The sequence below is a fragment of the Thunnus maccoyii genome, chromosome 23, assembly GCF_910596095.1.
Source record: "Thunnus maccoyii chromosome 23, fThuMac1.1, whole genome shotgun sequence".
Classification (NCBI taxonomy): Eukaryota; Metazoa; Chordata; class Actinopteri; order Scombriformes; family Scombridae; genus Thunnus; species Thunnus maccoyii.
This window is the reverse complement of record NC_056555.1, coordinates 22,811,337-22,883,425: the sequence shown is the minus strand read 5'-3', so window position 1 is coordinate 22,883,425 and position 72,089 is coordinate 22,811,337. Positions and strand designations below refer to the sequence as shown.

Sequence of the window (72,089 nt, the reverse complement as noted above, 5' to 3'; positions counted from 1 at the left end):
AATAATAATAATATAATAAACCTTTATTTAAATATAGCAACAACTACAACAACAATTTTAATAATTGATTCATCATTTTTTACAGCAAAAATGCTAAAAAATTTGCTCAAATGTGACGATTTAAAGCTTTTCTGTGTCATACGTGAGAGTAAACTGAATATCTTTGGAGTTTTTACTGTTGATCAGACAAAACAAGACATTGGAAGACGTCACCATGAGCTCTAAGATATCATAACGGGTATTTTTCACTATTTAGTGACATTTTATAGACAAAACGATCAATTGAGAAAATAACCTGCAGATTAATCAATAATGAAAATAATCGTTAGCTGCAGCCCTACATGCAAGACATGATAATGATAAAAATAATAATTACAATAATAATGCAGCTTTAAGTGCATGGTGTCAAATTTCAAAAATATAAATAAAAAAACTAAAACAATTCAAAAAACATTGAAACAAATAAATGAAATGAATCTCTGCTTAATTTAATATATTCTATGTTTATTTTGGGAGAGCTGCAGTACAAATACTACATATATAAAAACTGTTCACACCCTCAGTTTTTGTTATATAACAAAAAAACCATTGAAACGAATAAATTAAATGGTGGCGTATAAAGGTTGTTATTAATAATAATAATAATCTATATTTGTATCGCATGTTTTATAACAATTACTTTACAGAAAAACAAGAAGTTAACAGACTAGAAATAGAAATTTATTGCTATTTTTAATAATAAGTGGATATGAAATTAAAAAGCAGAAGCGCAAAACAAAAACAAACCCAAATTATCTGGTTTATAAACCTCTGAGGTCACAGTTCATCACCAGCTCTCTGTGTTCACTGTACTGCCGTCCTAACTGGACAGAAACTGGGGATTGTGGGTAAAATAACAGAGAAAGATGGCGGTTAGAGGGTGATGTTAATGTTCGGTCCACACACCACCTACTTAACCACCACACACACACACACACACACACACACACACACACACACTTACATTTATCTCATCACCACGGAAACCTTGGCAGACCCTTAGTAACAGAGATGAGAAGCTATAAGTGTGTGTGTGTGTGTGTGTGTGTGTGTGTGTGTTGTCTCTGTCATGTTGCTTCTTGTCGCTGCATCCACACCAGCGGCTGTAAACACGCAGCAAAGCATGATTGGTATGCACACACACACACACACACACACACACACACGTTTTTCTATACTTGTGAGGACATAACGCATTCCCTTAGAGCTGCAACCATTAGTTGATCAATTGATCAGTCGATCTACAGAGGACATCTCCAAATTCTCTGGTTCCAGCTTCTCAAATGTGAATATTTTCTGGTTTCTTTAGTCCTCTATGACAGCAAACTGAACATTTTTGGATTGTGGACAGAACGAGACATTTGAGGACGTCATCTCAGGCTTTGTGAAACAGTGATCGACATTTTATGGACCAAAGAACTAACTGATTGATCGAGAAAATGTGTTAGTTGCAGCCCTACATTCCCTTGCCCCTAACCCGAACCTTAACCACTGGAATTGAAATTAATTTTAGTCTGCAATCAATAACAGAGACAGTTAGTATATACAGCAAACACGATACTAGGAACCAAACTCATGTTTGTTAATGTGGTGGACAAAATATTAGGAACACTTTTCAATATAATATTGAAGTAGCCAGTACACCACCACCACCCCCCCACTACAACCTCAATAATAAACATAAAGCAGAATTATCACCTTTCAGACAACAAAACCTGAAAATGTATAAACTTCATAAAAGTAGAGTTTATGGCAGAGCTGTTGTATTGGATTGCACAGATGTTCCTAATAAAGTGCTCGCTGAGTGTGTATATATACAGGATATATTGTAACAATGACTTCCTATGCTGTACACAGACACACTTGCAGGGAAATCACAGCTATTCTTTTAAACTTACAACTAAGCCAAAGTAAACTACCAGACGTGTGGATACACATTTTGATGCAACGCCAACGATCTGATGCATTAAAGACACGTATGAAGCAACTACTGATGCGAATCGACACGATTTGATTCAACGCAATGCAAAAGAATGATGCTATGCAATTTAATAAGGTGCAGAGAGTTTGAGTTTATCTCTTCAGCACACAGCAAATCATAAATTAACTAAAAAAAAGCCATTTTTACTTTACATATTTGTTTCTAGAGTACTGCATCTCATTTCTGCTGTTTCTGTTTGACGTCTAAAAAAAACCCACTCAGACCTTTCACAAACAGGCCTTCTCACAAGTCCTTTGTAGTGTAATGTCCTCTGTCTCCAGTTTACATGCATACGTTTTGTGACTCAAACAGTCACTGTCAAAATAGTTTAATAATCCACATGATCCGACATTTGGAACAATAATTCTAGAGAGCGACTTCCACCTGGAATGTTTTGGCAGCGCACCACTTAGCTGTAGCATGCTAGCGCGCTTGAGAAACAGTTTAGAGAGGAGGAATCAATCTAAATATCCAATTATTGGTCACATTTCTAAATAATACAGGCATAGGGACTCTAACAATAATTATATATGAATAAATCAGATTTTACAGATGCAAAGATCTTATAGGCTAAACGATGCATCGCAAGTTCATCTCAAATTGTATGTAAAAAGGCAATTACTCAAATACCACAGTTACAAGACAGGAATATTTCTGCATTGTGAGAAAGGTGAAGGCTGAAGCTACAGCTGATTGTGCCGACATTTTTTACATACGTCATATTGACTTCAAGACATAACAACAAACAAATAAAACAAACAAACAAAAGACCAGTCCAACCCAAAACAAAACAAAAAAAACGTACATATCCTGCTATGTGTGGTCCTTCCTGATCAATTAAAATAAATCAAAATCATTTTTTTTTAAACCTGCTAAGTGTGCTACATGTTTTCAGACCCTCACTGCAGCTGTCCCGTTAATTCACGTTTCATCATTTGTTTTTTAAACACAGAAATTCCTCTCAAATCATATCGACTTTCTCTCATTTTAAACCACTTTGGATACTTTCAGGTTACCGTCATAACTAAATCCCAACCCTAACATACAATAAATCTATTTTCCTTTATTTTTTTTGCACAATATTTTGATTTACCAAGCTTAAAGTTACACTGAGCACAGAGCGAGAGCATTAACATGTTTTTCTTTTAAACCCGTCAACATATAGGCCTCGCCCTCCTTCCCACCCCCCATGTACACTGCTGTCTGTTACTGTTGACACAATACAAACATAATAGCTGATGACCCTTTTCAAAATGTAACGATACAGTAACTGAGAGAAAATAAAGAAAAAAATAGATAGGGAAAAGAAAATAATAATTGTACATTGCAATAAATAGATACATGGATAGATAATTTCCTTCACCTACAGTTGGGAAAACTCTTAAAAATGCTGTAATTATGACGAATTCTTAAAACTAGGTCACCTATCTAGTGGAGATGTGCTATTATTTTTTTAAATTGGTGCCCTACAACTAGAGAAAACTGAGAAAAAGGCTGTAAATTCCCACTATCGAACCATAGGAATCAACCTGAAAAATCGGCGAAGTCGTCCTTTAATATTATGAAAGTGTTGGACCCTAAGTGGAATAACACTTTTGGACAGAGCCTTTATTTATAAGCCTTAGGCGGGGCTGCTAATTTCCAGTTTAATACAATTCTTCTTGCCAATAATGATGCAAATGCTCCTATGTTATTTAATTTAATGTTCATTATTGGTGATTGATCGTTTACCGGAACTACATAAATCTAATTCTAACCTTTAAACCGAGTCAACAGGCCTCTGCAGTAGTGAAGAGCGTCCGCAACGTCCTCACAAAGACAGAACGACAAACACAGATATGCACATACGCACACAAACGGGGATCATAGCAACAGTAACCGGGAAGGATTCCACAGTTGTGACATCACCACCAGCTGTGTGATCACGTGATCGCTCTGTTTTCATTAACTCAGCCTAGATGCATGCTGGGTAATTATTACCTCCCAGTGAGAGGGAGGAAATCTGCGTGTGTGTGTGTGTGTGTGTAATTGATAGTTTAACAGCACCAGGTGCGTTTTAGCAGCAGGCGGGGCTTACAGTGATACTGCTGTTTGATTGGCTGCTGGGAGATGATGTCCAGGGGTGAAGTGAGTAACCTGGTACCCTCTCTCTCTCTCTCTCTCTCTCTCTCTCTCTCTCTCTCTCTCTCTCTCTCTCTCTCTGTTTTTATGTCTCTCGCCCAGCAGACAGACAGTCAGGATGCGTGAATACAAACTGGTTGTTTTAGGATCAGGAGGAGTCGGAAAGTCAGCTCTGGTAAGTGACAGAAGCCACTTCCTGTCTCTACTGAGGTGTTTGTACATATCGATGTGTGATCACTTTTAACCAGACGTGTGTACAGTGTGATCTGTCTTTTTCCGCTTGTGTATTTGAATATTTGCATGTCGTTACTTAAACTGTTTTTGTTTTTGTTACCTGTCTAGGGACTACGGATGTAAATGAGCATTTTTTTTTCTAACTCCGGCATGTTTACATCTTGTATTTTATACTGATGTTCATGAATGTGCTCTGTTCCTATCAAATAAACAAATAAATCAATACATATCCTGTATTTTTCTTCTTGTCAACAAATCCCATAAAAAGACCAAAACCAACAATGAGGAAGGTTACAGTCTCCTCATCGCTCCACACAGATCTGATCTTCAGTGACGTTTAAGTCACATGCTTCGTGTACGTCATCATTTTTTTTCACAAAGTCTGTTTTAAATTTGCTTTTTATCCACACAACTACTTTTACACCTCAGACAAAATATTTTGCAATATTTAGTTATTTTCTGCATTTTTTTTATGCACAAATTAAAAATAAGGGTAAAAACAGTTGGATGTTTTTCGGTCTACGACACAGAGGAATAAGATACATCAGTCTTTGGATACACATAAGACTTGTTAGTAGAGCTGCAATGATTAGACAGAAAATGAATCGGCAACTATTTTGATAATTGATTAATCGTTTTGAGTCATTTTTGAAGAAGTCAAAATTCTCTGATTCCAGTAGACTAAATATCTTTGGGTTATGGACAAAAGAAGACGTTTGAGGACTGAAATGATCAAAGGAGTAATCGTTTAATCAGGAAAATAATTGACAGATTAATCGATAATGAAAACAATCGTTAGTTGCAGCCTCTCCTTGTTAGTAGATCAGTTCATTGTTGGTTTGGCTCTGCACGTGACGTTTGTTGACATTAATAAAAATACAGAAAATTTAACTCAACATATATGATGTTTACAGTAACTAATTGCTTACTTTTAACCTTAAGTGTGATAAAGAAACAAGTCTAGTGTCATTTGTGGTGTTCCTTCCACGTTTGGCCTTTTGCTTTGTAAAATATGAAGCTCTTTTATTAGACGTTGGGCCTCATGCAAGAACATTTTCATATTTTTATCCTAAAACTCTGACTTTTTGTCTGTCTTCCAAGTCGGATTCAACAGAGTCTTTTCACTGCCCGAACTTGTCGTAAATAGCTTGTTTCAGCCTGATGAATGCCACGTGTACATGAGGGTCATTAGCATAATCCACAACTCCTAAAATGTCCATTTAAGGCTCAATGTTCCACTCTTGTTTGTGGGCGAGTTTCATTCACAAAAAAACACTGCGCAGCTTCAAGTCCTGCTTTCAGACATCAGCAGATGAAAACATAACAGATTTAGGAGTGACAGCAGAAGATTCAAAACAATTATGAATAAATGATGAAATATGAATCCATCCGAGCAGCTCTGCACTGTGACAGAAGTAAAGACTTTGACATGAAGTTAAATGCTGAAAAACAAGGCGGTCATGTGACAGTCACGGAGATATTAGGCGAGAGAATAATATCGTCTACAGGTGATGTTACACTGCCAGCTGCAACGCAACATATGATACTAGACAGAGAGCTGCAGAGAGACGCAGGAAGTTTCCAACAACTACTGAAATGTAGAAGTTGCTGTGCCAAAATAAGCTCTCAGTAAATTGTCAGCCGTGTTAATTTTGGTACCATACATAAACTCCAAATTAATTCAGATTAGGGCATTATAACTTTAAGTCATAAGTGTTTCTCCGCTGTGAAGAAAGGCAGAGATGATCTATTCATGACTCGTACGACAGCTCTGGACCACTCGTAAATTTCGTTCGTACCTCAGAGAAAATTCTAAGTGCAAGAAAACTGATGAATGCCACAAACGTTAAATCACTCGTATGTGCATATTAGGAATGAAACTGCCTGTACGAGTGCTTCTTGCATGAGGCCCAATTTCACAGAAAATTCTGCCGGAAAAAATGGACGCAGACTGATGTCATCCTGTCTGTTTTCTATGAATCATCTTCTTCTTCAGGGCTTCTGTTTGACACTGACACACACACACACACACACACACACACACACACACACACACACACGCACACACACTGGTGCGAGTCTCACTACAATGAAGAGCTTTACTCCAGATGATATAATGGAGACGTGTCAGTGTGTCACATTAATTCCATTCTAATGACTTCCAATAGAGAACAGAACAGAGCTCCATTAACACTACTGGCCTACTTCTCTTTATCTGACTGCCTGTCTCACTTCCTGTCTATCTGTTTGTCTCACTGTCTGTCTGTCTGTCTGTCTCCAGACTGTCCAGTTTGTTCAGGGAATTTTTGTGGAGAAATATGACCCGACGATAGAGGATTCCTACAGGAAGGTGAGACAGTTTCAACCCATTTGTCTGTCCTCGTAATAACATGTTAGTCTATATGAACAGGGGAAGTGATGTGAGACAGTAGTCAGTAGTTCGTGGGGGGGGATGAGATGGAGATCAGACAGACTGAGGGTTGGCTAGTGGCTAATATTAGTTGCTAACAAGCAAACCACTTAAAGGAACAGTGTCTAAGATTTTAGGTTGCAGATTACAACCAACTGAATACCCCTCCCCTCAGCCCCGCACTTCGAAGCATGTAGGAGAACCTACTCGTGAAAAACGTGAAAGGCCGTCTCTAGAGCCAGTGTTTGGTTTGTCCGTTCTGGGCTACTGTAGAAATGTGGTGTAACATGGTGGGCTCCTTGGAAGAAGACCTGATTCCTAAGTAGATATAAAGGGCTCATTCTAAGATAATGAAAACACAACAATTCTTATTTTCAGGTGATTATGCGCTAATTAAAACATAATTATGAATATTATATTCCATTTCTGCCAATAGATCCCCCTAAATCTTACACACTGGTCCTTTTAATATGAAAGAAAAAAAAGTAAAACGCAATGAAAAAGGGGAAGAAGATCAATGAAAGGAGGAAGATTATAGAGAGATGGGAAATGAGGTGATGAAACAAGTAGAATTGAGTGAAGAAGGAGAATATGGAAGCCTATTTCTGCCAGGAAAATAAAAAATAGGTGAAAAGTTGACCACGATCAAAATAAAAATAAAAATATCAGTAAATCCAAATTGTGAGATAAAAATCCAAAATGTTAAGATAATAAATCAAAAAAATCAAACATATGTGATTAAAAGTCAGAATTATAAGATTATATGTGATAAAAAAGTCAAAAATATGAGATAATAAATATTATCCGATTATGAGAGAAAAATTCAATATTTTGAGATAAAAATCATAAGTACACAATAAAAACTCAAAATGATTAGATAAAAAGTCTAAGTGATCAGATAAACCAAAATTATAAGATAGTCAAATTTTTTTTTTTGAGATTTATAGTTTTATTTTCATTTTCGACAATACATCATAAAGACAAACAATACATGAACAGTGAGACAGCCGCGTATGAAATAATGCATCAAATTAATTCAGGCAGGATGAAAAGTAAACAGCGAGAAACATAAAATAAATAAAATAACACTATGATAAATAAGTGCTCTTACAATGGTACACAGTAAGATTGGGGATAAGAGTTATGCATGAGTTGAGCCTCCATCCGAGCCCTCAGTGTGGGTTATCCATTTATTCCATTTCAACATATAAAGGTCTACTTTATTCATAAGTCTGAACGTCAGTTTCTCCAAAGCTGCCAAGTGACCTATCTGACTAGACCAGCGGATGACAGAGGGTGCCTCCATTCACATACGATTAGTTTGCGGCCCATCATGAATACTGTCTGAATCCACTCTGCATCTGAGGGGCTGATATCCTGAAGAAGTGAAGGGTCTCCCAAGACAAATAGCTGTGGAGAAAAGGGAATTTTGTGTCTTTGGATACTTTCAATCTCAGTGCTAATTCCTGCCCAAAGTTCCTGTATGTTAGGGCAATCCCATAACATGTGCATCAGAGAGCCTTCTGCCCTCTGGCAAAATAATTTTGATGGTGTCCAGTAGACTGTTCAAAATCTTAAATTGAATGAGTCTGGTTTTGAGGTCTCTGGACATCTCTTTGAGATTTCTTAGCAGCAGATTCCACTCCTCCTCTGTAAATTTCGTGACCAGATCAGACTCCCGAACCAATTCAAGTGCGGAGGCCGAATTATCTGAGCAGCGCAGAGGCATTGAGTAATAATGAGATGCTTCATGCCCCGGCCCAAACACCTTACGAGTGAGGTCACCTGCAGTGGGAGGTGGTGTGGAGGCAGATCCGAATGTTTGAACAAGGGGATGTCTAATTTGTAGGTAACGGCAGAACTGGTGTTGAGGTAAGGCAAAGGACTCCTTTGACTGATTAAAAGACATAATGGTGCCATCCTCGTACAAGTCACCCAAGAAAGTCAAAATTATAAATTAAATTAATGAGTCAAATGTTTGAATCCCTATCTCATAATTTTGACTTTTATCTCATAATGTAGATTTTTTATTTTATTTCATAAATTTGACTCCATGAACATTTTTTTTCATCACGACAAACGTTGAATCTATATCTCGTCATGAATGGGCTTCTATACAAAAAGAGGAAGAGATGAAGACATAAATATTGAGGCAAAGGAAGGAAACAAGGTGCTTTTTTATCTTCTCGGTGCCCCTTTAGTGCCACTTGGCTCCACCCACATTTGTGCAAGTTGATCACAACATTGACATTAACACACACTACTTCCCTGCTTGGTTAGGACATAAAATATGGAGAAATGTGCACCTGATGGGTTGTTAAAGGCAACGGGAAACATAAACACGTGCAGAAAATGCAGCTGGTTATATTTTAACAGGCTTAAACAGACAAAAATTGCAACATATTTGTTTATATTTGTTTATATTTTTCAATGAGTCAGCCGTCATGGTAATCCCTCCAGTGGTTGTTGGGATATTTTAGGGATGGACCGACTGACCACAGTGCTCGAAGTGTTACACGGTTCATCATTTCTCTCTAATAGTCATCTTAGACAATGACTCAGAAGTTGAACATTCGCAGAAAGGTCATCGAGTTTGCAGCAACAGTTATTGTGAAATCTTGGAAGTTTTAGTGGTTTGTTGTTGTTAGTTTGTTTTGGTGAATGTTTTGTCTTGCAGCTCACTCTCTGTTTCTCTGTCTCTCTCTTTCCAGCAAGTCGAGGTCGATGGACAGCAGTGTATGTTGGAGATCTTGGACACAGCAGGAACAGTAAGATCTATTAACATGCAGTATCTACCTATCTGTTGACCTGATGACCTGTTTCTGTAACCTGGAACTGGAACCTGAGGTTTTCAGGGGAGAGAAGTGAGGAGTGACCTGCGATCTAAAAACTCCTTCTTTGAGTCATAACTCAGTCAAATCTGAACACACCAACACGATACACATTTTTTTTAGATTCAGTGTGAGTTGCACACATCATCTCCTATGTCTGCATTGAATAAACATCCATAACTCAACGTAGAAAAAAAACGTTTTTATGTACAGAATTGTGTTTTCTGAGTTTCAGTTGTTAAAAGCACAATAAAAACAGTGTTTACAAAAAGAGGAAACCATAGAAAAAGGACACTCCCTATAACTGCAGAACTTCCCTGAGACTTATATCGTTTTAAAATTTACTCCAGTGTCCAAGTAATACAGTGAGACTTGTCTGTAAATCCATGGCTACACTGCAAACAGGAGCTACTAAATGCTAATTCGTCGTATTTTAATGGAGACAGTTTGTCATAATGTAAACAAATATAGGTTTAAAAAAAATGAGGCTCAAGTTTTAGCCCACAGCTAAAATCCCCCAGAGCATTACTGAGAGCATCTCTCAAATTAAAGTAAGACCAGGAAGAGGAGCTGCAACTAGCAATCATTTTCATTATCAATTAATTGATTGATTTCATTATTTTCTCAATTAATCAATTCGTTGTTTGAACTATAAAATGGAAATGGTGAAACTGCTGTTTCCCAAAGCCCAGTCCTCAAATGTCTTGTTTTGTCCCGACCAACAGTTCACAACCCAAAGATATTTAGTTTACCGTCATTAAGGACTAAAGAAACCAGAAAATATTCACAGAAGCTGGAAGCAGAGAATTTATTGTATTTTTTCTTAAAAAATGACTTAAAATGATGAATCGATTTATCAAAATAGTTGGCATTTAGTTTTCTGTTGATCGACTAATTGATTAATCGACTAATTGTTGCAGTTCTAGAACAAAGAATAATAACAGGAATGAAAAAAATCCATGAATATGAACTTTTTTTAAGATTCTGACATAACTAACGTTCATAATCTTATATTCCTGGAACACCGACACTCTTCTCTGTCCATTCACATACACATATTTAGCCTGTGTTGCAAATGAGTGGACATACACACAAGAAACTTGAATTGGACCTGCCATAGGGGGGATGATGGTAGATTGGGTTGTCCACATACTTTTGGCCGTATAATGTAGCTGTGAATCCGCCTCACCGTCTCCCGGATTATCTCCTTGTGTGTCTGTAGGAGCAGTTCACGGCGATGAGAGACCTGTACATGAAGAACGGTCAGGGTTTCGCTCTGGTTTATTCCATCACGGCTCAGTCCACCTTCAACGACCTTCAGGACCTCCGCGAGCAAATCCTCAGAGTGAAGGACACTGAGGATGTACGACACACACACACACACACACACACACTGCAAGTTTGACTGCATGTTGTAGTTTCAGTTGTCTTCACCGGCGAGTAGAGTTTTCTCAGGTGTCATTGCGGTTGTAGTTGTAGTAAGTGGAGCTGGAAATTTAGATTATTTTGTCAAAGCACATTATTAGTCGGAGTGTAGTGATAAGTGCACCAGTCACAGATTTTATAGTTAAAGTGACCCTGTGTAAAAATGGCCACTGTGGCTGCAAGTGGCAATTACGGGAGGATAGTTAATTTTAAAATGTTTTATATCGCCAGCGCAAGTTTGAGAAAATAAATCACTCACACTCACTCACTACTACGCTCACTTACTAGCTTTCTCCTGAGCTTTCAACTGCAACTGACAACTGAAAAAGCCTGTAAGTGGACCTTGAGTGAAGATTATTTGGTGAAACTACCATTTCCAAGGTCAAGGTCACACCCAAGAGTCATGAAATTAGCAAAATTAATGTTAGCTATAGAGCAATATCAATCTTAAATTTGCTAACTGTAGCTAACATGAGCTACTTCTGAGTGCATTTAATTGACTGAAAATGAGTTTTATCATATATGAATTCAACTTTTCATCTGTAAAAGGAAGAAATTGTTATTTCTTCTTTCAAAAGTTAAAAGTCTCACTTTAAAGTGGCAATCTCAAAAATCTGTTTCATTCTCTTTGGCGCCACCATATGGTGATAAGCAAAGCGGTAATTGCAGGTGAGCTGTTCTTTTTGCATGGATACCATTAAAACATTACTCTTACTGGCTTTTTACTCGCAAAGGTTTTATTGCACTTACAGTAACGTAACGAGTGTAGTTGTCATCAACTCGAATACTTCACCTGTTTCATTGTGAGGATACAGCGCGACCATAAATGACAGCAAAACACAGCAGAGACTGTTTGTTTATGTTGTTTACCTAACTTATGTGCACTTGTTTCATTTCGGCTCAGTGTGAGAGACTCTACTGCAATTTGCTGTGATTTATGGCCGCGCTACTTTGTCTCCTCTGAGGAGCAGCGAGGGGTGGGGCTCAGCCCTCCGTGTGTGTGCTGCATACACAGAGCAGCGCAGGAGAGACACTTACTGTACATGCAGTAAAACCTTTGCAAGTAAAAAGCCAATAAGAGTAAGCTTTTAAAATAATAAACGTTGTGACAGACACCTGTTTTGTAACAATCATAATACTGCAAATGCAAGGGCTTTCATTAGTGGGCCATAGGCTCAGTCACCATTGTATTACCTCATTCGGTGATAGATAGTGACTCAACAGACATTTATTTAAATGAAAATCTTCAGAGATCTTCGAGATTGCTGCAAGAACATAGAAGAGTAGAAATTTAAGTAGTCTGGCTGAAGACTTTTAGATTTGTTGCCCCCTGCTGGGTGAAAGTTTGATTTTAAGAAGCTGGATTAGAGAGTTTCTAATGAGGAAGTTGAAGTTCACTTTAGTCTGTAAATAATTACAGAAACACAACATAACAAGAAAACAATACAACAATATGTCAAGTTTTTCTACTAACTGAAAAGGCTGAAATTGTAACTTATCTCACAACACACATCTACTTATTTTACATCACACGACAGATGTCAAAAAGTAACAACCAACAAAATGATCAAGTAAAATAACACTTTAAAATTTTCTAGACTAATTGATTTGTCTGTTTAATTACTTGTTTTATCAGACCAACATTCCAAAACATAAAAATATTAAATTTGTAATGTTATATCACATCAAAAAGAAAAGCAGCAAACTTTCACATTTGAAAAGCTGGAACCAGAGAATGTTTGGCATGTGTGCTTGATAAATTATTAATCAATTATTATCATAATTGTTCCTGTTTAATTTTCAGTTTATCAACTAATCAATTACTCAACTGATCATTTCTGCTATTTAACTTGTGAGGGGAACTCAACTACTTTGATTGTTCATTTATTTGAAGCATTTAAAACTGAAAACAGTGACACCTCCTGGCTGATCTTTGGTATTGCATTTGCATAGAAAGATTGAATGCAAGACCACATGCTGAAGCCTTGAATCAAAGTATATTACGTTCAATAATGGTTACACAGAATAGATGTCTCTGCTTTTAAATATTGTGGAAGTTTTCTGAAACTTAATTTAACTTAAATCTAACAGAGAAACTGAAATGTAGAACAAAACAGAAGGCTAGTGTAGAACAACAATTAACACAGATAGGTGCAGAGATAGTTTCAGTACACTGGCATTGGAGCGATTTTACAAAATATGAAGATACAAAAAGGAGTAACAAAAAAGAATGTTATTAGTGTCTGTTTCCTGTGAGTAAAAATCTTCTTTCATTTATTTGTCACACTTGTTTTTCTGTAGTCAGAGGGTGTCATAAGTCTTCTTTTCCATGTAGTGTAGATACTTGACAGTGTCTATAAAAAGATCCGCAGTAGGAGGGTTTCTCTGAAGCCAGCATTTGGGAACAGTGTTTTTTACTAATAAAAAAATACCATAAAAATCTTCAAAAGGCAGATATCACATTTACACAAACAGTCAGACATATCTCCAAGATACAGAGAAAGAAATTAAACATTAGATATTGTAGAAGATTGACCAACAAGTCTGTGGTTTGTGGTGTGTTGAGGTGAGCCATTAATTGCGTTTACATACACATTAGTATCCTGATTATACTCTGGGTATGGTGTTAACATTGATACAGGTGTGTGGAATTACTTCTTATTGGTTTGGGTTTATTGTGTGGTGCAGGTGTGTTGATATGTGTTGGGATATTTTTTTAATGTATTATTTTCCCCATAATTATTAGAGTTTTTTATTTTTAACCTTCCACTTGAGTGCCTTGAATTGGATTTTTTTATGCCATACTCCATCCATGGATGAGAGCATATTTTTCCTCTTTCAAATGAACCTGTATATGCACAACACATAACTGGGATCCCCCAAAATCCTGATCATATCCAGGATACTCATACACATGTAAACGCACGCAGTGAAACATTCTGTATCAGTATATCAAGTGCTGTGTTGAGTAGTTGGCTTTGTGCATAACATCATGAAGAATATTATATACTTGATACTAAAAAAAAATGCTAACTTAAGAGTTGCATGAATGTGAATATGAGTGTGAATACTCCTGCAGGTTCCCATGATCCTGGTTGGAAATAAATGCGACCTGGAGGTGGAGCGTGTGGTGGCCAAAGAGTCAGGCATCGGCCTTGCCCGCCAATGGAACTCCTGCGCCTTCCTGGAGACTTCGGCCAAGAGCAAGATCAACGTCAACGAGGTGACACACACACACAGACACACACTTAAAAGTTACATTAGAGGTCCTCACAGGTACTGTTAGTTTGTAGTAACGGCGATCTGATCCAGGACCCAAATTACATATCAATGTGACTAATTCTAATAATATTTTGGAATTGGTCTAAGTAGCCACCAGTCTATTTCCGACTGTTCTGTTCAGGTCTGACTGTTCTTGGATCTTTATTTGGATTTGGATTTCCAGATATCAGGTTTAGGAAGGTTTTCCATGGGTCTGTTTTGGATGGGTCCAACATTTTGGAACCATTCATCAATCAATTTTCAATAGAATTGTGAGGTGTGAGGAGCTGCTGGTTTCTGAGGTGTTTTTCTTCATTCTGTAGTCCCATTTCAAAATTGACTGATCTTGATGTTACTGAACATGGAAACTCAGGACTCTCCTGGATAATGTAACAATCCTACAGGTTTATATTCTGACCACCAATTTTTGTTTGTGATTTTGGCGGATGGCTAAGTATACTACAATACCCATGAGCCTGTCAGAGGTGTGAATCAGAGCATAATTAATTCAAAACGCTTTGTTGCTGAAGTTGTAAACAAAACGTGGTGCCATAGTTATTGATCTCACTCAGAAGTTACCCAGAAATTAAAAGCAAACTGATTCAATTAAGCTTTAGCCCACCGTTAGCGGCACACATGACCTAGTTTGAATCTCTATGATTGGCTGTTTCTTGCTGAAATGCACCTTGGGATTCATAGTTAACTTCTACCCCAAAATTTTTATATCCACAGTCTTGTACCTTCAACTTTTTACTAAAGAACCAGATATTTTTTAACACAGTTGTTCATCTCTTGTACTGATGATTTAACCGAGAGAGTTTCATGTTGATCCAAACTGTAGAAGAGAGAGAACTGTGAGTCACGTCACATTGTCTATGAGAAAAATAAATGTAATTTTTACTTCCAGAATCGGGGGTGCCCGAAATATCTCCTCCACTAGAGTTGACTATTTGAGTAATTCTAGAGTAGTACCATGTATAGTGGGGGTCAACAGGGGGTCAGCCTGGGGGCCCATAGTTTAACCTGGCCATGACTTTAGGGCAACATGAAAATATATATTCTGATATTAATTTTGATGTATGTGTGTTTGTGTGTGTAGATCTTCTATGACCTTGTGCGACAGATTAACAGGAAGAGTCCGGTTCCAGGGAAAACTCGCAAAAAGTCCACCTGTCAGCTTCTCTAATGACAGGTGAGTCTTTAGTTCATATACACACACACACACGGGGTGCTTTCCATTCTGCTAATTTCTGCTTCCTCCCGTCCTCGCTCCTCCGTCCTCTGGCTGTGACCTGGAAACTGATCTCCCTCCGCCATCATCGAGGATGTTCCAATCCCTTTAATGCACCTCAGAGGAGACGAGGAGCTTAGAGCGAGGAACCACAGGTGTATCCTCTGCGGAAGCTGTTTACCAGACAGCAACACCTCTTTGATCAAATGTCTTTATTGATTGGTCAGCTGATCTGACGGGACAGTAAACAGTTGGGCTGTTGGAAACAGCTTTACTGCAATATTAATATACATGATTACAATACAGTAGATCAGGAAAAAAACACCTGTGAAACAGGAATGACGGCACCAACGGCATCCATTCATATTTGTTCATAAAATAAAAATAACGTGTGTAGAATCTCTCACAAACTAAATAATCAGTAATTTATTTAAACATATTCTGTAGGCTGTAGCAGTTTTTTTTTGCTCTTTTACGTCTGTTCTGTTCCTTTATTAACTAAAGGATTTAAATTGTCTATTAGTGTCTTATTCTTATTCTGACCTATAATCAAATAAAAAATTGGAGCAGTTACCAGGTGTCAGCTGTTTTCCTTTTAAACCGTTAATTATTTCTACATATTGGTTGCTGACTTCTTCATATTTGACAGTGGAGGTGATGTGCGTCATAAGTAGTTGGTGTCTCCTGAAAATGGTGCTAGAGTGAGCGAGGACGTCCTGTTTGGTGAATTAAATTCCTTCATCCTCTCGTCTCTCGTTCGCATCCTCAATGGAAGAACCTAAGACTTGAGGAAGAGATGCGAGTGAGGAAAGTGGGGAGCCACGTTAGCCAAATGGGAAGCACCTCATATATTATTACACACTTAAATACCTCTTACACACTCAGTGTTTGTACACTTTTCTCCAGTTCTCTGCTCACCTGACCGACAACCAACCAACCAACCAATCACAGGACATCTTCCAACTTGCCACGCCCCTTTAACACGACCATGTCATCATCAACGTCAGCCACCTCTGACCTCTGTTCCCATGACGACTACATCTCCCATCCTTTCACCACCACCACTGTCTAATGGAGACTGTTGCCTTGGAAACATTAAAACCAAACATCAAAAGACTGCGGCGGCGATGATGATGATGAAGATGATGTTTCTGATGGGGCTTGCCCATCATGCTCTGTGCTAGGCCATTTTGTGCTGGGAAATGGCTTCTTGCTTTTTAATTTTAAATGTTCCTTTCCTTTTCCTTTCCTTTCACTTATTTTCTAGCAGTGCCGAGCCATTCACGCACAGTTTGACCACTTCACTGTCAGCCATAATGATGTCACAGCGAGCACGGCTGGCTTTGTGTGCGTGGCTCCGGTCAAACCTGTGGATCCATACAGTGATTATTATTACAGTGGTTATTATTATGATTCTGTGTGAAAAGATATAAAAGTCATTTAATGTTTTTGTTTCTGATTTTTGGGGTGGGTGGGGGGAGTGGGGGGTTAGGGGGTGGCAGCAGGTCATGGCGTCAGCTCACCATGTTTAGCTTTGAGCTAACAGAAATTAGCTGACAGCTATGAGACTGAATTGGTAATATTCTGAGAGAATGCTAACTATCCAGATGTGTTGGATGTTAGCTTTGTTAGCATTTTAGCATATTCAGAAATTAAAGTGTGTTTATAGCTTTGGGCTACTTGGTTAGCCTAGCAGCCAGTCAAATACGTTAAAAAGATTGTGAGATTTTATTCTATTTGTGGTGTGTTAGCATTATTGGTATAACCCCCCCAAAAAGCTAGCTCCCAATCCCAGTGTCTAATGAAATGCATTAGCATTGTTGGGAAGAAATGCTTACAATGCTAACACTCTGTTTGTGGAGTATTAGCTTTTTTAACATAATATTAATAGCTTGGGGCTACGTGGTTAGCCTAGTAGCCGGTAAAATACGTTAAGAACATTGTGAGCTTTTATTCTGTTTGTGGAGTTCTAGCTTTGTTAACATATTCTTAAAGAAGTTAATGTGTACTTGTAGCTTTGGGCCACCTGGTTAGCCCAGCAGCTAAAGTAGAAAACGTTAAAAACATTGTGAGGGAACACTAACAATTATATTATGTTGTGTGGCAGATGTTAGTTGAATAGATTTGTTAGCATTCGCTCACAATGTTAAAGATTATATTCTGATGTTTGTATAATGTTAGCATTATTAGTCCTAGAAGCTAATGGAACGTGAAGATGCTCACAATGCTAACACTTTGCTTGTTGAGTGGTAGCATTGTTGTACATTCACAAAGAAACAAATAGGTGACGGTTATTGTGAACTAGCTTCTTGGCTAGCAGTGGGCTTAGCTTCTAGTCCTAGTAGCTAATGAAATATATAAGCAGTGTTGAGAGGGAATGCTAATAATGCTAAGGAATTGTTTGTCAGGTGTTGTTAATATGTTCAAAAAGAAACAAATAGGTGACGGTTATTGTGAGTTAGCTTTTTGGATAGCTTTGGGCTTAGCTTCTAGCCAATGGAATGTATAAGATGTGTTGTGAGGGAATGCTAACAGTGCTACCACAATGTTTGCTATCACAGAGAAACAAATAAGTGCTGCTTGCTTCTAGATAGCTTGTCACGCATCAGTTAGAAGAACTTATTAGGAATATTCTTTAGGAAAAGTGTTGAGTTTCAAAATATCAACAATGAAACTTTAGTATTTAGGTAACAAAATTATAGTTTAGTTAGCTTGTTAGCCAACAGCCTATGGAATATTGGGTATATTGTAAGGGGATGCTAACAATGCCATAATCTCAAAGAAACAAATAAGTGAAATTAGCTGCAGGATAACTTATTAGCAGAGCAGTGTGGTGAGCTGACTCCAGATCTGCTGCTCAGGACGGACATGTTGCCTTTAGACAGCAGACTCACACTGGTCCAGTACCCTCCCTGTGTGTGTGTTTGTGTGTGTTTGTTTGTGAGTGTGTGTGTTTGTTTGTTTGTGTGTGTGAGCTGCAAAACAACAATGAACCAGGCCAGTTTCTGTGATGACCTTTTTGGCCCGGGCGACGGGGTGGGGAGGGGTTGTGTTATATTTACTGAGCAGGACAGCCAGCTGGCGTTGTTTCTGTATTATTAACCATATTATTACCTGATTATTAATATTATTAACACAATACATCTGAGAGGGAAACACTGAATTATTGTGGGTCGATCGTTCCTGTTGGTCAACGTCTTCTCTAACTGATGGGCAGATATTAAGCTATCCATGCATCAGTCCCTCCAGGATTTCCAGAGGTTTTTTGTGATTATTGCAACAAAAAATGCCTGATTTTGCATCAGCTTTTCTAAAAAATTTCGCCACAATTTGAAATGTTTTATGTGCTCTTATTGCTGTAAAATTACAGGAATTGGGAAAATTGCAAGCAAAGGAAAATGTGTTTTGTTTTTTTTTACTACCAATGAAGAGTTATATGTAATCATTCCCTTTGATAAAAGCATACTGCATATTACAGAAACAACTATATTTAAAGTTTCACCTCAACATTAGCACCAAATAAAATCAGTCAATAATGCCATTAAAATAAATCCATTAACATAAAGATTTATTGATTGCAGACAGTTTTGTATGCTTTACTGCAGAAAAGTGACAGTCCAATGAAGATTTTTATTTGTGGTCGACGACAATGTTATAAGGATTACAAAACAGTTTCCCTCCACTGTTATGCAAAACATTTGGGACTTGTTTTGCTCAGTTTATGGCACTTATTTTTGTTGGCAGGTGAGATTTGGCCATTTAATTTGGAAAAGTTGCAGTAATTTAGCAAAATCGCAAGCTCTCACAAATATTGCAGAGATTTCTTAAATTTGCGTTAATTATTGCGATTGCAATTTCCTGGAGGGACTGAAGTATGGAGGACCAAACCTGACCAAAAAAAGTTGGGTTGATCCTCCATATCCTTGTGAACACATGGATGGTTTTGGTGTCAGTGTTTTAATCAGTTTAAGAAGACAGTTGAACTAAAATCTCAGTGTTTATTTTTAACAGTAGCACGGCTGAAGTTGAGACCGACCCGGAGGAGGTTGGGCTTGAAGCTGAAGCCCCGCCCCATCATTTGTTGGGGCGTGGCCTGTGAAGCCACAAAAAAAAAAAGCCTTCAAACATCTGTCTTCAGTTTGAAATGTGAGAGTGTTCAGCTTACAGATACAGTATGTTGGACCAGTGACCTCTGTGAGTACTGCTGTGCACAGTGTTGTACTATTAGAAGTACTGCTGTCAGTATTCTGGTTCTCCTCCAGTACGTTCAGTCATGTAGCATGTTGATGTTTCTGTCAGTCTGACCTCCAGGAGGTGCTGCGACAGTTTGCATGCCGAGCAGAAGCTTTCAAGTGAACGGTCTGTTTGCAGCCAAGGTGGGGTGATTGCAAAAGAAAAAGTCAAAAGAAAAGCCGGTGTTGTGCTAGCCTCTGGTTGTTTCCCATTGAGGAGTTTATGGAAGCGGCTATGTGCTACTCTTTGAAAATACCTCCAATCAACCATTAATTTAATAATTTAATTTTTTGCAGCTTGTCCAAGTTAGTTTTCGAGTTTTTGCCTCATTCTGACGCTGTAATGGGAGCATTGTGTCTCGCATTCCACACTCGAAAACAAACTTGGACAAACGACACAAAGGTAGGATTTATGCTATATCAAAAGTGTTTCCAGACCATATTTTTCTGTTTTCATAGCGAAAATACTTCAATGATGATAATTAAATATTTTGTTTGATTAAATTCCCCAACTTTAGTAAAGAGCTACTCTCCTAACCCTCTCAATGGGAAGCATCCAGGACTGTCTCCCATGCAGTAGAGCTAGTTTTATAAGATGAGAATGCCCATTTTGCTCAATGGCTGATGGCAACATCGGGATGTCCCACCTGTGCTGGAGCACCTGGCCACGGCAGCAATCAGACCATTGTGGCTTCCAGAGTCACAGAGGCTGTGGTGGCATTCGTCATTTCAAGCAACTTCTGGAATTTGAACGTACAACAGCAGAGGCCAAATTTATACCCATGCTAAATTAGGATTGTTAAAATGCTTTTTTTTCACTTTTGACGGAGCTAGGTTAGCAGTTTCCCTCTTCTTCCTAGGCTAAACACATCCTGGACCTATCTCTGCACTGGATTCAGAGATTAAACCAATTATGATCCTTGAGGAGAAGTGGCATTGAAGTGATGAGTGCAACCGCATCCAAATGCAAACTGGAATGACTCATTCACAACGAGATTTTACATTACTGAAATAAATTGCTTCTATTTCTCTGTATGGCATGATGACCAGTGAAATGTAAAAGGAAGCAGTTCAGCCAATGAAGTATCAGGTTAAAATCCCAATTCCATTCTGCTGAGTCATTGCGGTTCAGCTGTTGGGGAGTTTGAAACTGGTATAAAATGGTCTGAACTGGTTTCTTCCACAATAGAAACCCACAGCAGCAGCGGGAGGTAGGGAGGGGGGGTGGGGGGTGGGGTGAAGCCAAATGTAAAGTAAAAACTAAAAAGCCTTAAATGAATAAAAGTGGTGCAATTTTGTAACAGCAACCTGTGTGTGGAGTCATTTTGGATTAGAGATATAGATAGATACGCCGGTTATAGATACATGTCACCCTCTGGTGACTGAGTTTTGTAAAGTCATGCTGTTTTAAAGACAGAAAACAAATATAAAAGTGAAGAGACTTTCATATAGAGAAACAACACCACAAACCACATAGAATTTATTTCATTTATTTTTAAATAGCACATTCTTACATATTTAAAATATAAAATACATAAAAACGTAATCAATCAATAACAAATGTTGCATAAATCCAGAAACATCACTGACAACGGATAAGATAAAACTTTACTGATCCACAGTTGGAACATTTAGCCTTGAAGCAGCACAAGAAACTGGTTAAGTATACATAAGAACAGCACACAGTAAAGTAAAAAGTATATATATATATATAGTACAAGTAACAAATGATTAAAAGCTAGAAAACTATATATAGTAAGATAAACAACATAAAAGTAAATCATTCAAATATAAGTGCAAAACCAATAGTGCAGTAGTTTCCTAATATTCTAGATCATTGTGACATGCTATACATAGTATTTTTAAAATACAATGAGATTGTTTTCAAAGTGCTTAACATTGTCTGCACATTGTGTTAAAACAAAACACAATGATGCTCACCAGAATAAGGTAAAGGAAAAGAAAAGGAATGATACTAAATGATAAAAGATGGTGAAAGACGACATCACATAAAAGCATGTTTTAACAGATTTCAGTGTGTACATATTTATATATAAATTTATTTATATATAAATGTATATGCATATATAGTATAATAAAGCATATGATAACAGTATGAATATAGTTTGACAAAACAGAAAAAGAAACTTAAGTAGGATGTTTCATGCAGGACTTATACTTGTAATGGAGTATTAAGTTTTAAAGACAGTTTATCTCAGACAGGATTAAAAAGAGGAGCTCAAAGTTGTCATTGTTGTCTTGCTGTGAACGCGCCTGCGCATGACGCTGAGCTGCTGCTATGGCAACGGCTGCGGCTTGTTCCCGTAACTAAAGTTGAGCAGCTGGTTAGCATGCTGGCCCAGCTGGTTAGCCGGTCGACGCTGTTAACCAGCTCATTAACTAACTAACTAACTCAACTGGTGTCATAATGGCACAGAAGTGACTTCCTGCGGCGTTTAATCGGCGGTGAGAGCGTCATGACTGTCCGCTTCAAGGTAAACAGCAAGTGTTAGCATCATTAGCGTTAGCAACAGGTGAGACGAATGAATGGATGCTAACGAGCGTAGCCACTTTAGCTCGCTAACTGCAGTATTTATAATGTGCTAGTGACTGAATTGCCGACAGCTTTAGTTACGGTGAGTCTGTCGTGTCTCTTTACCGGACATGAACGTGCACGATCCTGCAGAGTCAGGATGAATGTGATTTAATCTAATGTGATCAGAGCTAATCCGGTTCAGATTGTACTTGTATTGACCTGACTGTGCAACAACAACTACTGTTGCAGCTGTTAATAACATGATAACAACCTTAACGCCACCACAATGCACTTTAATATTAGTTAGTAATTCAAATAATAATTATTTTACAGTATTGTCCGTATTGATTAGTGTCTAACGTTAGCTGTGCTTGTTTTTGTCTGAACTGTCAAATCCTTGACTGCAGTATTAAACGATAGGTTCACAGTTTTTTTCCAGTCTACCTTGAAACAATAGTCAGGTGTCCAAATGACCATTGAAACATGTTTTTCTTGCTGTAATCATTCCTCCTGTTCATAGTGACCATTACAAGATCCCTTCATAATGTATTTACAATGTAGGTGATGAAGGATAAAATACATCAGTAAATGTCAGTAAAAAGTAACCAGACACAAATGACTAATCAGCCTGAGTCCTCTGCAGCATCAGACAGCAGCAGGCGGAGACAGCAGAGTCCAGCAGAACTATCTTGTGTATGTTTGTGTATTTGTTTCAGAGTCAGAGTGAATACCAGAAGAGCTACAAGGTTTCCCGGTCCAGAAGTGTGTCTCCTCAGCGCTGCGCCCCGTTGGCCGGCCTGCGCTCTGACCAGATGGGTACGTACCCTAACCTGATCAAAGTTTACTGTGAAAAAGCTCCACATACAGTCAGTTGTGAAGTTTGTAGCTGATTTGCACCAGTAAAGATGTTGTCTAAACAGAGAAAATAGCAGAACCTGAGAAGCTGCTGTTTGTTTTTGCAGTTGTATGAACACAGAGCAGGTTTTTCTCATCATGACATATTTAATCTATATTATATTAACATTTAATATTAAAAGTAAAAATCACATCTCATATGGTTGACCTGTCTGTGTCTCAGTTATCAGCAGAGAACCAGGTCTTCAGCGTCGGAAGAGGCTCGGTCCTGCTGGTCCTGCTCAGTCCGGCAACTTTCTGCTCCGTCCACCAGATCCGCAACTGTCCATCACTGAGCCAACTCTTCATGCACACAGAACAGCGCCCCCTGCTGGTAGAGACACATGTTGACGATATCCTACTCTTAAAGTATCTCATGAAGTCATCGGATCCCTGTAATAACAAACATTCCAACTGTGACATCAGAATACTCTAATATGTATATACTGTAGTAAAGACAATATGAGTGTTATAGTTCAGGGTTATGTTGTCAGACTTTGCTCAACATTGATCTCATATGTTTAAGACGTTCTTCATCAGACTCAGCTGTTCTTTTTCATCTTTAGCCGTACTTTGTCAGCCTCAGCTTTGCTTTTAGCTAAGAGAGTAGGTTCACAATCTTTCAAGTCTGCCTTAAAACAACAGTCACGATCCCAAATGAGCAGTGAAACATGTTTTTCTTGCTGTAATCATTCCTCCTGTTCATACTGACCATTAGAAGATCCCTTCATAATGCACTTACAATGGAAGTGATGGGAGACAAAATCCACAGTCCTCCTTCTGTGCAAAAATGAATAATATGAAGCTTCAGCGTCCAAATGAGTCAAATCAAGTAGATATCTTTCAACATTACAGTCTTTTTAGTGCTAAAGTTCCTCTTTTTGTTACTATACTTCCACCGAAGCTCAACAGGGAAACACTGTCCGAGGAAACACAAAGAGGGAATTTGATGCTAAAAAGACTGTAAATGTGTCAGATATCCACTTGATATGACTAACTCAGACTGCTTAAGACTCATATAAGCTTCACATCTACTTTTAAATGACTGTGTGGACACACTGTGGATTTTGGCCTTCATCACCTCCATTGAAAGCACATTTGAAGGATCTTTTAATATCCAGTATGAACAGGAGGAATGATTACAGCAAGGAAAACCTCTTTCACTGCTCATATGGACACCTGACTGTCCTGACTGCTGCTTAAGACACACTTGAAAAACTGTCAACTCGTCCTTCAACATGTGCACAGTCAGCGTGTCAGTATGCAAGCTTTTAATACAATATGTAATGTTAACATACTTGCGGTTGTAGCTACTAATATTTTATCAGTATGTTACAATAAATATAGCATGTCTAATGTTAGTATGTTAATGCATAACATTAATGATGTTAAAATTGCAAAAAAGTTATTTTAGCATGTTGATATGTTAATGCTTTAGATGTCTTCCTCCTTCTCCTCTTCATTACCAGCCTCTAGGAGCCGTTCAGCCCACAGGAAGGAGCCTTCCATGGACCCAAAACCTCCAACACCAACACCTGGATCACGGGTAGAACCTGCATCTTCTGCAGAGCCTGAACCTCCTGCAGGACCACGACCTGCTGCAGATTCTGAACGTGCTGCACAACCAAGAACAGCTGGAAAATCTAGTAAATATTCATTGCAAAACTTTGCTTTCATTATCTTCTCACACACACATATTAATTCTGTTTTCATCGTCTTAATTCTAATAAATATAATTTGAAACACTGAGACAATCAGTTTTGTTTAAATAGCTCAGTATCACAGATTTAAACATCACATTACATTACATCACGGTCTGTCCCGGTCGAGCCATATTGTTCTTGTTGGTGCTACAGCTGCTTTCTGTATTTTCAGCAAAGCCCCACCCCTCTAAACCTGACAGCCAACCACAGCTCAGCAGCCCTGTGACTGCAGCACCTGACGGACGGCAGCCCTCGGCCAATGAGGTCAGACGAAATATAGGCACGTCTGTCTTAAAACGACACCTTTACTGAGTTATAAATGAACAGGATTCCTCACCTGGTGTTGCAGGTTCAGCATGCTCTGCGGTTGAGAGCGGGGTTGAGGTCAGGAGGTCAAAGGTCAGGAAGTCAGAGGACAGAGTACAACAGACAGTTCAGCTGGAAGAAACCTCTGGCTGCTGCTTCACCTGTACTGACTGCAGAACAGGTACAGTACTAACTAATACTTCCAAATACTATCAAATACTACCACATGCTTCACTCATACTAACTGTAGAACAGGTAAAATACTAAAGATACCACTAAATGACACTGAAATACTACCAAATTTTACCAATATTAATCCCAAAACATCTGTCTGACAGTTTCACAGCTGGTGAAATACGACCATGCCCTACACAAAAATCTCAAATACCACATACATTTTAAAATGATACAAAAAGCAGAGACAATGAACATGTGCTGGCATTACCACTAATGCTGAAACAAACAATTAGCCAAGTAATTGATAAGTGGATAGCCAATGAATACTACCAAAAACTGTACTGTACACTGTATATGTTGTAGTAGTACTAGTTGCAGTGGTAGTTCTGACTTCCCAGGAGGTCTGAACACAATCAATAAAAAGTTAGTGTAGTTTAAAGATCTGCAGTTCAGCTGTGTGTCCACTAGGTGGAGATAGACAGTTAACTCCTGGCTCATCTGGAATGTGACCTTTCTGATCACTTCACTGGTTGTTTAACCATTAATTTGATGTAACTGGTGAACTGTTGTTTTCAGTCATTACTTTTGAATGACTGGTCATTGTTGCTGACCTTTGAATCCCCCCCCCCCTTCGGCAGGTGCTCTACTCCAGCAGCAAGTCTGTCCCCCCCTTTAAGAAGAACCCCATTTCCATGGAAACAGAGTATCAACAGAACTTCCAGGGTCTGGTCCCGTCCGCCAGACCTCGCCTTCGGAAATATCTGGAACATCAGAGAGTCCCACTGTTTTACACTCACATGGTAAACAAACACACACACACACACACACACACACACACACACAAATGCTCTATTTCAAATAATTATTTATGTCTGACATGTTTTTTCCACAAAAAAAGTTCAATTATCTTATTAAACAAACATCCCCTCCCTCATTGAAAAATCAAAAATTTATGAATATGCAAATATTGTTGATTTCTGAAGTTTAACCTCTGGACACAAGCCGTGTCCTGCTTCACTGTAAAATTCACTCTCAATGTACGTACACTGCAGGCTTCAAGTTTCCACATCACACTTGTGTGAGTTTCATACTGGACCACGATTGGCTCCAGACTAGATGTGATGTCACAAATCGTGAATGTAGGTACATGTGTTAAACTGACATTAAAAAAGGGACATATTCTACTTTTTTGGGATTTTCTGTCATTTATATATCGTTATGATGTCGGATGTTAAACATGGTCAAAGTTCCAAATCTTGAGGTGGACATGACGCAGGTCTCAGCCTCCTCTGAATGTCTGTTGCTGAACGACTGTTTTCTTTGTTGCTGAGGTTGTTCACATTGTCTCAGAATAACTTTCCTCCTTCAGCAGATGAATGAAAACAAACTCTGCACATATGGCACAGAGACGAGAACAACATTCAAGTGAAGGAACAATAAGAAAAACACATTTCTGATTGGATAGGGACTTTAAATTTGCACTAATATAGACAAGTAGTAGAGTCTGTAGTACTCTGATCAGGTAAACAGTCAATTGGTTAATAGTTGAGACGTCTCTTCTTTAAACTTACCTTTCTGCAAAAGCCTAAAAGTACATTTTAATGATATTAATAATAATAATAATACATTTTATTTATTTACAGCACTTTTAAAAGGCACTCAAAGATGCTTTACATAGATGAACGAATTGGCAAAAAGAAGTTATACAGAACAACAACAACAACAACAACAGCAGGAGAGACAATGTTAAAGGTACAAAACAAATGCAGTAAAAGATAACATAAGACATGCTTTTATATCTATATTTTCCCTTTTATACCTCTAGTCTGTCTTGCTGTTTGTTTGTTTTTTCACTTATGTCATAAAACACACAGTACTCGATCTTTCCTGCAGTCCTTTAAAGGATAAGGCTGGTTATATTCTACATTTAACAAATCCCATGAAAAGACCAGAAACCAACCGCGTGTTAGTCCGTCACTCAATACTTTATGACTTCCCTACTCTGTCCGTGTCTCTCAGCTCCAAGTTCATTGGTTCCTACTGAAAGAAAGAAAGAAAAACACCTCAAAATATATAGTTTCATGTTTAATAGCTGGTGACTGTAGAAGGAAATTTGTTGGGAACTATTTGCAGCGGCGGATGAATCCACATTTGGTTTACTAATGAGTATTTCTGGCCACAGGATGTTATGTGTCAGATGGAGTCACAAAAAAAATTGTGTGTTTTCATGGTGATGAAGGTCTACGGCACAGAAGAATAAGATTTATCAGATAGATAGATACTTCTTAGCAGATCAAAATGTAGAATATCACCAGAATTATACTTTAACTCTTAATAACAAGTGTCTTGACTCAGCTTTTTTGATGTGCAGAGCAACAAAAAGAGGAGGGAGGAGTCAGAGAAGATGCCCGGCCCTGACCAGGTGACCACGCCCCCTCCTCCTCAGGTTCAGAGAGGACACAGGTGTGTTTGTGTGTGTGTGTTTGTGTGTTATTGTGTGCTGTGAATTCATTATGTTTATGGAACCGTCTGTCTGTCTGACAGGATGTTGACAGAGTATCAGTCCAGCTTTCGTTCTCCCCTCTACAGGATCCCGGAAGAAGGCGGAGAAATGGACGCAGACGCTGCTCAGGTGAATGTATGTTGTCATATTAGGAGGTCAGGGGTCAGAAACTGTCTCTATTACTGGACTCACTTATCAACCTGCAGGTCAGATAAGAGGATAGTACAGAGAGAGGATGTGTTTAAATAAAGATATAAACTTAGAAAATAAAATGAAAATATGAGGAAAATGAGTCTCTAATGCGTTACAATATTCACAGGAAGTAATCTGTTTAAAATTGCATCCAAATTGCAAGTTTTAAACAAACTTCCTGCAGGTATTGAGTTCTCTATTTTGATTCTTCATACAGTTATTGTTCTGTACTGTCAGTGGTAAAATAGGGGTACCTTAGAGAGGCGATATTAAGCTTCTTGGAATTATCTGTTATTCATATCCTGTTATGATGTCGGATGTTAAAAATGGTCAAAGTTCCAAAACTTTAGGTGAACATATGTAGAAATGCTGCCTGCAATGCATAAGTCAGCTTGTCGCGCATGCGCATGAACCACCGTCCATTCTGTAGCCTTGGTTGCTAAAGTATTTCCATGTGTTGTTCACATTGTCCACTTTCATATTTTGGACCTGATTCAGGCTCCAACATGTACAGATGGATTTGAGAAGTTGACATTTGGAGTAGAGAAGGAGAAAAAGAAGTGAAATCCTGCTACTATAGATTGTTTATGTATCCTCTGGAACTGAAGGAAGCTTCCTAAAGCTGACCTTAGGAAGATCTAAAATGGCCTGTTTCAGACAGACTGAGGGGCTGCATAAAGGACCAGTAGAAGATAAAATAAGGAGTTTTTAACTGTAAATCATGCAAAGATATTCCAGTAGAGACCCAGAATATAAATACATGGATTCAGTGAAAGAAAGTGGTGGTAAGGAATAATGAATTTGTCTTTTTTCAAAAAATATCATGAAACTTACTGAATAAGAACATCGACAGCGGTCAGCGTTCAACCACTTTCAGCTTTTAACCACTAAACTTAAACTCACTGTACTTTGTCCACCTGCACATTTAAACACATCACAGTGAAAGCACGGTTGACTGATCACCCTCTCCCTGATCACTGTTATTGATGTGGTAGTCGGGGAAATTCGCGTAACGTTTGTGTTTTTGTGTGTGTTGCTGATGGAAACCAGAGTGCTGAGTGTCAGCAGTGAAACCACAGAGCTTCATTTCAGGGAAACAACAAACTGTTAGTCACTCACACACACATATGCACACACACGCGCACACACACACACACACACACACACACACGCACAGGTAGGTTCCCACCAACCTTGTGGAAAGTGTCGTTGAGGAAGGGGGCAGCTGCTCGTACGTGTAGAAACACTTTTCTACATGAAATCTGCAGATTTGAGCTGACATCAGTTCAACATCAAACAACTTCATTCAAACAGGCGTAATGTTTGCAAAGTTCAACAAAATACCATCAAACATTCCCCGAACACATGCAGGGAAAACAGTTTCTATCACTTTTAGTCTTAGTCTTTTAGTCTTACATTTATATTCCTAATATTTTCCGACTGCTTTTATGCTGTATGGCCAAAATCTTTGTGTACTTTTGGTCTTGTTCAGCTCGTTATTTCTCATTTGAGCCCCTTAGTTTCAATGAAAGAAGATCTGGTGGCAACAGTTTGTTTGTTTCTTTTCTGTTTCAACATGACAGTGGACCTCATGCAAGAACCACTACAACCGTCACATACACTTTTCTGATACTTATTATATATTCTTGCAGCTCACAGTGTAACATCACCTATTGTAGGCTATAATATTCTCTCCTCTAATATCTCTGTGAGACCTCTCTTATTAGTCACGGAGCGCTTTGCTTTAGAAAGACGCTTTTTAGCATCTAACTTCACGTCAAAGCATCCCCTCTTCATTTCTGTCACAGTACAGCGCTGCTCTGATGGATTCGTATTTTCTACTATAGTTTCAGCTCCTCTAATATGACTACTGACACTGATAAATATGTTTTTCTTTGGGAACATTTTTGTGAATGAAACTGTCCCACAAACCGAGCGGAACAGGTCGCCTTATATTATCTTAGGGTTGTTGATTATGCTAATAAGAAAATCTCAGGATCATTCAGCTCCGTTATGAACATTCATCAGGCTGAAATGAGCGATTTATGACAAGTTTGGAAACTTAAAAGCATTTATTGAATCCGACTTTGAAGACTCTTGCATGAGGCCAAATGTCCCCGTGTACAAAGCCAGCTCCATGGAGAAATGGTTTTCCAGTTTGGTGTAGAAGAGCTTGACAGGTCTGCATAGAGCCCTGACCTCAACCACATCCAACACCAACGAGTCAGACCTTGTCACCTGACATCAGAGTTGAACCTCACTAATGCTCTTGTGGCTGAATGGGAGCAAATTTCTGCAGCCAGGGCCCAACATCTGGTGGAAAGCCAGAAGCCATGAGAGTGGAGGCTGCAGATTAATGTAAATAGTGATGCCATCGCAAGTTGTCACATGTATTTAGCTTAAAAATTTGGTCTCATCAACAGCTATCATTCTTTGGAGGGAAACAGAATCACAAACCAAACATGCCGAGATTTATAAAACAAATTGTATCCATATATTTAAGTGTTAAAGACTATAAATGACTAATAACAGGTTTTTAAACATTACTGTCTGTAATGTTTTCTCCTGGGGGGAGTTTACAGTCTGCTGTTAAAACTTACAAATAGTGGCTTTATTATAAGCAGATTCCAGTATTTTTAGGCTTAATATGTGTAATTTGAGTAGTTTTAGTCCAGTAAAATAAATGTAATGAATAAATAAATATTGTTCCTAGTAGTAGGGACATGACTCTGGAACAATATTTAGACCTTCATGTTGGGAAATAACTTAATAAAAAGTTTCCTGAGTACATAACCGAATGGAAATGCTGCACATGCAATGGCTCTGCTTCATGGTTTTATTGAGTCACCCTGCAACACTGACGATAGTGTCCCAATTTGGGGTCGACTCTTCTGAATCTATGGCCGTCAACAGATCCATTTGTGGGTTCAGGTGTGATTTTTCTCTTTTTTTTTTTTTTTTTTATTCCCACAAAATTTAAATAAAAGCCTTGTTAGAAAATATGCGAAAGAAAATAAAGAGGGAGTGAGGGGAGGGGAGCATAAAAGCGAAACCAAACAGAAACTGAAACAACTTTACCTGATCTGTATTTCATTGCTGTTGCTAAGTGAAAAAAATATACAGCTACGACTAAAGGCCTCACAATGTTAGAAAATAAGCAAGAAAAAGTAGTGCGGGAGAGAGAAAGGAGCCATTATAAAAGTGAAAATAAATGGAAGTTTAAACAACTTTAATTAATGTTTCTTTGTGGTTAAAGATAAAATGCATACAGATAAAACTCAGCAACACTCCTCACTCAAATTTGCCACTCGAGTCCCGTCAGTCCTTTAAATAACAAATCAAAAGCTCTACAACTGTAAAACTCAACTAGAACAACTTAAAACACATTAAGCATGCAAAGCTCTTCATATTTAACAGATATTATATTACTCAGCAAGCTGATCATAAGAAACATTAATGTGACTGTGTGAGCCTTTTAAAAACAAACGTCAGAAACTCTGAGAAAGAAACCATGAGACTATTACATTAAAAATACACACCAGTTTATGAGGTACATCTTGCTAAAACTAATGCAGTATAATATAGCAGACCGAGACAGGTGTTGATTCATCTTTATGGTCATTTATGGTCATCCTGACTTTTCATCTAGTGCCATCGTCAATTCAAAATTTCAATTTGTCCAACACTTTAGTTTACGACCAAATACCTGCAGAAGCCATTCAGTTGTTCTTTGTGTTCAGTGCTAATTAGCAAATGTTAGCATGCTAACACATTGAATCAACACAGTGAACACGGTAACATTATCACTGGGAACATGATGTTAGCATTTACAAGTACAGCCTCACAGAGCTGCTATCATGGCTGTAGCCTCATATAATCTTTGTTTGCGTTTGTTGTTTGAGCCTCAGGTCAGTTACAGTTAAATATAATTTTCAGGGTTAGTGCATTTCTGAAACAAAGCCTATATGCTTACCCACACTGATATAAAATATTAGAAACAACTCTCAGCACCTCTATAAATCATGAAATTGTTGCAGGGTTGTTTGATTAGACTGTTCAAGTTTTAGCTATGTGTACCTAATAAACTAGGAACTGAGTCTATACTTTTCTGATTTGCAGTAAGTTTTGTTCTTGAGATGCATCTCACAACCCGAGTTAGCACCAACAGAAAGCCAACAATGCTGCAGCTTCTTTTAATTTCACAGAATCTCTTCTAAATAAAAGAACAAACAATACTAAGCCACTGGTCGAGGAATCAGTGGGCGATTAACTTTCCGAGCGTGCGGTGAATCTGTCCCGTGAATCGTTTCACCATGTGGAGGGAGCTGTCAGCTGACGTCATGTGCTGGCTGTTCTGAGGAAACAATCAAACCTTCACCGACTCAGTCATTCAGCATGCTGACAGTCACGTAGAGAAGCGCCGTGTCAGGCTTCATCTGGGGGTTGAGGTTTAGGTTAGAGACAGGTTGAGGTTTGGTCTGATAACGGGGTCAGGGTTATCCAGTGTTTGGACTGGGATCTAGAGCAGGTTACTGTTTTATCAAAATCTGCAGCATGAGGTGTTGTAAAGGTTTCATATTAAATTATCAAAGCAAAGATGTATAATTTGTCTTCTTGCTCTTAAATTTGAACTAGTTCTGATACAGATTTGTTTTTTGACAAAGGAAGAACAACACGTGTTTAACACCTCCTTATCATTTCTCATAACTCACCATGAAATTTGCTAGTCAGCATTTCCCTTCTGCGTGTATTTACTGTTTAATACGTGCACTGGCTGATATGTCAACCATGGGCAACATCAGCAATGTTTCCACACGTAGTTGAGTTTGCAGATATTTGACATTTGAGTGTTTTCACAGACAGAAAATAGAAAAGATTATACTTTTATTGTCCACCTGGGTGGAAAATTGTCTTTGGCTCACCAAAACTTGAGAATGCACTATACATGATTCTTACAAGAAAAAGATAGCAAAGCAGTCAGTAAAACAAACACAGATAAAAGTTTTTTAGCAGTGTTTAGCAGCACTCCAGCTAAACATTTCTTTTTGTTGCTGCTCTCTGAACAGGCTGCATGTCAGTTCAGTGAAGTATCAGCATACCTGCAGCCTAGAAATATATTTATAACAAGTCAAAATGTGTGTGGTCACCCTCTCTACTACTACTCTGCTACTCTACAACTACTCTACTACTTTTAACACCCAGAGCCAAAGTGTCCTCATGGTGGTGATAGAGAAAAGGTAAGGAGGTCACTAAAATCATTAAAAGGGACCTATTATACTCATTTCCAGCTCTCTATTTTTTTTTGGACTCCACTTGAGTAGCTTTGCATAATTCACAGTTCACAAAAACTCCTTATTTATCTTCTACTGGCTCTTTATGCAGCCCTTTAGCCTCTGTCTGAAACAGGCAGTTTTAGATTCCCCTCCCTTCTGCCCCCTTCCCTAAAAGCCCACTCTGTTCTGATTGGTCAGCTTCAGGAAGCTTTCTCCAGCTCTGGAGGCTACGTAAACAAACTATACTAGTCTGATTTCGATTCTTGTTCTCGTTCTTTACACAAGATACAAACTTCTCACATACATCCGTACTTGTTGGAGCTGAAATGTGATCCGAAATATGAGAGTGGACAGCACGAACATCCGGAGCAATAAAGATTACAGCAGGACGTCTCTGTTTGGTGACACTCATTATGTGCTTATTGTTTGACATCTTTATCCTATCTGTGTTCAGCTCTCTGTAGTTTTGTAGCTTCTGTGGTTTGAAGTTTAGTTTCTCTTTGCATTCCTGTTTGTACTTTTAGATATCTGCCTTATTTTACTGTTAGCTGATTGCTTTCAGCACATATCAGAGTCGTGTTAAGTTACTGCTGATGAAAACCAATGTTTCCTTTTTTTGCTGCTCAAAAGCTTTTAATGACTAAATAACAGGAGACTTTTATTGTGAAGAATTTACAGGAAATTGAATGTGTTTATCCACCGTTTTAGCAGAGCTTCGTTAGTGGCACTATTGTTCTGATAAAACCGGTCAACAGAACAAGATATGGAGATATTTGGAGCTGCTTGTTCAACGGATCAGTTAGAAATAATGTAGGAAGGAATAGCACAAGCAGAAACAGCCACAGAAACACTATAATATTAGTGGTGCTGATCAGTGAACTCCAAGGAGAGCAGTTGACACGCATGCTGCAGCGCTGCAGCAGATGACCATGTAAAGAAATCTGTCACGAGTTTATGTCAGCGAGGTTTGAAAGTAGAAAAAGCTGTTGGAAACCAAGCGTTCAGAGCAGTCTGAAGCCTGAGCTTTTTGCTCACAGGGATTACTTCTATGTACGTTTACCTCATTATTTGACACTTTGGCCATGTTCAATATGACCATCCGACATGTGACTGAAAATAAGGAAAAGCATAATAAGTCCCCTCTAAGAATCATCCTCTGACAGTCTGCTCAATAATTGTTGAGAAAAATGTAGGTAACAACATTTATCATTATCGATTAATCTGCAAAAAAATTACTTGGATCGTCAATATACAGTACAGACCAAAAGTTTGGACACACCTTCTCATTCAAAGAGTTTTCTTTATTTTCATGACTATGAAAATTGTAGATTCACACTGAAGGCATCAAAACTATGAATTAACACATGTGGAATTATATACTTAACAAAAAAGTGTGAAACAACTGAAAATATGTCTTATATTCTAGTTTCTTCAAAGTAGCCACCTTTTGCTTTGATTACTGCTTCGCACACTCTTGGCATTCTCTTGATGAGCTTCAAGAGGTAGTCACTTGAAATGGTCTTCCAACAGTCTTGAAGGAGTTCCCAGAGATGCTTAGCACTTGTTGGCCCTTTTGCCTTCACTCTGCGGTCCAGCTCACCCCAAACCATCTCGATTGGGTTCAGGTCCGGTGACTGTGGAGGCCAGGTCATCTGGCGCAGCACCCCATCACTCTCCTTCTTGGTCAAATAGCCCTTACACAGCCTGGCGGTGTGTTTGGGGTCATTGTCCTGTTGAAAAATAAATGATGGTCCAACTAAACGCAAACCGGATGGAATAGCATGCCGCTGCAAGATGCTGTGGTAGCCATGCTGGTTCAGTATGCCTTCAATTTGGAATAAATCCCCAACAGTGTCACCAGCAAAGCACCCCCACACCATCACACCTCCTCCTCCATGCTTCACGGTGGGAACCAGGCATGTAGGGTCCATCTGTTCACCTTTTCTGCGTCGCACAAAGACACGGTGGTTGGAACCAAAGATCTCAAATTTGGACTCATCAGACCAAAGCACAGATTTCCACTGGTTTAATGTCCATTCCTTGTGTTCTTTAGCCCAAACAAGTCTCTTCTGCTTGTTGCCTGTCCTTAGCAGTGGTTTCCTAGCAGCTATTCTACCATGAAGGCCTGATTCACACAGTCTCCTCTTAACAGTTGTTCTAGAGATGTGTCTGCTGCTAGAACTCTGTGTGGCATTGACCTGGTCTCTAATCTGAGCTGCTGTTAACCTGCGATGTCTGAGGCTGGTGACTCGGATGAACTTATCCTCCGCAGCAGAGGTGACTCTTGGTCTTCCTTTCCTGGGGCGGTCCTCATGTGAGCCAGTTTCTTTGTAGCGCTTGATGGTTTTTGCGACTGCACTTGGGGACACTTTCAAAGTTTTCCCAATTTTTCGGACTGACTGACCTTCAGTTCTTAAAGTAATGATGGCCACTCGTTTTTCTTTACTTAGCTGCTTTTTTCTTGCCATAATACAAATTCTAACAGTCTATTCAGTAGGACTATCAGCTGTGTATCCACCTGACTTCTGCACAACACAACTGATGGTCCCAACCCCATTTATAAGGCAAGAAATCCCACTTATTAAACCTGACAGGGCACACCTGTGAAGTGAAAACCATTTCAGGTGACTACCTCTTGAAGCTCATCAAGAGAATGCAGACTGTGTGCAAAGCAGTAATCAGAGCAAAAGGTGGCTACTTTGAAGAAACTAGAATATAAGGCGTATTTTCAGTTGTTTTACACTTTTTTGTTAAGTACATATTTCCACATGTGTTAATTCATAGTTTTGATGCCTTCAGTGTGAATCTACAATGTCAATAGTCATGAAAAGAAAGGAAACTCATTGAATGAGAAGGTGTGTCCAAACTTTTGGTCTGTACTGTATATAAAGTCAGAAAATAGCGAAAAACGTCTTTTATTTTTTCCAAAAGCTCAAGGTGACGTGTACAGATTGCTTTTTTTTTTGTCCGACCAACAGTTCAAAATGCAAACATATTCATTTTTCACTGAGATAAAACTGAAAAAAGCAGCAAATTTCAGGAGCTGGAAAACAAAGAATGTTTGACATTTTTGTTTGAAACATGAGAATAAAAATAGTTCCTGACTTATCAGCTCATTGAAAACTCAGCAGCCAGAATTTCAACTGGGACAAAGGAACATGATCACATTTTCTTTTCAGTTTGAAGCAGTTGCTTTTGTACCAGAGGAAAAGGGATCTAAATGACTGTAGTTCCTGCCCCCCAAAAAGTTCCCACTCTGCGAGTAGATCTTTCTGATGGTCCAGGAACTATTGTAAAAGAGTACTCCACTGATTTAGTGTTTCCACTCACAATGGACAGTTTAAGAAAAAATAATAAAAAGTGATGCAGCAGAACCAGAGATATCATCTTTTTCATTCCACACGTTTTTCTTTCCAGTCAAAATCTGGAATCTGTTGACCACATTACCCACAATACTACTTTTACGCATATGAACAAATGCTGTAGTGTAAAATCAATGGGGTTTCCCTAGTAGTTGACTTGACATCTTGTCTGTAAAGAGCGTGATGAATAGCGAGCAAAACAAAACTTAATTTGCTGATCTCTTTAATGTGGTTATGTACTAAAGCAAAAAAAATTAACCACACAGATTTTCACCATTCACTTTTCTAGAAGCGCATCCTGCCTTTCAAGCATGTTCAGTCTCTTTCTGTTTCTGCACATTTCCTTTATTAACTTTCATATTAAAAAGTTGCACAACAGCAAATTACAAAAAGGACAACATGATGACTGCAAAACCTCTGTCTCAAAAAGCAGAGCTGTTTATTTTATCATTGTTGGTCTTCAGGACTTAATAAACTGTTTGACTTTAGTTCAGGACTCTCTGTTTGTTCCCTAACAGGCGAAGGAGTTGAGACAGAAGGCCTTGTTGTACCGCAATCGAGCCTGGGGCACTAATTTCTCCAGAGATCACCTGAGCCAGCTGCTGTCTGAACACAACGCTCTGTGGGAGCCGTCAGACACCACAGACTCCGCTACAGATCCCACAACCCCCCGTCTGACCTGCGACCTCAGTCACAATCCAGACAGCCGCAGCTCTTCTTCTGTGGAGGCCCTGGACCTGGCCAGGTGAGAGAACATACGTCATCGTCATCATCTTAAAAGCTTTTCTGAGCTGATTCTGAATGAAATCAGGTTTGTTTATTTCTGTCTGTGTGTTTTGTTTGCAGCCGCTCCAGTAACTGCAGTAAGAGGTCTGTCGTGCCGTCAGGTGACATACAGCATACAAACAAAAACACACGAACAAATGCACAAACACCTCCGGGTCCTGCTGCTGAGAGGATTTTGGCCTGGGGAGGAGAGGAAGAAGAAGAAGAAAATACAGATGAGTAAGTTTCTCTCTTCAGATTCTGTCCCTTTATTGTTTAAGTATATAAAGATGTGAGTAAACTATGTAAATTAAAAGTTGAAGGTCAAAGGAGGACAAGGATGACTCAACTATTATGACTCATGTCAGTCAGAATTGTCACAGTTGCATTTTTTCTTTTGACTGTATCAGGACAAATTGTGGTTAGGGCTGCAACTAACAATTATTTCCACTGTTAATTAATCTGTCGATTATTTTTTCAATTAACCCATCAGTTGCTTGGTCTATAACTTGGTAACTTAAGGCCCACTTCTGATTGTTAAAAAAATTTCCGAGGACCACCCTCCCAAATAAATGAAAAAAAAAAACAATCAAACAAAGAAACAAAAAAAAATAAAACCTGACAAAAAAACTGGGCTGTAAATATGTGTTAGCCACCTGTCAGCTGTAATGAACAAAATAAATATTCTGTTTACCCTCAGTGAGACACCTGGGCTTGCTTCTGGGAAAAATATGATCAAGTTGTGGTTTGATAGGTGAGAGACTGACACGTAGAGTAGCATCCAAGTTGCTTTCAGTTTGCTCCTTGTCTTTGATTTTGTGACACTTTGTGTAAGAATGGAAAACCCTTATTCACACTAACAGGTGGTGTTGAAAAGCAACACAAATTTGATTTCTCGTTTTGACAGAGAACAATACTGACTGGCAGCCAGTCTCCAGAATGAATCAAAGTCAACATGTGTGAGCTGAAGTTCAAGCTGCTGTCTGCTGATAGTTCCATCAGTTCATTTTCCAACACAGTGGACACAGCCATGTCTTCTGAAGCAAGATCCAGCTAGCTGACTTACCTAATGATGTGTTGTGATTGGTGTGGTGATATTGAAATGTAACTGGTCATTTAAATTATGCATTTATATATATTGTTTTTATTTATGTAGATATAAAAATGACTAGCTTTGTAAACTTTGTAAAAAATAGTTTTAACTATTTGGCAGTCCCACTGCCTCCGCGGCCCACTAGATGGCGCTCTGAGGCCCACTGGTTGAGAATGGCTGGTCAAAACACAAAGTGACGTCCTCAAATGTCTTTTTTTTCAGTTACTGTCATAGAGAGTACTGTTTCTCCTCACATATATAAAAAGTCTCTTCCCACTCTGACATGATCATATATTAAAAAAAAAAAGCATGACATTTATTTTTTCCGTCACGCTAGCGATGTGGCCTTTATGTCTGTTAGTCAGTCCTCCACTTTGGTCCAGAATGAAATATCTAAACAACTATCAGATGGATTGCCATGAAATTTTGTTCAAACATTCATGTTTCCCAGAGGATGAATCTTACTGACTTTTGTGATTCTGTCACTTTTTGTCACCATGAGGTTGAAACTTGTAGTTTTGAGTGAAATGTCTTGACAAGTATGTGATGGATCGCCATAAAATTTGGTTCACACATTCATGTTCCCCTCAGGATGAATATTAATCACTGTGGTGTTCAACTTTTCATGTAGCTCCATCATCGGGTCAAAAATTCATTTTGTCCAATATCTGCAAATTCCTGCAAAACTAACGACACTCCCATCAGCCTCAGCTTTGTGTTTAGTGCTAATTAGCAAATGTTGACATGCAGTAAGATGGTGAACATCATGAACATTATACCAGCTAAACATCAGCATGTTAGCCTTTAGCACAAAGCGCCGCTGTGCCAAATAGCAGCTGGTGTGGCTGAAGACTCTTTGCCTAGTTTCTGTTCAAAAAGTCTGAAAGTGTGTCGTCCTACTGAACTCTGATTCTGCAGCCTCGCTGGCTCTCAGGAAGCACGCGTGTGTGTGTGTGTGTGTGTGTGTGTGTGTGTGGTGATAGTGATATTTGGCTTTGGACATGTTCACACGCTGACTGTTAGTAGGTTAAGGGGCTGGTATACGCCTACAGACGTGCCTGTCGGATGGTCAGATAGCTTTGGAAACCCCCTCCCTCAACTATAAATACATTTGATGTCTGACGTGGACGGACAACACAACATAAGAACGACTTGTGATCGACCATAAACGGAGCTTTACGATTGGCAGGTTTACCACAGAAAAGAGCCAGACAGCTGGTGAAATGTTGTTCCATCGACATAGTAACAGGAAGTCCAGCTGTGTCAGACCTCTGTAAATATTTGAGTCGGATTCAAATAAAGCTTTGGAATTTTTTTGAATTCGGGAAGGAAATACAGGGCCCCCCCTTGTGTAAACACGATTTTTATAAACACTCATTTGTTCATCTAATTAATAGACTAATCAATTATTAACGGTAGACAGCAGGACAGAGAGGCATGTTTTTAAGCTTGCAAAATGAGATGTGTCTGTTTGTTTGTAATTTATTTACTAAGGTGAGAATGCTTTGAGATATTTTTGCCTTAGAACTTGCAGCTTTTTAATAGAGTGAATGATTTTGTACTCATTTGCTGGTAATTTCTCATCTTAAGCCAGTGTCTACACCTGTTTTATTAATTGTGTTTTTTTTTTACTTTTCATTGTGATGTTGTTGCAGCAGTTTCCTTTATGAGAGAGACAATAAAAGTGGGAGTAACCTTTTAAAATGTGTGTGTGTGTGTGTGTGTGTGTGTGTGTGTGTGTGTGTGTGTGTGTGTGTGTGTGTGTGTGTGTGTGTGTGTGTGTGTGTGTGTGTGTGTGCAGGGAGGAGGGAAGGTTACCGACTCCCAGGCTGAAGACGCGACCAGTTCAGAGGACTCACCATGACGTCACCACACCTGCCACAGGTAAACACAAACACACACATCTTAGACCACAGCTGTGTGACCCGAGCAGCAGCTGCCACATCTTGAGGCTGAAATACCTTAAAAAGTAAAAAGAAAGTACCACCAACAGTCGCTAGATGCTCCAACTGACTCCCGTTCAAAAGACCTCAACTTCTCTAAGAAATACTAAGTCAATCATGTTTTTCATTGAGTCATTATAGTCTCAATCTTTAAATTCAGGCCCTCTAATAAGTGTGCTGGTGGTCATTTTGGAAGCTATTGCTCCTTTAATAAGATTTGAAGGCTGATATACAGTCTATGGTGTGATCTCTGACCTCTGTTTGTGTTCCAGGAGGTGCCATACTTGTGGGTAAGCTGAAGAGCTCTGATGAATCTCCGTCCAAACAGCAGGTGATTAAATAATATAATATAATATATATATATATATATATATATATATATATGTATATATATATAATATAATAACATGAAATAACATTTTCTGTCCTTCACATCATGTGATGATGCTGACGTCACTGTCTGTGTGTTCAGAGGTGTGGCTCGGCGGTTTCCGTGGCAGCGGGGGCAGACAACGCCGTTAACCTGCCTGTCACACGTAAGGAGGCGTGGCCAGAAAACAACTCCACCCGCCTCCACTCTTCTGGCCCCGCCCCCAACCACAACCCAGCCTCCAGTCCTCCCTCTAAACCAATCAGGACAAAGCAAACGCCTTCTTCCCCCGGAGCCCCGCCCCCGCTGGTCCCACCGCCACAGCACTGTATCCAAGGCACCCTGAGACACCCCGACTTCCAGCACAACGGTGAGCATCGGCACCGCCACTGCTATTGATAATGTATTGATTTAATGTAGGTTTTATAAAACAACCTACACATAACACACATCTCCACCGCTTCAGCTGGAAAACTAACAAACTGATAAATTGATACTGATATTGCTTTTGATTCTAGTCAGGTGACCTGGCTGCTTATTTTTATCTTCTGTTGATTTTTATTCATGTTCTTCGTACCCAAACGTCCCTCCAAGAAACCAAAAACTAAAGACATTTTGAACTTCAGAACTCTGGTTTTTGATCACAGGTGATGCACACTGAAAAATAAAACAACAACAAAAATTTAAACATTTGCGTTAAAAATCTGCAGCTTTGAAAGTTTCACCACAGTGTAGAAACAACAGTTTATGGGAAAACTGTCAAATTAATTACAACTTTCAACTCGTCTGTTTATAGACGAGCAACTATAGACCAAAATTCACTCAAATTTTATTAAAATATATTTTATTCGCCATTTTAAGGCCTCTCTTCTGTTATCTGGCTTGAAATTTGATGAACAATTTTTAAGCTATAAGAAGCCAAAATATCTGACTGTAAATGCTGTTTCATAAAGTATTTGTGTTACTATTTACCCGATCTATGTCAAATTAAATATAAATTAATTAAAATAATGACCAGAAGGGCTGAAACACTCAAAAATACCATCTGTCTGACACCTTGTTGGTTGTGATAGAATCAAATCACACATACAACAACACCAAATATTCACAAAACAACAACAACAAAGAAAAGACAACATAAACACACAGATTCATTCCAACGTGAGCAAAATAAAACAAAATGACACAAAAGGACTTGTCATTTGGACTTTTTGTCATGTTTCCTAAGCCGTTCAGTCCAAATTAAATGAGAGGTTTCAGATGTTTTCAGGTCAGTGTCTCTTCTTCACGTCCTTCTCATTTTCTTCTCATCCAGTTCCCTCAACAGATCAGATTTCATATATAACCTGGAAAAATGTCTGAGTGGCAGATTTAGCTATGTATTTGACAATATGACAAAACACAGTGTACATAGAGCTAAAACAATCTGTCATGTTTTCGATCAGTCAAATTAATTATGTGCTATTTTGATAATAGAGTCATTAATAAAGAATCACTGGTTCTGTCCTTTCTAATGTGAATATTTGCTGGTTTTCTTTGTCTTTTGTGGCTGTAAACTGAATATCTACTGTTGATCGGACAAAACGAGACATCTGCAGACGTTAGTTTGGTTCTGGAAACTTGTGCAAAAATTATTTAAAAGTTTATCTGAAGCTAATATGAAGCTTCAGCGTCCAAATGAGTCAAATCAAGTAGATATCTTTCAACGTTACAGTCTTTTTAGTGCCAAAGTCCCTCTTTTTGTTACTATACTTCCACCTGCAGCTCAACAGGGAAACAGTGTCCGAGGAAACACAAAGAGGGAATTTGATGCTAAAAAGACTGTAAATGTGTCAGATATCCACTTTATATGACTAACTCAGACTGCTGAAGCTGAATATAAGCTTCACAGAGACTTTTAAATGACTGTGTGGACACACTGTGGATTTTGGCCTCCATCACTTCCATTGAAAACACATTTGAAGGATCTTTAAATAGCCAGTGTGAACAGGAACTGTATAAATCCATAAATAATGGCAATAAAATGTTTTCTATTGTAGTGTAGTCTGCAGGGTAATAACTTCAAAAGTCTGAACCAGTAAAATAAAATAAGTAAATAATAAAAGCAGAAATGAACAAAAGCACACGCACACAAAAAAAACAAGAAGAAACTTCAAGTGTCAGACTTGAGATGAAGTTTCAAGGTTGCATGAATTTGTGCAAATGTTGTCTCTCTTTTTTATTATCAGATTAATGATGATTGCAGATTAGTCATTTTGTCTGTAAAATTTCATGAGAAATGATGGTTATCATTTTCCAGAGTTGAAGGTGACGTCTCCAGATGTCTTGATTTGTCTCATCAATAGTTCAAAACACAAAGATATTCAGTTTCACTTTCGTGTACGACAAAAAAAAAGCATCAGATTTTCACATTTGAGAAGCTGGAACCAGAATATATTTGTCAATTTGCTTAAAAAAATGACTAGAATATTAATTTAATTATCAAAATAGCTGCTGATTAAGTTTCTGTCAATCGATTATTTGACTAATCGTTGCAGCTCTATTGTGACAGAGAGTTTTAGCTCATGTGTGATTGTAGTTTATTGATCACATGGTGTGAATGATCATTTACGTTTCCTTTACCTCTTCAGGTGAGTTGGGTTTGAGATTCAGGGAGCTGCAGTGTTCAGGAGGAGGCTGCGGTTCTGATGAAGGTGAATCTTTTTAAAGAAATTATAAAATTAAAACACAATCTCACCTGTCTGTTATTCATTTTTAAAATCGGCTCTCCTGTTGCCTAGACGACCGTCTCTCGGTGATGTCGTGGCGTTCGGCAGCTTCCTGCTCCATGGCGTCCTCTGTCCTGGAGCGCGCTCAGAGGAGACGAGATAACTTCTGGGGGAAGAGATGACCCCCCCCCCAACCAGATCATTGCTGTCACCATGGAAACCAGCGTGTTGCTTGTAGAGTTTTTAGTTTGTGAATCATTGTTGTATAATAATGTATTTTCATAGAAGAAAGTGATTAATTTAAATAGTGAGAATCATGTGTTTTTATAGATGAACTGAAGGTTCTGGTAATTATTCTGCTGCTTTAGTTTTGTAATAGATGTTTTTTATGAATGTAGTAAATTATGTTGCTGCGATCAAAGTGATAAAAGTGACATGAACAATATCTCATTTTTGTTTTTATGTCATTAGAGATGGATAGAAATCATGCAAATTGTATGAGTCATACAAAGTTACCAAAAAATACAAAAATGTGAATGTGAACCAGTTTCTTTGAAGTCTTAATCACAAATCTTCTCTCTGTTGACGTTTCCCATTAAAAAAAAAAAAAAAAAATGTGGTTTTGTTGGTTTAAAAGGAGCAGAAGTTGAACCTTGAAATCTTCTTCAGCTGTTAAGTCAGCTGCAGTTTATGTGTTTCCTCCTGCAAGACTGACGTTTGACAAGCTCAGAAGAAATTTCCCCAGAAACTCTCAGCGCTGATGTTTTTTCCAGTCAGTGTCTGTTTGATCTTCCACTGGATATTTCCACATACGACTTTACCTCCGGTTTGGATCAGAAAATGTTTTTCAGAAATCTAAAACGCAAGCTGCAAACGTAACATCTCATGCTATGCTCAGCAGCTCAGCGGTAAAAACTGTTCGCGTCAGCCTCGTAGGAATTTCTGCTTCTTAGCAATAAAGTCCAAATTAAAGGAATAGTTTGACATTTTGGGAAATACAGTATGTGTATTTTCTTTCTTGCCAAGAGTAAAATTCAAGGATTCAAAGGTTTATTTGACACATAAACAATGTGTAGTGAAGAATTAGAAGGAAAAAAAGAGATAAAAAGTTATAAATTTATGTAAAAATGTACATATGTCACAATTTTAAGGCAAACCATACAATAAAACATGGTGTACATGGTTGAGTGCAAATATACAAATGTGCAGGGCAATGCAAAGCAACACAAATGATGAGAAGATTGATACCACATTCATGTCTAACTCACTCAGGAAGTTGGGAATTCACAACAAAATTCCAGAAAATATACATATATTTTTCCCACACCTGTCTATAAATAAACATCCTCTCTGTACATTGCGGCCGAGGTGAAATCACGTCAGAACAAACATATCTTGTCCTCTGGACTGGAAGGCGAATTACCCAGCAAACACTCAGCCTATATGCACTATAGAAACAGAACACATACATCATCAGCCAGGCGTGAACTGCAGGTGAACTGGCCGAGTGTAATTTCCCATTATAACAATATAAGGCCAGAGCAAACAATGTAAACCTCAGTGGGTGTAGCCTCCTATAATATCATCATTACCGCATATGTGAATATCCTGCTCTGAAATTTCATCAGAGGAAATCTCAAAGGAGTTATTCCTTTGTTGTAAGAGTTCAAAAGCAAATCCAGAAATGGTCATACATGCCTATTATGTTGTGTTTTATGTCTTTAATTCCATTTTTTGTTTGTTTCTGTTGTCCTCAAATGTTTATTTTCTGGATTTTTTTGACCTACTTGGCATCGAAAAAAGCTCTCCGAGTCATTCTGCAGGTTTCATGATCTTGAAATGCAAAAGGAATCGAAGCCTGTTATCTCACCTTCAGTCTCAGAGGGATTCGTCACACACAAACAGAAAAGTGATTCCTGGCTTCACACCAGGAAAATCTCTTTTTACACATTTTTCAGATCTGGTTACATGGATTTTTTTTTGGGGGGGGGGGGGGGGGGGGGGGAAGAGACAGACTTACAGAGACTTCAGGAAAAATATCTGAGCTGGATTAAGTTAGTCACAGTTAAAGGCTAATGAATAGAAGTATGTTTTAAGATGACGCTTGAAAATCTCAGTAGTGGGGGAGAATCAGATGGTGGGGGCAATAGAGAAAGCCCCTTCCCCATAACACTTTGAGTTCTGTAACGTAAGAGGGGGCAAATCCATTTAACCGCTTGTAAACAAACAACAGAATTTTAAAATCAGTTCTGTAGCGAACAGGTAGCCAGTGCAGAGAGGCAACAACGAGTGTGATATGTTCCCTCTTTTTTGACCTTATCAAAACTCTTGTTGCTGCATTTTGAACTAGTTGGAGTCCTGATAAACAAGACTGTGTGATACCAAAATATAATGAGTCACAATAATTAAAGCGTGAAGATATGAAGGCATGGATGACTTTATAAATATGGATAAAAGTCTTTTTATTGGCTGAAAAAGAAAACATTTTGACTTGTTTTGTTATGTTGCATCTTTCTCGTTGTATATATTTTGCATCAAATATTGTTTTAATTATTGGCACCTTCGTTTGGATTTACAATGTGTATCTGCATATATTTTTTAACAATTTCCTGCTTAGAAAAAAGTCAAAAAAATGTAAGTCTAAAGAAGTTTTAAGTCAAAGTTTTAGCTAATTTGGATGGTGAAACCTGTTTTTACAAGATGTTACTTCCAAGCTACATTCAACTTACACTAAATAGTTTTTTTTAAAAAAAATCAAACAGAACCTTTTGATTTTTTTTTCTCAATTTGATTTGGTGGGTAAAAATAGTTTTGGGATGTGTATACACTATACTTGAATACATTTTCGAGATATTTGTACTTTACAAATATCTGTATATGAATGGACAGAGGAGAGCATTTGAGCATAAGTGATGTCATAAATATTGAAAAAAGTTCATAATCATGGATTTTGTCACCCCTGTTGTTAATTTTTGTTCCTTGTTTTACTTGAATTTGGGGGATAATCATGCTCTCAGCTTCAGTTTCAGCTTTAGCTACAGTTCCCATAATACTTTGGGGGATGCAAACAAGAAGTATTACATTGTGGGTTACAATTTAAGCCCGTTTTTTAAGCTTATATTTATTTGCAATTTGGTGAATTGGCGCCATTAAATGTGGGCTGAATTAGCTATTAGCATTTTCTGTTTGCAGTGTTTGTGATTTCTTGGACCCTCCCTCATTTCCTCCAATTCGTACATTGAAATGTATCAATTTATAGTGACAAATCTAAAATGATTTCTCACATTACTTCTCAGATGATTCATGATGATTATTTTTGTTAAATGAAGGAGAAAAACAGTTTCCTGGTTCACTGAGAGGGCAACAGATTGAATTCTGAATTCCGGTCACATTGAATATTTAATTTTTTTTAACTAAAAGCCTGACAGCCTGCAGATTTCTGATACCAAATGCATCAAATTACTTGTTCATCATAGTTTCATATCACTCTGGGTGCAAGAAAAAGTTCCTGAATTATTTCCCAAACATCTTCTGAGCATGCTCAGCGGAGAGTTTTGTGATTCAAAAAGAATTTCACAGAGATGTAAAATCTTACAAACTTCCAGCAGTGCATTTCTTAGTCGCTACCGCTCACATCCGCCTGTGAATGTGGTCATTTCCCCTTCATTGTTAACTGGGTGTTCCACTTTAGTTTGCTTCTTCCTCAATCTGTACATGTTGCAACATTACATGATGTAGAAATGATTGAATTTGATGAGATAAAGGAACCAATTCATTTTTTTACTGAACTAAAAGCAGCAGAAGCAGCAGTTTGATCAGAATATGCTGCTACAAGAGTAATTGTTTCCTGTCATTAGTCACAATCTGCAGGAAACGAGTACGTATGACCATTCAAAATGAGATTTCTTTCAGAATGAGTGATTCTAATGGGGGGGGTTTACGTGAGGCATTTTGATTCAGTTTGAGCTGACTGGGAATAAAAAGCTTCAAATAAATACATGAAATTTTAATTAAAAGTTCATAAAAGTCAGAAGGAAGTCTGCAGGTCAATTTTTGTGGTGAAGTCATCCATTCTATTATCAGTCTCCCAGGGGTACACACACCCACCTCTAACACAATAAATGAAAAATAAACAGAAAAATGACACAACCACTTGATCCTTCACAGCTGGAAAAAAATGCCAGGAAAATACTGACAGGGAAATACTAATGTCAGAAAGCTTGGATACAACAGAGACTTTTTATTCTCTATTTATAAGCTTCCCTTGGGGGGATATTATCTGCAGACACAGAGAGATATGCAGTTGTATATCCTGATAAAGTCCGCTGTTACATAACTGCCCTGCATTTGCTTATTTCTGTCTGATATTAACTGCTAAATGTCGAAGAATTTCTAACTAAAGTCAGAGATCTACAATTTTGATATGATGTTGCTTTCAGGCTAGTTAATTAAAATGGTGCAATTGTGTTTTTTTTCAACTAAGACTGTAATTATATTTCTGCAAAGATGCACATTTGGATCCATGCAGATAAGGGTTTTAAACATTTTTAGGAAATATGCTTTTTCACTTTCTTTTAGAGAGTTAGCTAAGAACATTGACACCATGCTAATGTATGTATGGAAAATATTAAAATGAAGCCGGGAGTTCGGTTAGTTTTTCTCAAAAACCTGGCAGGGGAAACAGCTAGCAATTTAAAAAATATGCCTACCAGCACCTTTAAAGCCAACAAATTCATGCTGTTTGGATTAAACAAACAAGATACAACATGTTAACTGGGAGCTAGGACAGAGCCGGGCTAGCTGTTTCCCCATATTTCCAGTCTTTATTCTAAGCTAAGCTAGGCTAGCATAAAGCTCAATACTTAGCACACATGAGAGAGGTATCAATCTTCTCATCTCACTCTTGGCAAGAAAGCAAATAAGAGTATTTCCTCAAATGCCAAACTATTGCTCCTATTCTGTCGTTAAGAGGTAAAATCTCCACACAAGACAAACATCAGCAGGGAAGAGATTACTTACAGAGCACATATGTTTTTGTGTAGAAAATATATTAACATTGGATTTCAGGAAAAGAAGTTGTAAGTGTTCCTGGAGCCAGCATCATCTAGGGGCCCTTAGAGGAACTGCAATTTCACATGTTTCACTGGATTTAACATTCACCTTGATATTTGTAAGTAATGCACTTAAAAGACGATGAGAATTTATTAGTATTTCATATGAAAAAAACGGCTCCATTTGCAGCTGTGTACAGTATAACAAAGTTGCTTCCTCTTTATCACAAGACCTCTCCTCTTGAAGCATTACAGTACACATTATTATAATTATCTGAAGAGCCCTGTATTTAACAGATGATTACATAATTTGCTGGCTCTAAGTGTTTAATTGTTGTGTCATATGACACAAATTAATCTACTATCATCAACTGGTTGGACGAGTTTTTCTATTTTTGTCTCAGGGAAGTTTATTTAACAGTGTGGACTTCCAGTTCATAATCCACCAGGGTGTACACAAACACACACACACACACACACACACACATAAAAATGAGGAAATGATGTCACTGGAGAAGAACTATTAAAATGTGCTTTTAGCAGAGTGATGACAAACATTATTAATGTCGTCACACTTTGACCAAATTAATTTCCTCTTTTTGTAAGTGTGTGACGGTAAACAGTGAAGTAACAGATTGCACCAGCTCAGCACTGACCTGTGTGTGTGTGTGTGTGTATGTGTGTTGGGGTTTTTTGGATGGTTACCTGTCCTATATTTCTGCAGAGGGGGCGGAGGGTTGATCTGTATAAAGAGACGAGGCAGAGAGACGTCTTCACAACAGCATCCACTAACAGGTGGGAACACACAGAGAGAAGATTCACCTTAATCTGATTATTACTTATTATTATTATTATTATTATCATTATTTGTCATATTTAACCATCTGTTTCTGTGTTGCAGGTGAAAACACTTCTCCTCAAGCTTAAAGGATAAAGATAAATTCATCTACTTGAATGATGAAGGTCTCCGCACTCGTCTCCTTCCCCCGTTCAACCGCTGCCATGCTCATCCTGCTGCCGCTGCTTCTGGTTGGCTGGGCCGAGCAGGCAGCGGCGGTCCCTGTGAATCAGGCACTCAGTGCACCGCTGCAAGACCCCGAGACATACCAGGCTGTCCGTGAAGTGTCACAACACGTGAGTATTTTCGGCATTTAACACTTTAATTCCAACTCAAAAATCTGTCTTAAATCTCAAAATTCTTTCAAATTCAGCCCTTAATCTTATTCTGTAACTTCTAGCCGATGCCTCATGTTTGTCTCCCCATGAAGTACATCTGGTTTAAACATGATGCTAATAAGTCTTTCTGTGTCTTCAGGCTCAGAGTATGCAGACGGAGGGCATGACCAACACCAGACTAATTCCCAAAGTAAGCATAATCCCGGTTACTGCAAGAAAAGATGTCATTTTCTTATTGTAATATATATTTTGAGGACATTTGTTTCTGAACATTCTCGCGGAATTACTTTTTTATTGACAGAAATTTCCAAAGTTATGTCCAACAATAACGTTCTCATAAAAGAACAAACAAACAAAAAAAAAAGTTAAAACATTTCAAAGTAATGTTCTTGGAAGCTGAGCGGGTGTTAGTCCTTCTGATCTCTGACCTCTGACCTACTTTAGGACCACCTGAAAATCTGCTGCCTCCATGCCAACATCCTGGACTTTTACCTGAACAACATCCTGCCTCACCATGACAACCAGCATGCCAGCATGCACCGCCTGAGGACTGACCTCACCCGTGTCAGCGAGGATCTGCAGACTCAAGGCTGCGTGAGTGTTTTAACTGAGTTGTTTGTTAAATGACATCTTGATTGTTAAAGGAATAGCTCAACATCTTGGGAAATTTGCTAATTCACTTTCTTGCCATGAGTTTGATAACAATCTCATAGCTACAACCAATAGCCAGTCAGCTTAGCTTGGCATAAAGACTGGAAGCAGGGGAAACAGCCAGCAGCTAGCCGTAGCTTCAAAATTACCATACAGTCATGTAGCATCAATTTTCTTATCTAACTCTTGGCAAGAAATCCTCCAAAAATCTAACTATTCCTTTAAGATTCATATAGCAGGTAAATTAACTCAGCTAATTAGTTTTTGAGCATCTTTACAAGTCTGTTGTTGAGCCTAAAAATCTAATAAATATACAAACGTACAAGTACATTTCCTAAATACTGCCAATCCATCCTAAGAATATGAGGTATTCAGAGGTAAATATGCAGTGTTTGCAGCATGTATATATGTGGTGGCGGTGTGGTTGATCTTAAAATCGATAACGACTCTCTGTGGTTTCGCTACGAGAAAGCAAACAAACATGCAGCACACACAGAGAGGACGAGATGAAAAAGATAACAGTTGCCAACCTACAATACCTGTCTGTCTCTACAGAAAGTGGCTCACTACCGCGACCATCAACACGCTGTGGAGTTTCGCAGGAAGCTCAAGGTAAGATTTTAAAAACTGAAGCTCTGAGTGACACCATACTCTGTCTATGGCTCTTAGCTTCAAACTGGTTGGTTCCTGTAGACGTAAATCGTTAAAAACACCTTACAAATATATTTAACTTATTTGTAGGATCAATTAATTGTTGTTGTTGGTCTTTTCATGAAAAATACAGAATATCACCAGACTTATCTTTTAAATTGACCGAAGGTATTATGTGTGCTTTTATTGTTAATAATGTGTCACTATGTGTTTCAGATGGAGGGCCAGCAAGGCATAATCAAAGCAGTGGGAGAGATCGACATCCTGTTCACCTACCTGCAGGACTTCTGTGTTCAGCCGTAAAACGACAACGCAGCTGCTGCACACTGATGCCTCTACTGTTTCTACTGAATGCGGATGCTTTTCTATTGATCATATTTATCACCTTTTATACCAATAACTTTTATACTTTTATTTATTGATCTATTTAATTAGAGAACATATTTAACATTTTAAAAAATATATTAAAATACAATATTTATATTGATGTTTGATTGAGTCAGTTATAGATCTATTTTTTGATCAAAATGTTTTAATACCTGAGCTGGAATGACTCTGGTGTTGATCCTGTTGCCATGTTACTGTATGGCAGATTATTATGGAGGGTGTTACAGTATTTAAATGTCTCAGACTGTTGTGTGTTACAGGATTTACTTGAAAATAAATAAATTTGGTTCTAATATAAGTTTGTGTGTAAAGTTCTTTGTAGCTACTTGCTAGTTTCAAGCTAGCAATTTAGTGAATAAGGTAACACCATTAAAACTTAAGAAATGTCTTAGCTAGTCATTGTAGCATTACGAGGTGTAACATAATCTCCAAAAATAACAGTTTTAGGGCCAAAAAGCAAAATAAACTCTCTTTTACTCCTTAGTCTAAATAGGTATAATAGGTAGATATTAGCACGCTAATGTTAGCTTTGGCAGTTGGTTCATTCAGCTAGCTTAGCAACAGTTCCACCTGCAGTTAGCGATATTTTTTTCTCCCAGGATAGTGAAGTCATAGCTTGCCCTACTCTGCTTCTGATTGGCTTACCCTATATTCTTAACCCAACCCTAACCAATCCCACTTCCCATACCTAAACCTGACCAACTCAACCAATGAAGGCAACAGGTAGTAGCCAATCAGAGACAGAGTTGGGTGGGTCATGGCTTTGCCATCCTGGGAAAAAAAAATTGGCCTGCAGTTAGTAGCTATAAATATTTAGTAACAACCAATTTCGTACAGTAAGAACTAGTTTGTGTGGTTTCAATTTAGTGATGTGTAAATCTCCAGTCAATAAAGACTTATATATTATAACTAGGCTAAACTTACAAAAAGCTGGAGTTCACTGTTTTCCAATGCAGGCAGTGTGGATGGTGATCATCTGTGATCATCCGTCTCCTTCACATCATTTTGAGTCAACAGATTTATCATTTCCGTAAGTTGGGGGTAACTTTTGCTGCAATGCAATGTGTCGTCATCCGACAAGTTGTGCGTTGGCCAGCCATATACATTGTAACATGAACGCTTTATTTCTGCTGTTTACTTCATGATTGTTGTGACGAAAGGTAAAATAATTGTCACTGTGATAACTGTTTAGAGTTATAATGCTGTCTTTGAGTACTACAAACCACTGTGCAGCAGATCTGTTACTCAGACTGAAGCAACACACATGGCTAGATAAACCTTCTACAGGGTCCAGGGGCAAGAGTTTGTTGTTAGACCCCTGCTATAGATGGTAGAACCGATTAGTTGATTGACAGAGAATTAAATGGCAACAATTTTGCTATTGATTAATCATTTAAGTCATTGTTTAAAGGCAAAAATTCTCTGGTAGCAGCTTCTCAAATATGAATATTTGCTAGTTTTCACAGTTCTCCATGACAGTAAACTCAACATCTTTGTGTTGGTCAGACAAAACTTGGGCATCAGGGAATAATGATTAGCATTTTTCACAATTTTTTTGCTTTTTTTTTTTACAATGAACCACTGAATCCATCAAGAAAACAGTAGTTGGTTGCAGCCTTACAGTACTGAATAACGGAATAATGGAATAATACGATCTGTCCCTTAGTTGTCTGTGTGCAGTTTGATAGACGAATATATAAAAACACAACCTTACAAAAAATTAGCTCAATAAAAACTTAAACTATTCTAAGTCTTCAAACTAGATTTTGACACAGAGTCCCTCTTCAAGACCAGGCCCACAAAATGGAGAATGGTGGACCTGTCAGAGCTCAAATTGGACTTCCCTGCCGCACATTTATTACTAATTTTCGATCAATCAGATTACATAGACTCAAATGATATGGAGCAGTTGCGGTTGGCAACACGTCCCCACCAACGTAGCCCACTGTGTTGTTTTTTTCACTCTGAATCTACACTTCCATGCGACCTTTCGTGACTGAAGTTGCAAGTACATAATCTATCTTTAAGTTTTAGGTGTTGTTTGGTGAGGCAGGAGTAAGGGGATCCCCCCCCACCCCCCGAAACACAAACACACACACACACATACACTGAATGATTTTAATATTAAATTGGTGCAGAACTCTGCAGAAACCACAAGTAGACGAGACCTACTTACCTACTTTCACTGGTGTAGGTTTGGTTTCAGCTCCATGTGTAGCCTACGTCTGTGTATACACAGAATGAGTGTGTATATGTGTGTGTGTGTGTGTTGGGGGTGGGGAGGCTTTATATATGTTTGTCTTTAATGCCACACATTTAACTGTGAATAAAAATGCATTATGTTGTTTTTAATTATTTAATTACAGCTGAAACAAAAACTTCATCTGATCGTCAGTGGAGCTGTATATCAACCCCTTGAATCAGTGCTCCTTGCCATTTGGCCACTGAGCTGCTTGTTGGGCTGGTGCTGCTGTTCAGTTTATTTGCTGTTGTTCATACTCTGTGCTGCTGGTAGCACTTTGATCCAGCTCTGTTTACCATTCATGTAACTTGTAGGTAATTTTCAGGAAGCCTTGTAGGGGTTCTCTGCCATTTTCCTTTTTCTCCTCTTTTGTGGTTATCCAGGGAGCTTAGCATTATCTTTCTTTCCAATTCTGTAGACCAAGTGAGACTTTATTTTCTAGTTAATGTTGGGTTTTTGTTTGTTGTTTTGGCCTTGGAGACCCTAACACCTTATTTGCTTCCTTTTCTGCTGCTATTTCAGTCAGTTTATCACTGTTAATCATCTTTTTTTGTTCATAAATGGTATTCCTTGTTGCACTTTGAAAGTGTTTCAGCAGCCTCATTCGCCAAGGGTTTTCAGTAAACTGGTTATGTTACTCCCTGTGTTCCCCTAGACATTAGAGGTGGTAACATGCAAGTAGTTAAATAGTTTAATTCTTTTCTCCAGTTAAAACTCTTAATTCAAACTGTGGTTCCAGTCTCTCCAACATGTGGATTAGCTGTAGGTTTTTAAACTGTTATCAGACTAAATAAACAGTTTGAAGACATCACAAATCAAATCAATCAAATGTAATTACATGTAATTACATTAAATGTAATAACCCTAACCCTAGGGTTAATCATATAGGCCTAGCCTAATTCTTGATATTATAATTGCATTTATAATTTCAATGTAATAGAACTTCTATCAGGCTAAAAACATATTGTGCATAGGCCTATTCTTTTACTGAATGTGGACATTAAGCATTTTAATAATGCTTATTTTTCTAAACAAAGCGTGGTTTTGATGGTACAGACTTTATCTTGAATTATGTAACTGTAGCAGCTGAGCATGGTGTGGTCAGTGCAGGTTAACTTCACCATTCACATTACTGTCATGGTTCTTTCACGGTCTGGCTCTATGCTCTTAGTTGCCATCATCCACCAGTCCACCAGATTCCGTCAGACTTTTCTTCCACTGTTGCAGATTATATTTAAGGGCCCCTTGAGATGCTGTTGCTTGCTACATTGACTCTCATAGTAACTGAGTGCAAAAGTGAACTGAAATGTAGAGCAACAGTTGTCTTTCAGTCCAATTTATGTTGTCACGTGCAGCCTTAATATGCAGTTTATGTTTCTGGTCTATATGGTAAAGGTCCCTAGATTGGCAATGCAATGCTGAAGTTTATTTGCTGTGTTTGCTCAGTGTGACTTGTTCACTTATTTAAGTTATATTTATGTAATTCCAAGACAGTTAATGAATGATGGTCTATATACGAAGAGGATAGTGCATGATTATATGGTAGACTCTTATTTAACTCATGGATGAAGTTCTGTTTTTTATTTTGCCCTCAGCCCAGAGCAGCTATTGCCTTTTGGGTTTTTTTTCTTGTTTTTCCCAGACTGCTTTTCTCTCCACAACTTCCCTGCATTCAGTCTCGTTAGCCTTGCTCTGCTCCCTGTGTCCTCCCCAGCCAATCAGCTCAGCCTGCCCCTGTGTTTTGCCACCTGTTCCTTGTTGTTTCATTAGTTCAGTTTACATAAGTCCTGGTTTTCAGTTTGGTTTTTCTTGGATCCCTTGGTTCTGTATTGCTCAGTTTTGCTCTGCTCTGTTCCATCTGGTTTTGTTTTGTTCCGTTTTTCTGGATCTTTATTAAAGAGACATTGTTCAGTTCATTCTGGCTGTTTTGTCCTGCATTTGGGTCCATTTCCTGCTACTCCCTTGACAATTACCTGTTCCACTCCCAGGTTAAACTGAACCAGTAAAGTAAAAACTATATCTGTAGTCATGTCTCCCCTAAAATATTTTGTTACAGAGGTGGCTTGGTCTTGGGGTGTATTTTCAGCAGCACAGATGCTACTGAATGATCATAGAAATATAGGAACACTACAGACAGCAGTGTGTCTCTATGATCCTCTTGCTCTTCCGTGACTACACCTTGCTACTTGTCAATTTGATCATGAAAGTGACACTACTCTATAGAGTATATGCAAATCTGTCTGCTACTTCAGCACCATGGACAACGCCATGGATTTATCAATACACAGCACAGTTAGGTTACTGATATTTCACAGCCATAGTCGGGGCCATAGATTCTAACTTGCACAAACCTCAATCAGATAATGGCACACTAGACTAACATATTCAACTAAACAACCCCTCTGCCCCTGCACTGTCTCTGCTACTGAGGGATGGACAGGAGGGGTGGCAGGTTAACAAGGGGGATGCAGTTTGGTCATTTTGCTAACAAGAGGATGATTAGTTAGTTAGTTAGTTATTGTGTCATGCATATACCATTGCCCAGCCCACATGGACTTAGAAGATAACAAAATGCAGCTACAGTGGTGAAATATTTGTCAAACGTAGACAAGAATAAAACTTCTTATATTACATTGCAAACAAAGAACTGTGTCTTCTGTACCAAACTCAACAAATACAATCAGCCACACAAAAGGTTCACTTCCTGAAAGTGACAGATTAAGGTTTTATAATCATTCATCCAGAAAAAAATTATCAGAAATTAAAGCCATTTTAATAAATAGTGTAGCCCTTAAATCATCATATAATGAGCAAAAAAACATAAAATGGACCTTTGGATAATTTCTGCATCACATAAGGCTCCACTCTGTAACTGACAATATGTTCTTAATTTAGGTTAAACATGAACAGACTATCAGTAACAGTTGTACAGGGCATCATGAATATTACACTGTAATTTGTTTTGGAAAATAAAAAAAAAGACTCAGGCATTCAAAATAAGGATTTCACCTCATTAATCCAGAGGTATCCATGCAAAATGTCCCAGTTAAAAAACTTACTAGTGAGCCGCTGTTCAGGCATATTCACAAGTCTGTTCCAAAGTTGAATCATCTAGCATTTATGTCTGACATTTAGTGGTTCCCATCCCATATCACTAAACTCAAAACTCATTTTTTTGCCTTAACCTTCACTTCATGACCTTTTACTGCACGGCGGGATGGTTTCTGTCACAATTAATTTACCAAGCGCTGTCCTGCAGACGAGATTATTGTTTATTGCAACTGTTCTGATAACAATTGCATCTCTTTAATGTTCTGTTTGTTCCAGTGTGCCCTTCTCTCATCTCTCCCTATTTTCTCTTCCTGTCCTCTCTTGTCTCTCAGGCGTCTCTTGCTGGACCAGTGCCCATCCTGGAACCACTCTGCTTCCCTGGCTGTCGGAGCCATTTCCTGAGGTTTTGGATCTGGTTCCCCATCCTGCAGGAGTTCAGCCTCCACCCATGTCTCTGTCTCTGAATGGTGTTTTTCTCATTTTCTTTGCTCTTCTCCTGTGTATGTGAATGGTTTTATGATGATGTAAGTCTCCCCCCTGTGTAGTCTGTCCTCCTGCCAGGTCTCCATGGAGGTTGTGTGGCTCAGATCCTATTCTGTTCTGGTGGCACATGGAAGCTGCTTGGTGTCCTCTTCATCAAATTCTTCATATATATTATAAATCCAGTATAATTTTGTTATCCTGGTCAATACTGTATTCTGTAATTTGTGTTCTATTCTGTACACACAGCATCTATTGCTTGTCTGTCTGTCCTGGGAGAGGGAACCCTGTTCTGTTGCTCTTCCTGAGGTTTCTTCCATTTTTTCCCTGTTAAAGGGGTTTTTTAGGGAATTTTTCCTTATTGGAATCGAGGGTCTGAGGACAGAGGATGTTGTATTGCTGTGCAGACTGTAAAGCCCCCTGAGGCAAATCTTTCATTTGTGATATTGGGCTATACAAATAAAATTGAATTGATATGACTTAATGGCCAAAAATCAGTTCCTCCAAGAAATTGCAATTTTGCAATCGCAATAATTAACAAAAATTTTTTTGCCACAATAATCACAGAAAAACTGAAAAATGACACCACAGAATATCTCCATAATCAAGTACAAAGCAAATAAACAATAGTTTTATGGATTGAAAAAGACAGTCAGCCTTTATTTCTATGCAGGAAGACTTGTTTGAAACTTGATACTGGTGTACTGATATTTTGTTCCTGGTCCTGATTAAATTGTAAAAGACTAGACTAGACTTTTGAAGTGAGGAGCAGACAAAATGTCCTCACTTCAAGGTGTAAAACTCCATCTGGTCCTCACAAAGATAGAAGTACAAGAGCAAACACACACACACACATACACACACACACTTGAATTCACAGTCCGTTTACCTCTTAGTTGGGGGCGGGTTCAGCAGGGTTGTACCTGTGTGATGTCATCTCAGGGGATTTCCCACACAGGTGATAGTGGGTCTCCCCACACCCAATCTCTCAGGGCTCAACTGTAAGGCCATCACACACATTGCAAATACAATAGCCCAGGACATCACACACCCATTAATCACCACTACACTGTACTGCCCTCTGGGTGCAGGTACAGGTCCCCGAGGTGTAGAAGGGCTCACTTTGACAAAAGCCTGATGCCTGCAGCCACAGCAGCCCTAAATACTGTGACTCTCTGAAGAAACTATGAGTCTTGTTTTCATGTTGTTTGCCTGTCATTCTTGTGTGATGATATGTGTAAAGTGTAATGTTGATTTTCTCTGTGATGTGACAGTGTTGTGAAAAAGAATAATAAAGTCAATAAAGTCTAAATAACCAACTAACAAGTGGACTGACTGGCTAAATAAAGAAGGAAATAAGGAAACAACGGCAAACTTCCTGCTGTGTGTGTGTGTGTGTGTGTTTGGGTAATGAGGATCTATATTTAGCTGTTGTGTTTTCTGTGTTGAGCAAACAGAAGCTGAGACGGGTCACATGATCATATGGTGATGTCACACAGGGGGTCTGGAGATATTTATAGAAACAGCATTCACAGTAAAGAATAAAAAATAAAATCTGTTTCTTTTCAGTTCAGGCAAAAACGTTATTATTCTGTTAGCTCTGACACTGACGCTGGAGTCTGTGATGACTTCGGCTCTTAAGTTACATCAGGAATGTTTTTATCTCCTGGGGTAATCTTATGTGGTGACTGTCTACTGTTTTCCCTGATAATGATGCAATGCTAGACTGTCCAACTCTGTCACTCACAAAGACTAAAGTACAATGATGAAATGTAGTATCAGCTGCTCATGAAAAACTCTGATTAAACTGACGGCAACAGTACTTTTATTTTACTTGAGTACAATTGTGGAAGAGGCACTGAGATCCTTTTCTTAAAGCGGCTATAATCAATATTTTTCATAATAATGTTTGAGATGACAGTGTGTAATGTGTGATGAACCGGTAGAGGATTATCAGTGACTCTGTAGCTCCTCTCGGCTTTACGGGGCTTTATAGGGAGTTTCAGCTCATTGTTTATCTGTCTGGCTGCAACTTTACTGTTTTGATTCACTCCCAGCGCTCTCATAGCATTGTTGGGGCCGCAGCAGGCAGCTGTTTGCAGAGGAAAAGCTGTAAAAAGCCACTGTGCACTACCTGCTCAGCACCAAAAGGCAAACAGACACAGTTAGCTGTAGACTAGCTGGTAAACATAGTGGAGCATTTAGCAGCTAAAGAGCCAGATATTTCCCTCAGGAGTTGGTAGAGAGCAAAAACAGAGCTAAAAGAGAGTGAATATTGGACTTACATTCACCAGGTGGACAGAAACACGACTCCATATGAATGATAATGTTGCTCTGTAACTGCTGGATGTGAAAATAAGCAACTGTTTGCTAACAAGTTCAACAACTTAAAGCTGATGATATGTCAGTGTTGTGTTCACTACTTGTTCCCAATGAAAACTAGCGGACAAAACATCAGTTAATGCATGTTTAAGTAAAAGTACAGACATATTGGCAGGAAGTATCGAAAGTGAAAATACGATGCGAACTGGCCCCATTTACATATACTATTGGAATGTTAACACACTTTCTTTTTCTTATTTTGGTTTTCTTTGTTGCTCCTTCCTCTTGACTTGTCCTTCGTCATATGTGTCTCCATGTTAAACACTTATATTGCGCTATCAAGAAAAAGGTTATTAATACTGATTAATTGATGTATACTGTATGTAAGCAGCATTATTAAGGTAGAGTTAATTAGTTAGTTTGGAACTTTATTGTTCACATTGTGCAAAATTATCTTTGGTTTCACCACACGGCATCAAAAAACAATACAATACAGGATAACTGACAATGTTGGACAAGTGACAGAGACACGTTTCAACAACATAATTTAAAATACATGAAAACCATAGAAAATACAGTATAATAAAGATAAAGAGCTATGTGTTTAGCATTCATACTGCATTTGTCAAGAGAGCAACTTTTAACAAGTTATACTGTTCGATAGCCTAATCTATAACAAAGGAATATTTTATAAACTATCATTTTACATATAAAAAATTGATCTGAAAACTAGCTATAGCTGTTAAATAAATATAGTGGCTTAGAAAGTACAATATTTCACTCTGAAATGTAGTGGAGTAGTAGTAGTCTGAAAATGTTTGTCGTGGAAATTGTCTGAAAACACTTAACGCACATATGAAATAATACACAAAACACTGATATTTAAAAAAAAAAATTAAATATTATTGTAAAATAAGGAGACAGAACACACAAAGATTTGCATCAGTTTGTCTCAACAAACAAAGAGCAAACCTAATCTATTATAGTTGCAGAAGGAACAAAGAAATGATCTGTGATTGGTTAATGTAGCAGTTTATATGATTACAGCCAATGGAACACAGCCACAAGATATAGATTTACATGCACACGTATATAACATAAGAGTCACATCTCCCCAAGGCTCAGAAAACCATGAGTCCCAAGCTATATATGGCCTTTGACCACTTAACATGTTCAGCTTACACCAAGACCCAGAATATCACCTTAATTTGGGCTTAAACCAAGATGGAAGGAAAGGAGTGAGTACATTCTTTCTCTCAATGACATGCATGCATACATAAGATAAGCATCTGATCATCTCAACACCTCAACACGTTATAGACTAATATTAGACTTCGGTGAAAAAAACTCTGACGTCAGCTGCTTCTGTTACAATAAAAGCCACAACAAAAAGATCGCAGCGTGTCATTTACTCTGAAGTTCCTTACGCTCTACGTGACACCACATGAGGAAAACCGAGCCTTTGAAGTATGGAAAATTTCCAACTTTTACTTTCTGTTGTGCTCAGCTCCTATTCAGTCACGTTTTTTCTGCAACAAATATACATCTCTCTCTTCAAACTCTTCCGAATGAAGGAACATGACTCACTGATGTGTTTTTAATAGTTTTTGGAGAACAGCAGAGGTCTAAATGAATAAGATATATCAGGCTTTGGATACACACACACAATATTTGTTAGTAGATCAGTTCATTGTTGGTTTGGATCCAAACACGAGATTTGTTGACAATAAGGAAAATATAGAAAACTGCCAGCCTTATGCTTTTAACATTAATGTGAATATGTGTTGTTGCAAAGAGGAAATGTATCTTGCAGCCAGTTGAAACACATGTTGAACAGAAAGCATAATAAATGTATGTAGAACAAATGCCACCGTTGAATATAGCCCGGTAAACATAACCCAGCAAATTTTAATCTGCAATCACTGACCGGAGCGAATACGCCCTGCTGTAATATGGGTCAGAGAGTGTCTTGTCATTTTCTGAAACATGTCGCACTGGAAAACAAACCTGCAGAGTCACCGTTTCATGGCTAAGTTGAGAAAACCGCAACCTAGTTTGATCTGGCCACACATCTAAACCTGTTTACAAAAATAAACCTGTCAACCCAGCAAATGACATCATCACCACAGAGGCTTGGAAACAAAGAAATCTGATCAGTCTCCAAAGAACTACACAAAATGTATACAATTACTAATTAATTATTAATTCAATTCTAAAAAACTCACTTTATTGTTTAATTTTTATTTATCTATTTTTTAGTGCCCAAAACCAAATTTAACAAGATTTTACAACTTTTTCTGTACTGAGTTTCTCTGCACAGGAACTTTTACATAGAGCTAACATATTGTTGTTTGTCAGGTAAGGACGAATCCTAAAAGCTAGCTTCACATTGTTTCTTGCAGTGTGTTAAGTGTGAAAGAATGAGAAAAATAAGCAACAAGTCCACCAAAATAAACGGTCAAATATGTGGTTTGACCATGTGACTTCAGAACGAAATATGGGAGAGTTTAATCTGGTGCCCCATATCGGCAGTAACCAGCAGGATCATTTGTCTGTGCTTTCCAAAGCCTTTACACATCATTGTTAAAAAATAATGGTGTTTTATGTTGTGTCAATGCTGTGGTTAAGGTCTGGCTAGGTTAAGGCCACCTTTGTCATCATGGCTACAATAATAACCATGGGGTTAATCTTAGGGGACAATTGTAGCTTTGAAAAAACTCACGGTTGGAAACAGGAAGCGAACAACAGTCTCCTGTGGCAAAGTCCACTGTTTGTAAGTTTGGGTTAAGCCATCCACTCAACCCACCACCTCCATATGAAATTTGTCAACTTGCTGTATATGTACGTCACCACTGCTTTGGGTCATAATTACTCCGGCTGCTAGATGGCATCTGTTACTCAAACGTAACTATATGTCATTTTTGGGTGACTGACATTATGACCTGTTGTGTTATTTCTCTTGGGAGGACGGTCTCATTAACATTTTACAACTTGCCAAATACGTCACCATAGGAGACCACTGTTTGTGTCCTGTTTCCAACCGCGAAGCGGGACAGTTTTTTAAAAAGCGTAACTATGATCGTCCCCTAACTTTAACCCTGCGGTTATTATTGTAGCATTGACAACGAACTTTACGGAAGTAGTGACTTTAACCCACACCACATCTTTCCCTAAACCTAACAAAGTGGTTTTTATTCCTAATACTAACCAGACCTTTACCACAATGTTGTCACATCATAAATCATCAATATTTTTATATAGTGATGTGTAACGGTTTTGGAAAGCACAGATAAATTATGTTGTCCTGCCGATAGAGGCGCAAGATTAGAAAATGCTCCTATGTGTTGTTCTGGAGTCACATGGTCAAATGATGTATTTGATCATTTAATTTGGAGGACTTGTTGAGTATGCCAGTCATTGCGTATTTCTTTAACCTTCTGCAAAATGCAACCTATTCCTAAAGGGAACTGGTCCATCTTTGGGTGCAGGAGTTTATCCCAGCATGCACTGCAGGGGCTGATCTGTCAATCAACCAAAGGATGATCTGACAAAGATCACTCTTTGTAATGTTTGCACTTTTATTGCAGGCAAACAGACAGTAATGAGCTGTAATGAGTTTACTGAGCTGCAGTGTCAGTGTGGCTGCTTGACCTGGTTACTGATCTGACTTCCAGGAACTAACACACACACACACACACACACACACACACACACACACACACACACACACACACACACCACACACACACACACACACACACACACACACACACACACACATATATCCTTAAGTTCACTCTACTTCAAAATCTTGACTCAGAAACAGCTCAAGGTATTCTTCTTCCTCTATGGTGCCTGCATGCTGACATCTTCATTCTGTCGTCAATCTGGGTCGGACGACCGACAATTCAGAGTTTTCTGAAACCTGGTGGAAAACGAACTTGCCGAGTCACCATTTCCTTGGCTGCGTCGCCAAGGCCGCAACCTAGTTTTATCTGACCGCACATCTAAACACCAAACACCAGGACTTGGTGACATCATCATGCCAGTGGTGAGGACTCAGCAGAAAGAGAAAGGAGAAATGAGACAAATGAAAAAGAGGAAAAAGGAGAGAAGATGAGAAGAAAATAAGGAAAAAAGAGGATGAGAGAAGAAGAAAAGTGAGGAGGGAAGACAGAGGAGAGGAAGAAAGGAGGATTGGAGGAAAGTAGGAGACAAGTGAGGAAAGAAAACAAAGACTGATTAAAAGAAAGGAGACAAAACAAAATGTAAAGAAGGACAAAAGGATAGAGAAAAACTACAGAGGAGGATTAAAAATAGGAACCAGTGAAAGCATAAGAGGAAAGAGGAGGAAGCTGGGAGGAAAATGTTGAGAAATGAGAGAAAGAAAGGGGAGAAGTGGAGAGAAAGGGAGATGAAGAAAGAAAGGAGGAGGAGAAAATAAAGAAAGAGAGGAGAGAAAGAAGTGGATAAAAAGTAGGAATGAAAGGAAAGCTGTCAACAGGAGAAAATTAAAGGAGGGAGAAAATAAAGAAAAGAGGTAGAGAGAAGATGAGGAGGTTTGAAGAGGAAGAGGAGGAGAAAATAAAGGAGGAAAAACAGAGGAAATAGAGAAAGGAGGCCAGAAGGAGAGTAAAGGTGGAACGACAGGAAAGAGGAAGAGCAGGAGAGAATGAAAGAAAGGAGAAAGAGACTAAAATGAGAGGAGAGGAGAAGAGAAGGGAGGGAAGAGAACAAATGAGACTAAGACAGGAGAAAAAAAGGAGAAAGAGGAGGTAGGAAGAGGAGGAGAGAGGAGAAGGAGTAATGGAGGAGTCCAACAGGAGGAGAAGAGGGAAGAGAGGAGGATGAAATAAAGAAAAGGAGGAGAAAGGAGATGGGACGGAAAACTGGCTCAGAAAATAGGGAAGGAGAGGAAACTAGGAGAGGAGGGGAAAAGAGAATAAAGAAAGAAGAAGAAAAAGAAAGGGGGAATACTTAAGGAAACAAGGAGAGGAGGTAGGAGAGAGAAATGAGAAAGAGGAAAAGAGGAGAAAAGAAAGGAGGAGAGAGAGGAGAGAAAGGGGGAGGTGACGTCACCATGGAGACTCCTTAGAAAGTCGCAGCAGTGAGTCAGTGATATTTCAAAACTTCAGAAATTTTTTAGAAACAGGAGAAGAGGTGAAATAAGAAGAAAAGAAGATGGGGGGGGAGTGGTGACAGAAGAGGAGACGAAGAAGAGAGGAGGAGCGGTGACAGAGGAAGAGAAGAAGAGAGGGGGAGGTATAAATGTAGCAGAGGGGAGTGAACCTGCTGCAGTTGAAGATGTTTCTCCTCATCCTCAGGATGTCTGCTCTCCCGCTGCTGCTCAGCCTCCTCCTCGTTTCTATGGCGACGGCCGAGAAGGAGCCCACCTGCCAGCAGGAGATCCCCACCGAGCTGATCCGAGACCTGTGGAAGGACACCAAAGTGCTGATCGACAAACTGCCGGTAAGATCAATAACTATCAATAATCAGACTATTATCAACTAATCTCCTGTCACTTTACTATCAATTAAATGTCATTATTTACTTTTATTGAGTCTGCAACTTATTTAGTTTATCCTCAATTAGTTGTTATATAAGTTATAACTTGTATTGATTAGCCTGCTGATCAATATATCAGTTTGCTATCAATTAAAGATTTTCTTTTACTGATTTGTCCACTAATCAGTTTGTCAGTTTACTGTTTACTTAAGATCAATAATAATGATATTTGATTAGTCTATTGACTAATCAATAAGAGATGCCAGCAAGAACTCTTATTGATTAGTCTGCTAATCAATATGCCAGTTTACTGCCAATTAGACTTCAGTAATAACTCTTATTGATGAATCTGCTAAACAGTATGCCAGTTGTCAATCTCATGATCATCATCACTGATGATTATTATTGACATTTAAAACTGACATATTGATTAGCGCTCTAATCAATATGTCAGTTTTAAATGTCAATAATAACTTGTCAGTTTATTAATAATTCAACAATAACTGTATTGATTATGTGTGCCAATCAATAAGCCAGTTTACTATCGATTAAAGGTCAATAACTCTTATTGATTAGCTTGCCGATCAATATGTTAGTTTTTTATCAGGTGAATATCAATAACACCGCCATTATTCTGCCAATCAAAATGTTAGTTTATGATCACTTATGTGACTCTTATTGATTAGAATGCTAATCAATACTGTATGTCAGTTTACTATCAGTTAAAGATCAATAATAACTCTTATTAATTAGTCTTTACCAGTTTACAATCAATTAAAAGCAACTTTTACTGATTTGTCTGCTAATCAATAGCTAGTTTATAATCAATTAAGGTGAATAATATTACTCATTTATTCTCATCAGTGTCAGTTCTTCAAATGGCAATCATCACTTTATTGATGAATCTTCTTATTAATATATCAGTTTACTATCAACTGAAGACTAGTAGTTCTTATTGTTTAGTCTGCTGATCAATAGATCAGTTTACTATCAATTAATACAGAGAAATAATGACTCTTATCGATGAGTCTGATAATCTATGTCAATTTCCTATCAATTGAATATCAATATCACGTACCGATTAGTGTGCTGATTAATATGTTCATACGAGGAAATAACTCACGGAAGAGGAAGATTTAGGAAGACGTACGATCAGAATCAAACTGTGAATGTCAATCAATTATCAATCAAAAACAGAGATAAGAGTCTTTTTCTGTATTTTCTCTGATCTGATCATTGTGGCAGATTTCTTGGACAACACGGTTTCACACCAGCGTTTAATCATTCATATTGATGAGCGAAAGTATGATGCTCAGACTCGTAAACTGATGTTTGGTATCAGACAGGAAGTGAAAGTGTGAAAAGCTGCAGTTTTTAAACCAGATCAAAGCTTCTGATCAGATCAAAGACTTTCAGACTGAAAACACATAAAGCAGCTTTTAATTCACAGCTGCTGGAAACAGAAACACTTTTATAGCGACAGACGTCATTTATAAACTGTGACTAATGCTGATATTAATATTGATAGGAAACAGGAAATATTGATTAGCTTTACATGATACATATGAGTAAACGGAAACACCTCCACTGGCTCCTGGTGATGGTTTTAAAGTGAAACCAAGCAATCTTTACAACTTTACTCTTACACTGTGTGTTCTAAATATCAGTTTCCTCTTTGCCTTTAAAATAGTGTAAATATAGTGTAAAATGTCAAATGTCATTAATTTACTAAAAACAAATGAATTTAATGTTTTCATCTGCAGAGAGAAGACTCAGTCTGGCGGTTGCTGCCCAAGTTCTGCACCAAATGTCCCGAGGTTAGTAAACCTGCTTTGACCTGAGACAATGTGACGCTGTCTGAATGTTGCTGGAGAATATTAGTGGAAGTAAATCTTTCACTGAAGTTTTAACTTCCAACCATGCTGGTGTCTGCTTGGTTTACCTCAACCACAACCACACACATAAACCATCTCCAGTCTAATACTGTAAAAAAAACCCATTTTGAACAAGTTTAATCTCACACTGCAACTCAACATAACAACCACTCCGACTGGAATCTTCTCTCCCGTTAAAACCAAGTGTTTACAATCACGATTTCACTGAAATACCTGTTCTGCAGAGCGTTCAGTTTAGATTTCTACAACCAGGAAGTTTTTGAGCTGCGGGTTTCCTCACTGGAATTCCAGTGTTTCATTTATGCAGAAAAATCCCAGACAGAGTTTTGAGGTGTTTTTTTATGTTCGTAGAGGTAATATGATATATGAATGACACAAAGGTCTGATTAATGGACAGCTGTTGAGTCTTCTTTCCTACAAAGAGTCTTGTTTTTCTCATACAGGGTGTCTTTCTGCTTTAAAATTGAAAATATGAGGTTGTATTTTTGACATGAGAAGTTTTCAAGTGATTTAAGTCACAAGAACACTATTACTAGGCGGCTGACAACAAAAACTGAAAACCTTGTCCTGTTGTTTTCTTGATGTTTTCTCTATTCAGTGCCAAGAAAACTGCAACTTAAGTAGTAAAATATTTAAAAATGTATGGATTTTCATCTACAAAGTCACAAATACCCCATTAGTTGGTCGTTCAATTGGACTCTTCTCAAAAAACACAACCCCATCTGTCATCAGTTCCTGAGGTTTTCACACATCTGAGGATAAATTGGTATTTAGTTAAACCAGACCAGAGCTGTTTAAGTGTTATCTTGCCACAGAAAAGTTGGAGTCTGTCTGTGTTTTCAGTTTGATAAATAAATAAATGGGAAGTCACACTGCAGAAATGCCAAACATATGTGTGAGGTAACTTACAGGCCTGCCAAAACCACACAGTACTTCAGTGTTTACTTTACTATTACTACTACTATGACTATTAGTCAGACTTTACAGACTGCATTTTGTAAAATGTCAAACTGAGTACATATCTTGGTCACCATCTCTGATAACCAAATTTAAGGGATTTTTATGAAAACTCTTTGCCTTCATTGTGTTTTTAAGTAAAAAGAAACAGAGAAAGTCTGCATACTGTCCATCACATGCACGTTATTAATGACATTTCAAAACAGCACCATACAAACAGCATATATAAGCTATAGGCTCTCACCCAGGAACAATTGCCAGCAACGCTTTAGGTCAATGAGCTCTTCAGATATAACCAAACAGGATACAGAGCTCCTCCAATAGTAATAAAAATATAAATAAATTTACAAATATTATAGAAAGTAAGCAACTTATTAGTGTTCCTGAAACGTTGTCAATAAAGTGAATACAAGTGTGCAGGATTTTTTGATCCTACGCACCTGTCACTAACACTTTACAGTGTGCAAGAATTTTGTTAAAATTGTGATCTGGAAGTTAAAAAAACAATAATTCACAATCAGACTAAACTCTCAAATCATTATTGCAGGCAAAAATCCAGTATGGGTCAGATTAGTAGATGACACTATTCTGGACTGCTCTGATTTTTTTGTTTCTATTTGGTGAAAACTCATCGGGTATTGTTCTTTAATACTAGCAAAAAATAAGTGTTTTATTCAGGTTAAAATGAAATATTGCTAAACTGTACAACAGAACACACTCTCATTTAGTTTAAGAGAAACATTTGTATCATTTTCAGCTTCTCAGACAGACTGGTGATAGAAACCCTCTATTGCTTTATTGGATTTTGTAGATTCTTTTAACCTATTTGCACATAGTTGGATATGTCTCTAAAACTTCAGAGATATCTGAGCTGATCTGATTTTAGGAGTCAGACACAAAATAAATCAGTCAGATTATAACCTGACAAAAGCAGGATGACGCTCTGTGTAAACATGCTGTCCTCTCCTCAGGGTGCGATTGGCTGGCTGGAGATGCGGGAGTTGATTAATGTCTACCAGAATAGTGTGTTCAGCGAAGACGTCATCCAGAAGCTCCTCCCCCTCCACTACAACGACCTGCTGTACCGACTGGAAGACACGCTGCAACACTGTGTGAGTACACAATGTGCAACACACACTGCAACACTGCATGAGTACAGACACTGCAACACTGCATGAGTACACACACTGCAACACTGCATGAATACACACTGCAACACTGCACGAGTACACACACTGCAACACTGCATGAGTACACACACTGCAACACTGCATGAGTACACAATGTGCAACACACACTGCAACACTGCATGAGTACAGACACTGCAACACTGCATGAGTACACACACTGCAGCACTGCATGAATACACACTGCAACACTGCACGAGTACACACACTGCAACACTGCATGAGTACACACACTGCAACACTGCATGAGTACACACACCGCAACACTGCATGAGTACACACACTACAGCACTGCATGAGTACACACTGCAACACTGCATGAGTACACACACTGCAACACTGCATGAGTACACACACCGCAACACTGCATGAGTATACACACTACAGCACTGCATGAGTACATACTGCAACACTGCATGAGTACACACACTGCAGCACTGCATGAGTACACACACCGCAACACTGCGTGAGTACACACACTGCAGCATTGTGTGAGTACACACACTGCAGCACACAATTCAGCATTGTGTGAGTACACAATGTGCAACACACACGGCAACACTGCTGGAGAACACACACTGCAACACACACTGCAGCACTGCATGAGTACACACACTGCAGCATTGTGTGAGTACACAAACTGCAACACACACTGCAGCACTGCATGAGTGCACAACCATCATTCTGATTGTATAAACACACACACACATGCTCAGTAGTATCTACAAAAATACACACAAAATAGAAGTACTTTCTGACTAATCTGTATATGTGTACTTTGTGTTCAGGTTCCTCCATCTAAACCTTCAAAATTGTTCAAAAGTATTGAGAAACTGGAGAAGAAAATCAAAAAGGTAAAAACTAAATCACAGACTGTTCTACTACTACTATCACCATTTTTACCAATTCTAATACTACTACCTAATACTATGTTATGGCTACATATTGTTACTGACGCTAATGCTTCTATGAGCTACTGATTCTACTATTATTTCTACTTGTACTACTAGGCTACAACTACTACTGATGCTGCTACTGCTAGTACTATTACAATTGCTGCTACTTTTATGCTAATACTGGAACTAATTATGCTAATAATGTTACTGCTACTACGATGATGCTAATGCTAATAATACTAACATTGCTAGTATTAGAAACTGCTATTACTACTGTGAACTAAATGTAGTTTTTAAAACATGAAGTGCTTTATATGTAGATTAAATAAAAAATAACACAATACTACTTAGAGTAATGTTACCACGTGCTGCTCATCTTTTATGTTATTATGTTATTTTATGGCATTAATATATTATAATCCATCCAACCATGCAGCACTCATTCTGTGGTTATATGCAATATAAATATATTGTTCAAATTATTAATACCATCTACTGCTTTTAGTGACATTATAAATATACAAAGTACTAACTGTACCTGTCTGTCTGCCAAAGAAGAAAGATAAAGGAGCGATGAAGGCCATAGCAGAGTTCACCTTCATCCTCAGGTGGATTGACGAGCTGACACAGCATCACATCCTGTAGATCATCATCATCACCATCATCATGAGCATTCTCATCGTCATTATCATCATCATTATGACTTATTATTTTCATATTTCTATTTTGTATTTAGATTTTTTTTTAAATGAGGTATTTTGGATTTTTGCAGCACAAACATGTACTCAACTATTGATTATTTTATTGATTACAGTGAGCACAGATGCATTTTCAATTTTCTCCTCACTTTATTTCACTTGAAGCATTGTTTTCTAGTCAAATGTTTGTTTTTGTTTTTGTTTTCTTGTTTAACCAGTTTTGTATCAGCAGCACATATAACTTTTAGATGTCAAATGCTGTTAAATGATCAGGGTATTTGAAGTGGAAAGACTTAATCATCATCACCATCATTATCCTCCATCTTGGAGCATCTGAAAAAGTCTTTTTTTTTGAAGTATTGATTGCTGTTTTTGAATGTTTTATATATAAGTGCAGCTTTATTTACAAAAATAAGTTATTTTCCAGAAAATATTTATTGTATTTGAGTATTTACTGAGGAGTGTTAAAAGTACTTGAAATTTAATATATTGAATTTACAACATGTATGAAATCAGATATTTTTATATGAAGTTTTGTAGCTATATTTATATGAATTTGTCAATGAGATTCTCAGTGAAATAAAATCTAATGTTGGTGACTGAATGTCAAAGTGTGAGTTTTGAGTGTTGTCTCCCTCTGCTGGTCAACATGTTGCACTACAACATTTCAGTTTATATGTAGACATTTGCTGTACCTGTTTATTTATTTGTGAAAAGGAGGATAAATGAAACGGAGAGAAAGTACAATGGAAAGAGAAGAAAAGAAATTAAGGAAATGTGGTGAAGAAATTAAAGGAAAAGAGGAAACAGGAGAGAAATGAAGGACTGAAAACTAGAAAAGAAAGGAGAGGACGGTTAGGGGAAAGGAGAGGAAAAGAAATTTTAAAAGAGAGAGGAGATGAAAGAAAAGGCAAAGAAAGGGCATGAGAGGACAGAAATTGAAACAAGATGATTGAGGAACCAGAGACAAAGAGTTAAGGAAAGTAAACGAGGAGAAAAGTCACATTTTGTTTCCTGAATTCAAATATTTGGAAGAGGAATTCTGAGTCTGAGGTCAGAATTCAGTCTGAGTTCATGGAAGGATTAAAGGAACGGTTCAACCAAAAGCAAAACTGAGTCATGGTCCACTCCCTTACCTGTCAGTGGAAACTCCCGCGAAGACGGTGGGACAACCGCTGAAACCCAGAGTGACACCACCGCCTCCGTGGCTCCGCCCGCGCTCGCTGACACAACACTGAACTGAACGCCTCATCACCATCTCTGTGCTGAATCAGCCTCGCTGGAGCAGGTTCACATCAAACCTGTTCAGGTTTTAACAAAAGCAAGGAATGAATCGCAATGAACACCATT

The 72,089-nt window shown here is 38.3% G+C and overlaps 3 protein-coding genes across 10 annotated transcripts in view; all 3 read left to right on the top strand.

Moving 5' to 3' along the window:
- LOC121890414 (ras-related protein Rap-1b) overlaps positions 1–16,981 on the top strand; it is a 20,971-nt gene extending 3,990 nt beyond the window's left edge. For 2 of the 5 annotated variants that reach the window (XM_042402645.1, XM_042402642.1), the window contains 7 exons: positions 4,247–4,316; positions 6,657–6,725; positions 9,497–9,553; positions 10,839–10,979; positions 14,121–14,264; positions 15,402–15,494; positions 16,440–16,981. In XM_042402645.1, coding sequence (XP_042258579.1) covers positions 4,260–4,316; positions 6,657–6,725; positions 9,497–9,553; positions 10,839–10,979; positions 14,121–14,264; positions 15,402–15,488 — 555 coding nt within the window. In that variant the 5' untranslated portion in view covers positions 4,247–4,259 and the 3' untranslated portion in view covers positions 15,489–15,494; positions 16,440–16,981. Of the gene's footprint in view, positions 1–4,243; positions 4,317–6,656; positions 6,726–9,496; positions 9,554–10,838; positions 10,980–14,120; positions 14,265–15,401; positions 15,495–15,655; positions 16,360–16,418 lie in introns of those variants that run through there. The other 3 variants (XM_042402646.1, XM_042402643.1, XM_042402647.1) reach the window with 3 other exon arrangements.
- A 5,074-nt stretch (positions 16,982–22,055) lies between these two features.
- On the top strand, positions 22,056–44,133 carry mdm1 (Mdm1 nuclear protein). Of its 4 annotated transcripts, none has more exons than XM_042402623.1 (16): positions 22,056–22,260; positions 23,018–23,117; positions 23,380–23,529; positions 24,665–24,841; positions 25,071–25,162; positions 25,248–25,385; positions 26,020–26,181; positions 27,753–27,844; positions 27,971–28,013; positions 37,230–37,456; positions 37,558–37,716; positions 40,371–40,453; positions 40,785–40,843; positions 40,985–41,252; positions 43,513–43,575; positions 43,663–44,133. In XM_042402623.1, exons 1-16 carry the CDS (start codon positions 22,243–22,245, stop codon positions 43,770–43,772), a joined length of 1,941 nt encoding a protein of 646 aa, XP_042258557.1. In that variant the 5' UTR covers positions 22,056–22,242; the 3' UTR covers positions 43,773–44,133. The 4 variants fall into 4 exon arrangements, with proteins under 4 accessions (XP_042258557.1, XP_042258555.1, XP_042258554.1 ...); XM_042402621.1 differs by having other exon boundaries at positions 27,971–28,019; XM_042402620.1 differs by having other exon boundaries at positions 27,926–28,013.
- Positions 44,134–48,718: 4,585 nt separating this feature from the next.
- LOC121890415 (interleukin-22-like) lies at positions 48,719–51,747 on the top strand. The gene is made up of 7 exons (XM_042402648.1): positions 48,719–48,760; positions 49,366–49,436; positions 49,543–49,775; positions 49,957–50,007; positions 50,262–50,411; positions 51,024–51,080; positions 51,336–51,747. Exons 3-7 carry the CDS (start codon positions 49,596–49,598, stop codon positions 51,420–51,422), a joined length of 525 nt encoding a protein of 174 aa, XP_042258582.1. The 5' UTR covers positions 48,719–48,760; positions 49,366–49,436; positions 49,543–49,595; the 3' UTR covers positions 51,423–51,747.
- The last annotated feature ends 20,342 nt before the right edge of the window (positions 51,748–72,089 follow it).

Bases quoted from the DNA above. Each gene is read 5' to 3' on its own strand.
- mdm1 (XM_042402619.1), top strand. The intron at 37,717-40,370 runs GTAAGTTTCTCT...GTGTGTGTGCAG, and splicing joins GAAGAAGAAAATACAGATGA to GGAGGAGGGAAGGTTACCGA. The intron at 40,844-40,984 runs GTGATTAAATAA...CTGTGTGTTCAG, and splicing joins AATCTCCGTCCAAACAGCAG to AGGTGTGGCTCGGCGGTTTC.
- LOC121890415 (XM_042402648.1), top strand. From the start codon at position 49,596: ATGATGAAGGTCTCCGCACTCGTCTCCTTCCCCCGTTCAACCGCTGCC. The intron at 49,776-49,956 runs GTGAGTATTTTC...CTGTGTCTTCAG, and splicing joins TCCGTGAAGTGTCACAACAC to GCTCAGAGTATGCAGACGGA. The intron at 51,081-51,335 runs GTAAGATTTTAA...TATGTGTTTCAG, and splicing joins AGTTTCGCAGGAAGCTCAAG to ATGGAGGGCCAGCAAGGCAT.